Raw genomic sequence first — 72,089 nt, forward strand, 5'->3', positions numbered from 1 at the left:
CTCCTGCAGCAGAAATTAATATTAACTCCTGTTTTACCATGGCCTAAGGCAATGTGTCAGAGTGAGACACTAGAGCCCCTAAAAATGCATCAGGCCAAAAAAAAAAAAAACAGTATGGTAGCTACTACTTATGTGTATAAACGCAATATTACCATAAGGCATATAATGTTCTTACACTCATGGAGAAAGCATTCATATTAAAATCAGATGTTTATAACCCCTAAACTGACTTTTTGCATTTCAAAACAATAATGTGCCTTGCTCAAGAATACACTACAGAGAGCAATGGTTTTTTACAGTTTAGGGAAGTTGTCAGTAATATTCTTGTGGCGAAGTATCATTTTTACATATTCTGTTAAAACTGTAACAACATGTTGCTTTCAGTAAAACCCAGTTGTAACAGTAGTGTAGCCAGTTATCCCTTATTTCTTTATACATTATATTAGCAGGATCCAGTAGTTCTTATCATAAGAAAATACAAGAAATTAGCCATGCAGTTGGGCAATGAGTAAAATACACAGTAATGGTACATTGACAGATGCAGTTTATCAACGACATAGTGATGGAGCACTGTTAAATTTAGTACAACCACAACACAGTGATAGAGCACTGACGGTATACTTACAATACTTACACACTGAAGAAACACTGTCAGACTAAGTACACTTAAAACACATTGATGGAATAATGTTCGACTCAGTACACTTACAATTTACTGATGGAATACTGTCAGACTCAGTAGAAATACAACACACTGATGAAATACTGCCAGAATCAGTACACATACAACACATCAACGGAGCATTCACAGACACAAATGTCAGCCTAGGGGTTTTAGCAAATGAAACATACATTTCTTCTGCAGGATTTACATATTACTTCTGCTCTGCTGTTCAACCTGTTCTGCAGAGGGAGCCAAAGATCTGAAAAAATAAAGTTGAGCCAAAGCAAAATACTGCTTAGAGCCCAATCAAGCACATACTGTATATCTTTCCGTATACAGCATGCAAAAGTCCAAAACCCAATCAAGACATATTTATATCCATGTATTTATAATTATTTGCACAGCCTAAGCCTATTTAGTTATCTATTGACATATAACATAATTAAAACAGCATTATGAAATGAGCCTAGATGGCAAACAAAGTATTGCAGAAACAATTGCTGTTTTGAATGAAACCTGCACTAGGAGAATGCACTGCATGCTCTTTCAAACAGGGGTATGTGGCTGGGAGTTATTCCAACAGGGATCCAGTTCAGTTGAAGTTTGTAAACATATTCCAGTTACGATTTCTATTTTGATTGAAGGTCTAAACTTTCTCCAGTTATAGGCAGCTCCTGCACTTTCGTGATTCTTAGGACAAACCACAATACTTTTAAATAATGCATAGATCCATCATTCTGTCTTTTCAACATCAACCTGAAATCTTCTGCATGTTGAACCAACTGAGTTGCAGCTACAAATGGTCAGTGTATTTTTGCCTGCTAGTTCCAGGGCAGCTCTGGCATGGAAAAACAACTAATATCTTATCTCCAGGTTACCAGTTAGCTGGCAGAACCAATCCGTTGTTGTTCATTTCCCAACAGAAAAAGACACATACTTTATTATCTTCTTTTGAAACTACTGTCCACTGCAGGTGCCCATTGCCAGCCCCAGTGGCTGCCTTCATTTTAACCACAGATCAGGAAGCCCTCCTTTATTTGAATGTAGGTGAGAACAGTACACACAATTTTATCTTAAAGAAAAAAAAGTCATGAGTGCCTTATGGAGTGAAGAGAGAGAGGGAGGGTGATGAGAAAGGGAAACGGGGAAACGGGGGTGGAGAGTGAAAAGAAGCAGAAGGGGAGGAGGGAGAGATTTGCAGAGACAGCAGCAGCATTGCTCCAGCAGCCTGTACTCACTAGAGCCCCAGCCACCGAGCAAGGGAGCCACAGCCACTCAGACTAACCAAGGCAGCCAGTAACCAAACATTGAACCTTGTGACAGCAGGACACACAGACACACACGGGCAGACTCAGACAACTCAGCAAGGTAAGAAGCAGTACACACTGTCCTGCACATAAAATATATATATATATATATACATGCAGCCCATTTAAAAGAAGGAGTGTTTTAAGAACAGTTGGAAACAGTTAGGTGAGTGGGGGAAAGATATTTTTATATATGTGCAAGGAGATAGGTGGGAAAAAGGGAACACATCTCATCTTTTGCCTTCCAACTAGCAAAGCAGTATATAAAAAAAACAAAGCACATGCTTGGGGAAAAAACTGGGCTGTGGAACCCATGCACGGCTGTCAATCATCTGGTACATTTTGTGAGTAAATGCAGAGAAACAAGCAGACACAGTGCAGCCCAGGAATGCATATGCTTTCAACATTGCTGGCTAGGGATTTTATATTACACCCAGTTATGTGGTGGGTGGGGGGGGGTAAAGTTACATTATAATAACTTGGAATCTTTGCGTTTGAGGGTGGGATACATCATGACCTACATATTATAATTATTTTCAATGTGTATTTCTGTGTCTAGATTATTAGGATACACTAATATCGTTTGGGCGTATGTTGCATGCACTGTGTGGGATGGCTTAGCAGCAGTGCATGAGCCTTCATTGGGCAAAGCTGCAACCTGTACCTGTAGTTATACAGTATTGTACCTACATTCCGATCTGTCACTGGTGAAATGGAAATGTCTGTAGCTTTAGCAGCACTGTTGCTCCCAGCAGATGGCTGTGCTCGATGCACTTCCTATACAAAATAGGCAGCTGCCCGTGTTGTAGAGCTGCAGCGGCCATGAAACCCTATTGTCTAGCTGAACCTCTTTTTTCAATTGGGGGCACATGAAGAAGCAGTGCTCCTATTGTCACTTCTAAAAAAAGAATCTGCGTGCATGTGATCTGTGAGCTAGGAGCTGCCATGGCGCTATTTCGACAATGGAAAGGGGGGAGCCATAAAGGTTTAGGGATACATTAATAAGACCACCCGATACTTGGTTTCCAGTTAAATCATGAACACTGCAGCAGAATAAACAAGACTGTAACTGTAATTACCTATTCCTTTGTCTTTGGCTCACGCATGCCCACAAGAGTGGGGCGTGGATACTGTTCTTCCTATAGCCCCCAATCCTCTGCCTGGTGATCGCATCATCCCATAAATGAACATGACTGGCAAGGATGCATTCTGGATTGGATGCTGATGCTCAAACACCTTCCCAATGAATAGCAGAAAGAAAAAAGCACTATGCAAAGCAGCTATACATCTGTAGGGGGGCTAGGCATGTGCTGGCTACTCCTTTTCGTGCATAACATATTAATTATTCAGATTTTATTGGCCAGGGCATTTTATCAGTGTAATTTAAAAACCATGGCAACCCTCCATAGCAACACAGTTACAGAAGCCACATCTATAGAAATGCCTTTGTATGGCACTTGGCAATTCTTTTTAATCATATGCACGCCAGGAAAACTATCTGAATAATATTTATTTCAATTATAGATTCAAATATCTGAATACAATACAATTACAAACTATTAATAATCAAAAGGGGATACAGTAACGACAAGAGGCTGCGGTGGCTTTTGTAGGTACCCTGTCTTAATCATCACTGTATTCAGTGGCATAACTAGATATTATGGCTCCCAAATGTCTAAATGTTTTACCAGTATTTATCAACATTGTATATGATTTAGGGGCCTCATGGGGCCCCTATACCTCTTGGACCCTCCTGCAGCCACAGGGTCTGCTTCCTCTGTAGTTACGCCCCTGATGGTATTGATTCTCATATGAGTCTTTGATTAGAAAAACATTTAAAGGATCAGTAATATCAAATAATTTTTAAAAAAAATTCATTAGTAGACATAGAAAAAAAAACCACCAAGACCAAGCCTTTATTAAGAAATAACTTCCTGAAGCTCCGCTCCTATTAAGAAAAGGCGAAACGGCTACGATTCATTGTGCATCGCCTGTAACGTAACTAGAAGGGGACGGGCCCTGGTGTGTGACGCGCAGCCGGGCCCCCGTCCCCCTCCATACGGCCCACATTTCAGTGGCGCGTGGGGTGCCGGGGGGCCCTGAGGGGGTGCAGGCCCTGGCCCGCTCGCACCCCCTGCTCCCCCGGTAGTTTCGCCACTGTGCATCGCTCGATTTCTCCTCCCTGGCTATCTCCTATAAGGAAGGCAGGAAGGAGAAATGATGGATCGCCCGATTGCTTACTGAAGAGGAGCGCAAGCAGAGTTTCGGTAAGTTATTTCTTAAATAAAGACTTTGCGGTTTTAAAGTTTAATTTGCCTTGGTGTTTTTTTTTCGATGTATACTAACGAATTTTTTTTAATTTTTTTTTTTATGTTACTGGTCCTTTAAGGTTTCTAACCTATGGGGAGATTTGTAGGTGCTACTTGTAATTTACCAGAAATAGCTGTCATAGTTGCTAACCATTCGCAAGTGAGGTTAAAATTATTTTGAGCCCCAGTGGGGAATATTTTGTACACTTGGCACATTTGCACATGGCAGTAACCCATAGCAACCAATCAGAGATTATCTTGATTCGGCCAGCTGCAGGGAGAAAAGTAAAAGCTAAAATTTGTATGGTTGCCATTGGTTTTGGCACAAGTGAAAATTTGCCAGCTGTTAGTAAATGTTTTTTTAAGCGTTTTATTCTTATAAATATACAACCATTTAACCTTATTTACACAAAATGTACACAGTAACTGCAAAATGACAGTAGTAAGCAAACACTATGTGAACAATGTCAACACATTATTAATAATGAAAGTAATTGAATGGCAGGGAAATATGCTATTGAAAAATGATGTGAAAGTAAAACAATGATAGTTTTACAAATACTGTGAAATAAATACATACAGATCATTTACAGGGTGTGGTAATAGGACTGAAAACTTTTGTGTCATAATCATCATCACCTTTATCATTGTTTATTAATATAGCACCAGCAAGTTATGCAGTGCTTTATATTGATTTATAACAGTCATATTACAGTAATTTAACAAACAAAGGCCACAGAAGAATAAAATGAGATCAGAATAAAATGGCTTCAGATGGCCTTGCTCATAAGAGCTTGCACTCTAAAGAGCTAGGGAATCTGCTTTTCTATTTTAGGAATATCAGTCTTTCATTTTGCTTTCTATCTAGTTATAAGGATTTTGGGCCTGAAAAACAGACTCTGGCTTCACCCATTACATACTATTTGTGTAAAAAAAGCACCTCCAGATGAAATTGAGTAACAAAAAATGAAACATCAAACTCCCTTTCCCCATGGTTAAAAATATGGAATCATTTGACCATAGGGGAAAGGGTGTATGGTTGGCAGTGTTTCTGTCATTCAACACAGATGAAGGGGTAGAGTTAGACCTTTGTCTATAACAAGAACAGGAGATGGAGAGATATCTCTGAAAAATTTTAATTTTAGTTACAGGTCCCCTGACTTTTTATGTCTCAGTGGACCTCCTGTAAAGTGGTACAATAGTTTCTACTCAGTCTTTTCATTTTGTTCTGCAGTATTTTGTATCTAAACCGGAAACACTCACACTTACTATTACAGTTGTAACTACTGAAAACCCTTGCAACCATTGTAGCCTCTTTAGTAGGTGCTTTGCTATTATGAGTGGGAGAATGGAGTGTACACATGCAATGAAATACCCACAAAATTTTGAGTGCTGCATGGAGGAAAAGCAATAACAGCTTTTCAGTAAATTGGTAGAAAAATTGATTTTTGTTTCAAAGCAAACACTAACTGGGATAAGCAGCCTTTGTATTTTTAACAGCAAATCTATAAATTCCACCAATCCTATCAATCCCTCTTGAATAAAAGCAATGTGAGAGGTTGAACATCCATTGACATACTGTATTTATGCATTTTTTTACATTTATTTCCCTTTGATAGCGCATTCACTGATTTTTTCAGCATTTGGCAGAAAGCAGTCTGAAGATTCCAGGCCTTCATACACAATGAATAGTAAATAGAAGACAGATCCTGATTATAATTAAATAGATTTTTGATGGTAAAAATAAAAATTTTAATGACAGTTTTAGTTTTTATGAAAGACAGAATTTTGGTTAGTGATTTTCTGTTTATTCATAGCGAGAATGGGCTATAGTTTAGCTTTATCATCCAGTCTGTAACTGGCCAATCTTTCCATTGCTTCAGTAAAAGAACCAGAAAGTTGGATCACAAGTTATTAAAAGCCTAGCCTAGCAAAGAATAGCATGAGTCAGTGCAACCACTGCCATAATATTCTATTTGCTTCATCAGTTTTAACTAGGTCATTGATTGTTCAGTTTCAGTCTGATAGGTGGATCTGTCAGAAACACAATAAGGATAGGGTAATTGGCAATAGTGGCATAAGCTCCAGTGAACTGGTATGAAATGAAAGTCTTGCTAGAAGTAACCTGACAAATTGAACCATTTTCAAAAAGTCCCTGGAGCTAATCCAATTTAAAAATATGTATTAGGAAACAGGCTCAGTAGGTGGCACAGAGTGATGCCAATTTGTGGTCTATGTTCACAAAAGGGAAATTATATCAAATAAAACAAATATTTCACAAATATAATTTTAGAAAGGTAATGACAACATCAAAAATTGGCTAAGCACATTTTGGTTGGTTTACAGAATGGAACCAAGAAGGACTGAAGCTAACTCAAAACAGTCATCAAATTGCATCTTTTCATATTTACACATACGTAGTAGAAAACCATTGGCTTAAAAGTAAATTGTTAGCATTGTTTCATAAGATTGTAATGACTGAGAAGATCTTAAACCTTTAATTGATTGTGGTTAGTACTCTCTCTTTCGAGTTTTAAAAAGGATTATCTATTGAATGTATCGCCTCTAAGACATCCATTAGCAGCTTGCCTAAAATTAAAGTATTAGGGAAATGATAACAGTAATAGTTGTGACGTTTTATTGCTTCTTCTGCAGGTGACAACACTTTAGGACATATCTTTTAATCCAGAAAAATGGGGATTGCCATATGTAAAACAATTTATGGCAATCCGCATTAATCATGTCAAAATGGAGAATACATCATTTTCGCACTCTTAAAGGAGAAGGAAAGCTATGGAGGCATTTTATTGCCAATAGATTAGCTGCAATAGTGCAAGCTAGAATGCTATATTTATTCTGTAGAATGTTTTACCATACCTGAGTAAACAGCTCTAGACACTCTCTGTTTGTTTAGGATAGGAGCTGCAGTATTAATGTGGTGTGACATCACTTCCTGCCTGAGTCTCTCCCTGCTCACTCATAGCTCTGGGCTCAGATTACAGTAGAGAAGGGAGGTGAGGGGGAAGAGGAGCAAACTGAGCATGCTCTTGCCCAGGGCAATGAGGTTTAAGCTGAAGACAGGAAGTCTGATACAGAAGCCCATGAGTACACAATAGAAGGAAAGAAATGCTGTGTTTCTTTTGACAGAGGACTCAGAGCAGCATTACTTTGGGGTTTTACTGGTATATTTAGATGGACCTTTCTGATAAGGCTTACTTAGTTTTAACCTTTCCTTCTCCTTTAAGCCATATTGCACAGAAACGCTGATGCTACTTGAAATACCAGGGCATATTTTGAATTTCAGTCTGGATCTGTAAGAGTTCAACAATTAAAAGTATTACTGTGCAAGGGGAACAGTAAGAGAGTATAAAATATACTGTATATATATGAACTGTTGAGTATCAAATAAAATTTCACATGAGCATGTCAAAATCAATTTAAAATAGTCGATGGATTTCAGTTATATTAAAGGGGATGTTCACCTATAATTAACTTTTAACATGATGTAGAGAATTATATTCTGAGACAGCTTGCAACTGGTTTTATTTTTTTTATTTTTTCTGGGGTTTGAGTTATTTAGCTTTTTATTCAGCAGCTCTTCAGTTTTCAATTGCAGTTACCTGGTTGATATGGTCCAAATTACCATAACAAACATGCGTTAATTTGATTAAGGGACTGGACTATGAATAGTCTGAGGAGTAATAAAAAGTAGTAATAACAATACATTTGTAGCCTTTTGGAGAAACTTGTTTTTTTATGGGGCCAGTGACCCTCATGTTAAGGCAAACAATTGAAAAACTATAAAAAAATGGCTAATTAAAAACATGCTTAGAATTAGCCATTGTGTAACATACTAAACTAGTTAACTTGAAGTAACATTATTAGAAATAAGTATGCGGACTAAACAAAGCATATGCAGTAGTTTTGGGCCCAGTAAACAAATCACAAAACCTCATTTACAACTGCTAAGTGCAGGTGCCGGGTTAGAGTTGCCACCTTTCTGTCAGTTCGGGCAGGTGATGATGAAAAAGTTGGGTAACATAAGGGGTCTATGATGTGGTGATCGATGAATGGATGATTGCTGCGTCATTTAAGAAGAGTCCTAATCTTGAAAACAGGGCAAGTAGTTTTGACCCAGGCAGCTCTTGTGAAAACCAGGCTATCTGGGTCAATTCTATAGATGCAAATAAGACTGAGTACTGACAAAATTTAATAAAGATGCATATCTCCAAACTGTCCCATTTTAAATGGGACAGTCCCGATTTTGACATCTTAACCCGCAGTCCCGGCTTGTTACTGAAATGTGCAAACTTTCTCTTTGATCTCCTGCACTGAATAGCCACCAGGTGCACTTGGATACTTTTGTAACAATTTAAATAAGCAAATAAGTAATTGTAAGAATTTAAGATAAACAGGTCTCTTGGGGAAACTGACTTGCAGCTTGAAGGGCAATTCACCTTAATTAGCAAAACTGTAATAATGCATAAAAACCACAGAAATGTGTTCAAACTTTTATAATGTGGCAATTAGGTAATTAATGTAATTAGGGGGTGTGGCCACAAAAACAGGCATGGTCCAAAAAAATTGCCGCAATATGCGAGCCAAATCTTTTTGTCCCTCTTTCTATTTCAAAAATGTTGGGTGGTTTGAAGATGCTTGTGTCCAACATGCTCCTTTTATTTGTGCATAGTTGTGCTGAGCAGCACTGCCCCCCTGGCACAAGCAAATGCTGCCAAATGCAACCAATGCAGCAAATTGCACCTGATTCATGAAGCATAATGCATGATTTCGATGAATTATAGCAGAAGCAAATTAGACCACGGCTGCAATTCTGTTGCATTATTGGAAAAAACCTTGTAATTTGCATCTGAAAATTGCACTTGTACTGCATGTAAGAGTGCTAATAATCCCATCCTATTTTGATGGCCTCTTTTAAATATTTTTGTAAGAGCTGAAATGTTATGCTGATGTGAAATATGATGAGTGAGATGAGTATGATTTCATATTGCCCCTCTCTTATAAACTATATCTGGACCCCTGAATCTCCAAATCTCCTTGGCTGAACTATCATTTCCAGTAGCTTACAATCAGAAATGGTAGAGGGATGCAAGTAATATGGTTCTGGAAAAGCTGGGATGCTAACCCATTATAGCACTATATTACAGAATGTGAATTTTAAACCCCATTGCAATTTACCTCTAAACTTCTTTCATAAGCTTGCCAGTGGGGGTTGGATGCTGTGTGCTGTCAGCAGTGTGTGACAGAATCAGAAACGACCGAGTGAATGATGTGCAGCATCTCACCAGCATGAGCATTATTGAGACATTACACTGCTTCATGGACAAAATGGTCGACACCGCTAGCTCCTGCTGTACTGATTCAGCACTGAGTGCTCTGTCATATTACAATTAAATGCAGGGTTTATTACTACTATAGGAAGCATCTATGTATCACAGGCAGTCAGTTTGTATTTCACATCAACACTTGCCTTGCTTTATGACCTGAATACATATATAAAGGCTTTGAAAACCTGTTTGTAGAACACAGTTGCCATAGAAACAGGTTTGAAGAAGTACTTTGACTATGAAAGAGGAGCCCACAGGAGGAACGAGATGTTTAATGAACAAAATCATTTTTATGATACAGAGTCCGTTTATCTGAACAACAAACACAATGCTATTTGCCATATAACACAGTTATATGGAAGATACTGGATTAATCCATATTTTGCCATGTGATTTCATGTTTTCTCATGACGTCCTGCCTTGGTGAATCTTTATGCATTCCATGATATAATTATGAAGTGTATGTGAAGAAGATAATTTATTGGCGGCCCTTCTTTTTGAACTACAAATCCCAGTGTCCATTGACTGCTTTCAGTCAATGTAGTGCATCTACATAATCATGAAATACGTGCTGCTTTAATATTGTGGTGACATACGACTGTCCATTGCTTTCAACAGGAGCATTTGCATATGTGCGCGTGATTCTTTTACTGGTCACACCCTACTCCATCCCCATGTAGACGCTTGCCACTTCGAAGTTGCCAGTGACTCTTTCTTTTAACCTATTTGGACTGACACACTAGCATATATCTAATAATAGCTATAGAAGTTTATCAGTTTAACATGGCTGCTATAGAATATGCCCAGTGATTTTAAGCTCTACAATATTTCTTTAAAATGGAGTGAAGCTCTTCTAAACGCTCAGTTCTTTGTATATTGTGTGTGCAGCAAACCACAATGTTATGGCATGGAATTAGTCAAATAATTAAGGGAAATAGTTTGCATCAATGTTATCACATATAGAAACAGTAAATCAGTAATTTATTTAGTTTTATGCAAATGCAGTTCTTCTGTTTCTTTGCCACAGTGGATGCTTTTGTAATAATGTGGAACTGTGCTTTAACCTTTTATGCATTAGAAACAAAAGGTGTGATTATTTACACAAAGCCCAAAAGATATAAAGTCTCATTGACATAAGGAAGGTGCAGTGCAAAATTCAGCACTGTGTTCATCCAAAAGGTACACATGCCAGCAATGAATGAATTGTATGCTTACGCTGGCACCATGAGCATTGTTGACAGGGGAGTTTTAAAGTTCTAGTGGGCCAGTGGGCAAATAGCTACCCTCAAGCAGGTGAACTACCATAAGGTAAACCATCATGAAAGAATAGACACCACACCACAAGAAAATATATTGACATTAAATACCAGCTTTTTATTAGAAATCTCTATAGTTTTTGCCAGTTCCTGAAAGCGTTATTTTAGACTAACCACAGATCGGCTTGGAGACAAATCAAGGTGTTTTATTGGCTTCTCTATGGAAAAGTGCTTTGGGTTTCTCCAAATTATGTATCAGTGTAACAGTTTATTTATAGAGAGTTAGATAAAGAAAATAGAACAGTAAAACAGAAGCAATAACAAACACATGTTGCTTCCTGCTCAGGCGTGTTTAAAAGGAAGTTAAAGAGCAGTGGCCACCTCCTTTATGCAGTGGGCAATTTTCTGGTATACTTGTTTAGAAGTCAGACTGTAATAAGCTAAAACTGGTATCCCATAAATTCTGAAATGCCTTGGAAGATTCTAGAAATGTTTTTTGTAGAGATTTTTGGAGAGCTTCATCCATCTTTAGGACTCAAGGTTTTAGGTCTGAAGTAGATTTGGGGAAGTTGGTAACTGAGGGTGAAAAATAGGCTAATAAAGTTGAACAATTATTATTATATATAATAATGTACCCTCTATTGTAAAATATAAGCACATGATATGTCACAGAGGAGTTCCAGGTGGTGTTGGCTCTGTCAGGCCTTATAGGGGTGCTCTAATGTAGTAGCCACCCTTGCCCCCCAGTAGTTACACCACTGGATGTATGGTCTGTTTTTTTTGTGAGAAAATAAGTCAGGAGTATTGATGCAAAGCAGGAGAACAATTTTTATCTTTTTCCAAAAACATTTTTGTTTGATAAGCATATCCTGCCCCTTAGATTGTTCTGTAGCAATGTTCACATGCACTGGTTAGACAGGAAAATAAATGAACCTTGTGTTCAAACATTTACTGAAATCACATGGTTCTCTTTATTAAATGTTAATTTAAAGGCTTATATCTTTCGAGTTCATTGCACAGTCATTTGGTGCGCCTCACAACAGAGATGCCCTAATTTAACCCTGTGTTTACCTTGCAGGGCCTAGGGAATTTTTCAGAAGGTGTTTTTATCTTGATTTTGGCTTGATTTTTTATTACAGTCACAATAATGTGATGAAACAAATATTTCCCCATACCTATCAAAGGAGTATTTCCTTGTGACACTTAATCTTTCACAATGTTTACCTACATGCTTTCTCTTTTTCCAGATTGATAGGTTGTGTTACAGTGGTGTTATAAACAAATTTACCAAACAATGGGGCTATTTAGAAATACTTGGCAAATTTGCACCTGGGCAGTAACCCATAGCAACCAATCAGTGATTAGCTTTTTTCAGCCAGCTGTAGGTTGAACACTGAAAGCAATCATCTGATTGGTTGCCATGGGTTACTGCCCAGGTGCAAATTTGCCCAGTGTTTATAAACAACCCCCCCAATGTATTTTGCACACAGATTTTAAAATTGCTTTGCACTCAGAGCCCCAACTGCACACCCAATGGTGGATCTAGACAACAACAAGCCTGGGGCAAACTTTGCTACTGGGCCCTCCTAGAAATACTCTCTATCCCCTATGGTCGGTTCAAAACCACTACTGTCACCACCACACCATGGGCCTCTAGGTGGTGAGGGGACCGGTGCAGTTGTACCTCTCCCCGACCCAGTAGTTACACCAGTGCTGCACTGGATTCAGGTACAAGGTTCAGAGCACAGCTCTTAAGGACACAAGGTATTCGTGTTCTGTCTGTATGGCTGAATGATGTTAGGGGGCAGGTAGGAGGAGGGAGAGGGGGCACCCTCAGTGTTGCTGATCACAGACAGTGCTATTTCCATCAAGACAACACAACCATATCCTCCAAAGACCTACACCTGTGGGTGCTCACAGTATGCAAGGTGCGAAAAACAAGTAATTTGTACCTGTTATTTGGGCCTTTTAAATAGGATTCTGTCATGATTTTTATGATGTAGTTTTTATTTTTAAATGACACTGTTAACACTGCAAATAATTCACTCTACCATATAAAATTTCATTAATGAACCAGCAAGTGTATGTGAATGTGTTGCAGTGGGACCTGGATTTTACTACTGAGTGCTGCTCTTAAGGTGGCCATACACTGATAGACCGTTAAAAGCTGCCGACAGACAGTGTATGGGGCCCTCCAACGGGCTTCCCAGATTGATATTTGCCGATTGGGCAGGGACTGCCCATACTCCCGCATCATGATCTGATTAGGGCCCACGATCGGATCAGGCCAATATCACCCACCTCAAGATGGGAGAGATCCGCTCATTTGGCAACATCGCCAAACGAGCGGATCTCTCTGTGTATGGCCACCTTTAGATCTACCACGCAGCTGTTATCTTGTGTTATGGAGCTGCTATCTGGTTACCTTCCCATTGTTCTGTTGTTAGGCTGCTGGGGAGGGGGGGGAAGGGGTGATATCACTTCAACTTGCAGTACAGCAGTAAAGAGTGACTGAAGTTTATCAGAGCACAAGTCACATGACTGGGGGCAGCTCGGAAACTGACAATATGTCTAGCCCCATGTCAGATTTCAAAAGTAAATATAAAAAAATCTGTTTGCTTTTTGAGAAATGGATTTCAGTGCAGAATTCAGCTGGAGCAGCACTATTAACTGATGTGTTTGGAAAAAAAAACACCTTTTCCCATGACAGTATAATTTTAATGACCCCTCATATGTACTGTATATCTGTATTTGTGTTTTTAAAACATATGAATAATTCTGAAGCAAGATGTCATGTGTTCTACATATAATACATATAACAAAGGCTCACAGTGCCAGTCATATCAGTTTATACCATTTATTGCAAATGTCTGGCAAACTGGCAACAGAATCATTTTAAAGCGGAAGAAAAAATGTTGCAAACATTTTCTGTATTTTTGTTTTCATTGCTCCTTTCTGTTCCTGCTACAGCCATTTGCTAAATTCCACTGAAAATAATATTTGCTGACATTTAGAAATGTATATTTAAAGATATATGAAATCTGTGTGCTGACTGATGGGAAATGGATTCCATTGCACTTTGTAATTGCTTTTGTAATTTTATAATTTCACTTGTACATGTGAAATTCTGCTGACACTGTCCACTTTCCCCATGTTATATGGTAAGCACTAAGCAGTACAAGAGTGCAAAGACCCACAAATGTTAAATGCCAGAATGCAAAAAGACCAGAAAGCAGTGGGCAAAAAAAACCCCAATAAATTTTGCATATCGCACACTGCTTTTCTTTAATAACCCCTCATGTTTCTGCTGGCTGCTGCTTCCCATTCATCTAAATGGTAAATGCTTTGGTAGACATTTATACTTGCAAGTTGAAATCTCTGTGGATCTAATACATTCCTTAGAAATACTTGCCTATCTGAAAAAGCCTTTTCCAGTGCATTTGAGATGAAATGGATGTGGTAGACACTGGAGTTTTGATCATTCCTGTTCTGCAGCATACTACAATCAAATCACACTTTCTATAATTTTTATATTAATATTCTTCTCTTTTTAAGCATGTTTTATTACTTTCCTAACACTATACAGTTAATATGGCAATAAAGCATGTGTATGTGAATAAAATACTGGAGTACTACCTTGTTTTAGGGCAAGACCTACTTCACGTCCTGAAGAGAAAAAGTTAAAAGGTTTTCAAGAATAATATTGTTAACCTCTAAAAAATCGGGATTTTACACATAAACAACAGTTACTTTTTTTAAAATACCTTCAAAGGAAAATATAGCCTTTTGGGTCATGGCACAAGCCAAACAAGTGATCTATCCAGTCCAACAGAGAACACAGCATGTGTGCCATTACCATAAAAAGGTCTTCTGTTTCAATTCCCTTATATAGATAGAAGGGTAAAAGTGCATATCTTATTAATATATTAAAGGAGAACTAAAGTTAACTAAAGAAGTAAGCGAGAAATGTTGTACATTATGTTTTGGGCTTCTTTACCAGCTCAAGGCAACCACAGGCCTTTAGCAGGGAAGATCTGTGCCTCCAGAACTGCCCCAGTTGCTCCTCATCTTGTTTTCTGCTGATTCACTGTACATGCTCTGTGCTGCTGTCACTTACTGAGCTTAGGGACTAACTCAAAATATGCAGTACACATAAAATACAAATATTGAAATATCCGGCTGATTAGTAATTAATACAGATAATTACTACATGGCAGCAACGAAACCAGTGCAATTAGCATAATCATTTAATATTCAGCCTTGTAGCATCAGATTGTATTACCGACAAACCTCATTTTCTACAATATAATTTGTGACGACCCTAAGCTTAGCTTCTCAACAGCTGCTGAGAGTCCAATGAGCATGTGAGCATCACAGACACTTTCCAAGATGGTGACCTCTTGTGATAAGTTTGAAGTCCTGAATCATTGCTGCTATTGAGAAGCTGAAACTTTAGGCTGGTGCAATAAGTTCATTACATAAAATATGGCATTTATAGCTATATTAATTTTTAGGGTTAAGTTCTCCTTTAAATAGCTGCCAAGGCATGAATGGCCCTACAGTTCTGAAGGCTTTTTTTTAAAGCATTTTGAAGAACTGATACAGTAACCTTTTTTGTAAGGAAATTATGCCCACAACAGCTTTATGAATAATTAACAATACAAAATATATTTCCTACTAGTGATAACTGTTTTTGGTACAATTCATTTCCGATTCTTGCAAGAGATGTGAACAAAAAACATCTTTTTATGTTGTTCTGCTTGATTTTGGTGCATTACAAAAGAAACATAATAATGATTAGACTGCATATTTCTCTGTTTCGAGAATACGACTGCTGGTCATCCAAGGTTCCATAGAGTTAGCAAGTAAAGAGAGCTTCCTGTATTACGACCAATTTTTTTAGATTAACCCTTGGTGTCAGGCCTTATGTCTGCTAATGTTAAACAAATTGTTTTAATAACTAGAAACACTCTTTTTGGGAGGGAACATGGAATAAAAAGAACAACATTTCACAGTCTTCAGATTGTTTCACCTTTGCCATTTTAAGGCTATCCCCCAAATGTAATATTTGGAGTTATCACAGCACGCATTCGCACTTTTGCGAGTATATTTGCGCTAAGCGGAATGCAATATTTTTCGCACAGATATATTACATAAGCACAAAACTGTAGCAAACGCAAAAAATCGCAATGAAAGATGTTTTCACTGGAAAAAAACTAATAACCATATACCTTTACCACATATAAAAAAAAATGCTGACATATATCTTTACCACATATAACTTGACCACATTTTTAAATTACATGAAGAATAGCGAAAAAACTTACGCAATGCGAACGGTGGAATTGCTCCACGAATATCTTTCTGCAAAAGTTGTACATACACCTTCTTCTCACAACACTGATAGCAAAGTCACTTGAACACAATTACATTGCGATTAGATTGCGAATAACATTTGCACTGAATAGCGACTACAGACACGACTCGTTAAAAAACCAAGCGCAATATAAGCAATTTGCGATAAGAAGTTTTATTACATTGATAGTGCAATAGAACGCAATAACAAAAGTTCGCAAAGTGGAGGGAAACAGCGGAAACAGTCACAAATGTAGCAGAACAGTCGCAAAGCGAATTATTACATATCCACTCTCGCGCGCAAACTACTCGCAATTCGCTTTGCGAACAGTTTATGCAATTGCGCGTGATATTACATTCACCCGTATGTAGGCAAAGAAGCAGCCAGTTGGGTCAGATCTGCACCCATCTATGCACTACAAACTGCATAGTTTATGCATGGGTATGTGCATTAAGTACTTTTTTGTGGTGCATACGTAAAAGTTTGGGATGATGCGAAGCTTGCCTTGATAACATTTTCAACCGAATAGCATCTGCCTATAGCTCTAATAAGAAACATGATTTTAAAAATGTATATAGTGAAAGTAAATTGTAAATTAAAGTAATTAGCCTGACTAACACAATAGGTTTAGGCTTCAGTCTTTTAACAGAGTTAAAAGGCTGGATTTTCTTTCAGATGGGGCATTTGCATACATTGCCAGGTCTTATTTTCAAAACCAAGGAAGAACAATAACGAAAAAATCAAGAAGCCCAAAATGTGCACAATGAAAATGATTTTTGTAAAACAAAGCATATATTTAAAAAATGTAAAAGTACACCTACTTCTAGCCTGCTCAGAGCTGGAAGCACTGACAAAAGCTCGCACCTGCCCTTCAGTGACACCCATCCTTCAACTGGTCTATACTCATTGACTACTGGGATGACTGATGTGCTTTGCCCACTGTTCCCAGTGCATTTAGGTTACTTTAGTTACACAGTTGTACAGATGGCCCCAGGTTAAAGTAAGATTACATCATTCGGCATACCTCCTACCTTTTACCATATTAATTTAATAAACTATTTGATTTTATTCGACAAACATCATTATTGACATTGCATATACTGTATAGTGGTTCTCATAAGAATGGGCTTAAAATATTGCCCTCCTTTTGGTCATATTTTTCACTTTTGTAAATATGCATTTCTATAATGATGATTTTCACTAGGATTAAAGAGTATGTTACTAAAAATTCCAAAAGAATTTAATTGCCAATGGGAAGCAAATGCCTTAGTCTACATGTGTCAAACTCAAGGCCCGCGGCCAGGACCGGCCCACAAAGGCATTATCTTTAGCCCACATGATAATTCATAATTATTATTAGATCTTTTCAAAGAAGGTGGGAGGTAGAGTATATGTTCATGGATATGAAGGGCAAAGCTGTTTGTCTTCTGTGCAGAGACAGTGTGGCTGTAATGAAAGAATATATCATAAGAAGAGACTATAAATTAAACACTATGACAGTTACAATGATTTGGACATGAAACAAAGGCTCCAGAAGGTAGAAGAGTTGAAAATTTAGATTTATGTTGTTTTATAGGAAATAACTTCTGTGTTGTGTTAGTTCCAGGTTCAATGGGATAAATGGTAAAGAAGTACTCCTTTATTAATTTCTCACTAGTGATGGGCGAATTTATTCGCCAGGCGCGAATTTGCGGCAAAATCCGTCAAAAAAAACGGGCGCCGGCGTCAAAAACGAGACGCCGTTTTGCAAATTTTTCACCCATAAGGCGCAAATTCGCCCATCACTATTTCTCACATGTAATTGCATGAAGGGACATTTTTTTCCAAATATTTTGGAGCCAAAATCTTAGAGAGTATGGCTTTTTTTATCAACTGTATATTCAAATTGTGTGTTGTACAATCTTTCCAGTGAGGTTCAGTAGTAATAGATATGTCAGTTCCAGACTTCAATGGGTACAGTGCTTAACTATTCAGGCCCCCCCTCCCCTCGCGCATACCTTTCTTCTTTTGGTGATTGTGGTAGGAGAGGGAGGTCGGGGCCAGCAGTGGCAGACTCGGGCAGAAAGCAGGTCACCATCTGCTAAGCGACTGCATGTTCTCCTTGGTGCGTGTGTGTGGCTTTCCTCCCACATTGTAAGCTCTACTGGGGCAAGGAATGAAGTACAACTCCTATAAAACACTGTTGAAATATTGTTATATGGGTTATATTAATAAAGAATAATTGAATAGGTATTAGCAGTTTGTATCCTATGTTATTATACAACTGGAGATGTATTCCATTGGTGTCTCAACATATTTTATGAAGTGGGGTTATATAAAAGTGCAAAGCCTGGAGGATTCATGAGCTTGTTAAAGGAACAGTAACAATGTGTTTCTATAGCAACCATGCCAGTTGTTCCAGTGCAGGGCAACAGTACAGTATATTTTCATTAGTTTAAAACACTTTTATTTTTTGGTGTCACTGTTCCTTGAAGAGTTATTTTATCAGTACAACTCTCAAAAAAGTCTAGATTGATAAGACCACTTGATTTACATATTTTATATATAAAGTATAGGGTCTAGGGGACTTGAAGGTGTTGAATAAAGATTGTGAAACTTGAGGCAATTTGGAGAATGTTAAGATGGAAAGCTTTTATGTGGGAAAATGCCTACAGTGAACGTAAAACCTTATATATAACCACCAATAAATATTCAGAAAGAAAATATGAATATCTCTAAATCTAATGTAAACATGATAAAGCTTTCCTAACAGCATAATAATGGGGAAAACGGATAAGTAGGGGACAAGGAGGGATACATCTCTAAATTTTATGGACTAAGTACAACTCTAGATTTAAACAGGGCTTCTCAGAAAGGATGGGCTGCATTTGTTTTAATAGCAAGTTTATTGTTTTTTGTGCATAACTTTTCAGGTGATAAAAAAGCACTCAAGACAATAAAATATTACTGTTATTAAAGAGAAAAGGGGTCTGTGTTTTTGCATGGCACAACTTCCCAGCTTGCAAATGGACTACATTAGCTGTGTGAAACCTCTATTGACCACACAGTATATATTTTTTCTATGTATCTCACTATTGAGCATAATTAGGCAGTGACAGGAAGGCAAAGCAACAGGGTTAAAACATTTCCCAATCAAAATGATTAAATTAAGAAATGCATTCAGGTGTAAGGCATAGAAACACTCTCTGTATGTGCATGTTCTTGTGTGCATAGAGCACAAGATCAATAAAACTGAGTTCATAACATGAGATTTTCCTTGCCTAACCCAATGAAAAGGTCATCATATGTGGAGACTTTAGTGAAACACATGGAAAAATCAGAGATACCCTTGTGCTAAACATCAGTAAGGAAAGGGAGTGGTAAAGATTTACAGCTGAAATGATCAAACAGTTCATTAGATTTCAGAGAGAAGTGTGTCTCTTTACTTGTTGCGGCAGAGACACATGGTCAGATTCGGGGAAATTAGTCGCCCGGAGACATATCTCCTCTTCTTCGGGCGACTTATCTCCCCGAACTGCCTTCCCCTGCCTTCCCGCCGGCTAGAATGTAAGCAGGGGAAGGCAGTTTGGGGAGATTAGTCACCCCGAAGAAGAAGAGGTTTGTTGCTGGGCGACTAATCTCCACGAATCTGGCCATGCGTCTCTTCCATAAGGAGCTTTTTGGATATCTCCCACCAAACTCTGTGGGTAATGGTAATCAGCTACTGTCTCCCTAATTATCCCATCAATAAATTAATCAGTTACACTTTTTGCAAGCTCATGACAAAAGATATGCAAGATTTGCAAGATATTTATCAGGGGTCAGACATTTACTAACTGATATGACACAAAAAAATGTCAACATGAAAATTGCGTTAAGCTTGCCATACATGTAACCAGGTCTGGATTTGTGGTCCGGATTTCAAAGGCCTTGGCCTAGGGCAGAAATGTTCAGGGTTCCGCTGGCTGCATCTGAAATGAGGGAAAGTGCTGGTGAAAAGAGTAGGCAGCAAAGAGGAGGTGAGGGAGATGTGAGCAGGAGGGTGTGTGCCAAGTGGCCTGGGGCTACAACAGCGTTAAACCCAGCCCTGCATGTAACAAGTTCACCAAACAAATGTATCTTATACTTAAAAGACCTTGAGGTGAGTGATATCAGGTTGATCAGATTGTTGGATCTTGGGGCACGGACTGCTTTAATGAGCTGATGTGTTCCTTGCCCTGATGAGATTTTTAAACCTTGCTGAGCAATATCTGGCTGATTGTCGGGCAGATATCAATCAGGGCCCCATATAAGGGCCAGTAAGCTGCCACCAGCTTTTATTGGGTCATGTTTACCAACTTTACAGCTTGAATACAGTGAGGACTGTGCTGTTAGTGAACTCAGGTTTGGACTGGACTGGCAGGATAATGGGGAAAAAACCTGATGGTCTTCTTGGGCCCCACTTACCCAGGCCTGCTCCCTGTGGCACTTCTGATGCTGGAGTTAAAACATATGCAGTCAGGTGGTGAAAGAGGGGGGCCCTTGATGTCGCAAAGGGTGCCTTTATGATTGCAGTCCTGGTGGGCCCTGGACACTCCCTGTGAAAGCAGGGCTATTCACCTTGAAGCATTGAGCTGGATATGTCCATTCAAAAGATTTTTCTGGCCCCAGTGTGGCTAAAATTTTAAATAATAGAAATTCTATAAGTGAGCTATATGAGCTACAATGTTGGGCTTCCAACATTAGTGGAGTCAATTGAAAGTAAAATAAAGGGAACATGCAAGTGTAAAGAATATTATGTAAAAATAGTTTTTTTTTTATGTTTTCAGTATATATCTCATACACAGAGTTCCATTGATGATATCCATGTTCAACATGCCTGCTTTATATAATCAACCCCCCTTTAGATTAATAACCCAGCATTCCTGGATTGCCAGCACCTCTCTATTTGTTCTCTAGCTATGCAAGAAAAGATGTGGAAGTTCAGAGGATAATGACATGAGAATGAGATTGGATGGATTCCAGAGCACAAATTCCAATGGGAGAGAGCCCAAACATGTTATAATTTTAGTTAAACAAAGTATAGATAGAGCAACTGAATAAAACAGAACATATTGTCACAGTCAAGGTTAAAAATGTGAGGTCTTTATTTTACAACATAAATTATTGTTATAGATTCATTTCAGAATTCCTTCTGCATATTTCCTGTTGTGAATGAGTAGCTTTGATACATTTTGATACTTTATAATGATTAAGAGGTCACCAATTTCTCAGAGTAAAATGAAATAACTAAACTGTGACATGAAAGATAAGACATTTCTCAGATGTCTTTGAATATGTGCTCCCATCCTCATCTCACCCCAGGAATGGCCATCCAATGGATGGTTTCCAGGCATGGTTTTTTTCCAAATGTTTTAATTGAGTTAAAATAAGCTTAAATAAATGAATTCCGGAATAGCAGTGCCTTTTAATGAACATTATTTCGAATTTCAGTGACATCAGTGATGTTCAGCGGAATGACTTAAAATGTATAGTCCTCAGTTCAGGGCCCAAAAGACCCAAACAATATCTGGTTGGGGATTGACCAGATATCTATTGGGCGGGTTTGAAAATGCCATTGGGAGAGTTTGCTTTGACTTGCTGATGAGGTCTCACTAAAAAAGCAAATTGGTAATTTATTAATGCCCCAGATACAAATGCATACCTCCCAACATTTGAAAAATGTAAAGAGGGCAGGGCCAAACTAGGGGTAGGCAGAGTAGGCAATTACCTAGCTGGGGGTGCCAGGCACGTACCTGCTCTGCCGCCTACCTCATGTCCAGACTGTTTGCGCTATATCCTTGTCTTTTTGCATCCTGCGGTCATCAGCTCGTGCATGAGCGCCAGCGTCAGGTCGTGCATGCGCGCCACCATTAACTCGCACATGCGTGGGCTCAGCCAGCACCGAGAACGGTCAGGTTGCCTAGGGCGGCTGCCCGGCCTGGTCCTTTCTGAAAGAAGGACAGAAACATTAGCTGCGTGGAACATGGCAAAAAATTACCGCTAGTTACCAAATTACCACTAATTACCATGTCTTTTTACAAAATTTAGCAATGAACACATTTTTGAGAGTTTTAGGGCCATGTTTTATGTGTTATAACAATTCTGCTAATGAGCTTAAAGGAAAACTATACCCCCCAAACAATGTAGGTCTCTATGAAAAGATACTGAGTAAAACAGCTCATGTGTAAAACCCTGCATCATGTAAATGAACCATTATCATAATAATATACTTTTTTAGTAGTATGTGCCATTGGGTAATCATAAATAGAAAATTGCCATTTTAAAAAATAAGGGCCGCCCCCTGAGATCGTAAGATTCACTGTGCACACATACAAACCACATGTAAGGTCACATGAGCCAATTAACAGACAGAGTTCTGCCTTTTGCTTCCTCACTTCTTCCTGTTACAGTTAGAGTTGTAGTATTTCAGGTCAGGTGATCTCTGAGGCAGCACAGATAGAGTCACGAAATGGTGGCTCAAGGCAAGAGATGTAAAAGGGCAATATTTATGTAAATATATATTCCAGTTTGGTAAGATTCTTTAATATGTCATTCAATTTGATATAAACTATCTGTTGCTTAAGTATTCATTTTGGGGGTATAGTTTTCCTTTAAATCGCTCTTTAAGCTTTGAGTCAATTTCCCTAAAAGCCCTGTTTATCTTAAATTGTTACAATTGTTTCTTTGCTTATCTTAAATTGTTACAAATGTATCAAAATGCAAATGCCAAAAAGCCTCTTGTTTTTATTAAGTTTTGGAAATGTTGTATCTTTTTCTGGCATCAGTGCAGGAGATTAAAGAGAAAATAGGGACAAAATTGGGACTGTACCACAGAAAACGGGACAGTTGGGTGGAATGCAAATGTATAGGAACTAAGGGGCAAAAAATCACATGTTTATCCTCATTCAGGAGGCACTTGCATTTGGGGTACATATATGCTCTGTACCTCACAATGCCAAAGGGCAGTCGTCGGTACAAGGCTTCTTAGCGTCCTCTTTCTGTAGGTGTTTTCTAATTTACACGTCTAAATAATGCTTAAGTTAACAGTTGGGATGGGGGCAAGAGAGGGGACAACCATATACTCTACATCCCCTCACCATGCCAAATGCAGGTAGTGATGTATTTACTGTAAAAGCACAGGTCCATTTTGGTGCACAAGGGCCGACATACTGGGAGTGGTTGAATCAAAACAGGTGCCAACCTTAGCTGAAGCTTGGATGGATGTACTTCTACTGTACATCTTGATGGTATAAACATTTATTTAAAATACAGCTCATTTGTTTTTGTTTATTAGCAGTTCTGCTGTATTCAGCCATTTTTAGGTTTTGTACATACAAAACTCATACCTAATCTATTATTATACAGTATATACATTTTCAATATACAATATATTCATAATATTTAATAATATAGTAATATTTGAACAAATGCTATACCAGAAAAATGACAGGACAGGAACATCCAAACAGAAATGTCATACATTCTACTATTGGTGGTGAAGTTTTGCAAAGAAGCTCTGGAAGCAACACGTCCTCAAGGCTACTTGCACACTAGTGTTTTTTTTTTTTGCAAAACTCCCTCATAGAGTTTTGCAAAACTCCCTCATTGCTATTACTAGCCAATTTATGTTCTGAGCTGTCTTCATACTCTTGTGTTGCTTGCTTCAGAATAAGTAATGAAAAAAACAGCTATGAGTAGGGTTGAATGTCTATTTGTTCTATGAGGATTCAAAATGGCTTCTAGGTTCTTGTTCTAGTTTATGGGTTCCCAAAAGTGATGAGCAAACTTTTTTGCCAAGTTTCGCTGCTAAAATGTTGCCCATAGACTTCAATGCATTTCAGGGAATTTTCCAAGTTTAAATAATTTTTGGCAAAGTGAAACAGGTCAGATTCGCCCATCACTAGTTCCCAAACTTTCTATATATATATTTAACCATGTAATGAACCAAGGAAGACAAATCTGAGAGTCAGTTAGCAAGGAGGGCTTATTTGTTGCCTTGCATACTCCTATACCAAGATGGCAGTTCAAACTATGTTTTCACATATCAATAATAGTGTTAGGTTCTAAGTGTGCTGGTGCAGGCACATAGAGTGGATTTTTAGAGTCTTAAGGCCAGATGTAAGAATGTTCAAGCATTCTCAAATTGAGCCCTCTGTATGAGTTTGGAAATTAACAGTGGTTAAAAATTTTTATCACTCCGCACACAGATTATTATAAATTATAATAGGATATGTTTGACTTCATTAGAATAGAAAAAGTGCTAGGTGCTTTTTCTGATTTCATAAGATTCTTTGTTATAGTCCAAGTAATAAAATTGGCCAGGCAATTCTGTTACTCAATAAAGCTTTATTTATAGCTGTTAACAGTTATGTTGTGAGTGTAGAGTAACAGACAAGAGCTGTTACACTGTGAATGAAAATGCTACAATCCTTCTAATTCTAACCAGTTTATAATTTCAGTAATTTAACAATTTACATAAACACTATTACAAATGCTATATGCCAGCATGTAGTACTATCATCAAATCTAAAGGCAAACGTGACATGTTAAAATATTAGTGTTAAAAGGTTTGAGATAGAGTCTTGCACACAGACCCGGACTGGCAATCTGTGGGTTCTGACAAATGCCAGATTGGCTGCCATAAGGTCCCATAGAAAGTCAGTATTTAGTGGGCTGGTGGGGGCTGGGTGGGCCTCTGTGTACCTGAAATGCCAGGGCCTATTTTAATTCTCAGTCCGGACCTGCTTGCACATGTCTAGTTCAGTAGACCCGTGTTAGACCCGGACCTGCAATGCAATCTAAAACAGCTTGAATACTCATACTGCTCGATCCCAGATGATCATAAGGAACATTTTGGGGCAATTCTCTTTTTTCCCCTTGGTTTTAGTTAAAGGGATCCTGTCATCGGAAAACATGTTTTTTCAAAACACATCAGTTAATAGTGCTACTCCAGCAGACTTCTGCACTGAAATCCATTTCTCAAAAGAGCAAACAGATTTTTTTATATTCAATTTTGAAATCTGACATGGGGCTAGACATTTTGTCGATTTCCCAGCTGCCCCCAGTCATGTGACTTGTGCTTGCACTTTAGGAGAGAAATGCTTTCTGGCAGGCTGCTGTTTTTCCTTCTCAATGTAACTGAATGTGTCTCAGTGGGACATGGGTTTTTACTATTGAGTGCTGTTCTTAGATCTACCAGGCAGCTGTTATCTTGTGTTAGGGAGCTGCTATCTGGTTACCTTCCCATTATTCTTTTGTTTGGCTGCTGGGGGGAAAAAGGGAGGGGGTGATATCACTCTAACTTGCAGTACAGCAGTAAAGAGTGATTGAAGTTTATCAGAGCACAAGTCACATGACTTGGGGCAGCTGGGAAATTGACAATATGTCTAGCCCCATGTCAGATTTCAAAATTGAATATAAAAAAATCTGTTTGCTCTTTTGAGAAATGGATTTCCGTGCAGAATTCTGCTGGAGCAGCACCATTAACTGATTCATTTTGAATTTTTTTTTCCCATGACAGTATCCCTTTAACATACAGAATCATACAGAAATTGGAAAAAAGATGATCAATTTGAATTTTTTTCTGCATTCAAATTTACCCCCTCCGTAATTGTGAAAACTGATAACTGATCCACTCCAGTGTCAATATAGCTCAGTTACTGATATGTAAAGAAATGTTGACAAAAAGGACTGCTGCTCTATGATAAGCAGGTCTTAGGCCTAGGTCCACATGGGGGGGGGGCGAAATTAGCTATCTTAAATATGCTGGCTGATTTCAGCCCTACAGCAGGCAGTAGCTTCCTCTCTTTGAGACTTTGTCTCAAAAGTGCAGAGACTCACAGCCCTTTGACGAAAGCTGTTGATTCTGTTCGCCAAATAATTCAATACTATTGAATACGGAAAAGAGAGAAGGCTACTGCCCATGGCAGGGGCTAAAATCAGACAACACTACCACTGGCATAACTAGATATTACTGGGCCCCACAGCAAATTATTATTTAGGCCCACAAAATGTCCTTCCTCCGTAGTTACACCCTGAACACTAGCTAGTTGATTTCGGTCCCGTGTGTCCCTAACCTTAGAGCAGTGGTCCCCAACCAGTAGCTTGTGAGCAACATGTTGCTCTCCAACCCCTTGGATGTTGCTCCCAGTGAAATTATTTTTGAATTCCAGTCTTGGAGGCAAGTTTTGGTTGTATAAAACCAGGTGTACTGCCAAACAGAGCCTCAATGTAGGTTGACAATCCACATAGGGACTACCAAATGGCCAATCACAGCACTTATTTGGCACCCCAAGAACATTTTTCATGCTAGTGTTGCTCCCCAACCCCTTTTACATCTGAATGTTGCTCACGGGTTCAAAAGGTTGGGTATCCCTGCCTTAGAGTGTATTTTTGAATCAATCTTGTGCCATGGTTTTAAAATCTACCTCTTAAAATGTCCCCATATACAGTATACACATACCTAAAGCCATAAAACTTGTTGAAATATTCTTAGTTATTATTCAGTCACAATGGTTTAGATTTTGATTTTATTAAATAAATGCATGAGATTGAGGTTGTAATTCTATTGTTTAAAACCATGAGATCATCATGTTTTGTGCAGAAATGTATGTCACACTCAAATATATTAATTAAAAATAATTGATTATTAATATATTTGTTGCAATCCATCCAATCCAGAAATGTTTAATCAAGAAGTATTTTCTAAACATACAAAAGAGAGGGGTTTGATCACTGCACATTCCCTGGTCTCCTTTTTTACTAGTAATTTATGCTAGTGCATATTCATTCAAAAACAGAAGTGTTTTAGTTGCAAAATTATCATTATCATATTGAAAAGCCACCATACCACATCAAGGTAAACAAGTTTGACAAGTTTATTAAATGGGTTGTTCACCTTTCAAACACTTTTTTCAGTTCAGTTGTTTTCAGATTGTTCCCCAGAAATAAAGACTTTTTTAAATTACTTTCTATTATTTATTTTTTACTGTTTTTCCAAAATCTAAGCTTAAAGTTGAAAATTTCTGTCTGTGTTTGAGTCTGACAGATCATTAATTCAGGTGCAGACTCTAAACTTACAATTTTGCAACATTTAGTTGATACCTTTCTCAGCAGCATCTCTGGAATATTAGCAACTATTCTATCAATTGTAACAGCTGTCTTTAATGAAACTCAGGGACTCTGCTCAACAGGGACAAAGATAAGAAATGAATCAACTAAATGTATCAATTTAAAACAGTTTACAGGGTCACGACCCCCCCTCCCAGAGCTGCTTTAGAAGGTGAAAAATGACACTTTACACTTCAATATTAGAAAAACACATAGAAAATAGAAAGTAATTGTCGTTATTTCTGGTGATCTATCTGAAAACAATTAGTTGTAGAAGATGAATAACGCCCTTTAATAATATTTTAATAAAATGTAGAGAGTGGAAAAAATAGATTGTAATATGTGTTTTTTCCTTGCAGTATTATATGCTCCTTCCTTGAAAATTTGGCAATAGGTTTATTTGGATATCCTTCCAATATTTACATTTGTGAGACTGAAGTTTTTTAAATAAATTGTATATTCTGTTCTGTACTAAAGGTCATTCTGTTCTCAGAAACAAACATTGTTAAAGAACCATAAAACATGTTGGAAGATTATTACAAACCATGCATCTTAATCCAACTCTTGTCACTGTATTGTTATTAAGGAAACAATAAGCCTATGATATATATGTACATTCTCTAAATGGACAGGGTATTTCTGGCAAGATGTTCCCATGTAGAGGGCCTTTGCAAGTAAAAAAGAAATTGTAAAAAAATGTGTTCATATTATATCCTTGAGTCATGACACACATTAAATAATTGCCTTTTCTTTAGAACTGGTCTCAGAAAGAATTGTCAGGATTCTTAGAGCATTGATGGGCAGCAATGCCATATTATAGTATTGTAGCTATAGGGACCCCTAGCTGCAGGCAAAATTAAACTAAAAAGGACTTTGGAGTGCTAACAACATTGAACTATTGGTCTACCAAAACACAAAGTATCATTTTTTATGTACATTAACATATAACATAGGAAATCACAAGGATTTATTAAGCACATAATGTTCTTATTACATTTATTTCTTGACACAGCTCTTGTTAACAGGCTTTTAAAATGCCATCTTATCACATGTACATCTATTTAGCTGTTTTTTGCTTTGCAGGACCATCTTAGCCCTTCTGTAATGGTTGATTGCAAAGCATTATGTACATGGCTGTATATGTGAGCAAAATGTCACACATTAGTTTTTCTTTTAAAGGCAGCATTTTCCTTCCATTTGACACATTACTTCTGCTGACAGGTGCCAAACTACTGCACACTCTAAGATAAGGTTCAGACTGATGAGTTATTGCATACTTGGTTAGTAATCACTTACAAAACAATAGACTTCCATTGACTGAGGATAAAATGAACCTGCTTGTTAAACAATTTCTTCAGACGTCGTCCTTTTAGCTTTAGCATTTAACAGGTTATAGATCAGTCTCTTGAGAAATTCCTTGCAGTGCGTAATATTCTATTACCTTTTCTTTTTGCATGTGTCAGCCATCAATGGAACATCTGTTCATTAGAATGGCTAATTCTAGGGATGCATAATTATTACTGCCACTCTTTGGAAAAAGTACCATGAAGAAACTTGAGAAAAGAAAATAGTGTCTGCATAATATAGTGTTTTCAAACAAATATTATTTGTTCTTTTATTGCTTCAGTATACTATTAAACCATTAAGATCATGACATGGAGCAATACAAATGTCACTTCTTTCCTAAACATATAGATACTATTTACTCATAAGACAAAACGGGGCGCATTTATAAACACTGGGCAAATTTGCTCCTGGGCAGTAACCCGTAGCAACCAATCAGATGATTGCTTTCAGTGTTCACCCTGCAACTGACTGAAAAAAAGCTAATCACTGATTGGTTGCTATGGGTTACTGCCCAGGAGCAACTTTGCCCAGTGTAAATTTCATATGGTTGTACTGATGTGTCATCTATTATATGCTTTGTTAATTGGTAAATTTCCCATGTAAGACAGCCAGTAGCAAAGGGAATAGTTTATGGTCTCATGATATATGTCTATGGGCTGCAGAAAATTCCTACTGATTTTCTTAACAGATTTGTTTCAGATCTTGTTTTGTAACCTGGGCTGCAGGCATGTAAGTAGATGCTACTGGACTGACCCGACCTGTGACCTCGACTACACTCTTGCCTTCTGATTTTGTACTGATTGGTACCTGTTCCCCATCCTTCTAGTACACGTTCGGTTCCCTTGCCTGCCCAGAACTTTCCCTTGGTCCTCTCACTATAAGACCTGTCGGCATCCGAGTAGCAGACGGTTCCTCCCGGAGCAAAAGGCAATTGTTATATGCGGAAGTGTGAGTCTAGATCGGGACCTCTGTGTTAGTTCTGGGTTTTGGAATACCCTACGTTACACCTTGTTAATATCTCATGAATATACATGCTTCTCCTGTGCCATGACCATGCATGTGCATGCTCTTTTTTGTGTGCAGGGAGGGCTGGAATGTCTGCCCAGTGCACCTGGCTGTCTATCTTGTGCTGAAATCTACTATGTGTGTGTACTCACAGGCCATGTTCTGTCAGTACATGGTTAACAAAGAATGGATGGGAGCAGATCAGCCCCCGTATCCCCTATATACACTTTCCTTAATATTAAGCAGTTCATACTTACACTGCCAAAGGCATTACATTTTGAGACAGTTGTGTGGTGTATTTATGGATTTTGTTTGAATGTTGTAAGCACAGAGCATAGTCGCAGAGGCATTAATTTAGATACAATGGTTAGGAAACCTTGTGAAATATTGGTCAAATTTTTGGTCTAATTTTTTACAATCACTTCTATATGTATTTATATCTTTGTAGTTTTCTATTAATTATTTTACTGTTTGCAGAAAATTGTTGTTTTATTCCTTTACAGTAAAATAAAGCACTTGTTATTAAGGTCATTATCAGTTATCACATTAGGACTGTATATCTGATATTCAAAATGAGGTCCATTCCTGGCAGCATTTGTCTCATCATGTATGCCACTTAATATGTATCTGTACACGTCTCTTTTGGTATAATCTCAATACATTTTCAGCCAAATATTTCCACTCTGATCTCCTATGAATCCTGTTTGACCAGCCAGGTACAAAGTAGACACAGGTTATCTGGCTGTTTGTATTATACCATGCATTTTTAAATAGGGTAACTATTTGCAAAGTTAATGTTTATGTGTCACTGCCTGCCTACGAACTGATAACACATGCAAAAGGCTATCAAAACTAGGTGGGAATTTCATGCTGGTCTATGTTTATTGTGAGCTGGCTAGAACACTCCTAGAGATTAAACTTCTTGGTATTTAAAGTATAAAAGAAATGACTATGCTTCTGACATGGCATTAAGACATAACAAAGGCTAATATTAACACCATTAGTGCCACACCCCTGTACCCTAGAGTTGGCTGTGATTAAGTTCTTTCAGTCAGGCCTTTTTTCTTTTAAGTTGTTTCATTGTGATACCCAGTGCCTGGTGTGGGGTGATAGGTCTCCACCAAGGGTTATCATGCAAGTGTCTGAAGCTATTCACAGTAAATATTCCTGTACAGTATATAGGTGCTCCCATTTAGGTGACCATAACATTCCTTTCCCTTCAAGAATGCTGATATATGGTATTGTCATGTCTATGGTATAATAAGATTTTGCTAAATCCACAGAGTCACACAAATTAATATAGGCCAGGGTTCAACAACTCAACAATAATATTTCCAGCTTGGTGGAAAACAGGCTTAAAGAGATAATACAGATTGCAGTGATTTTCTAGTTGTACTGTATGACATTCATCATAGTTTTGTTCCTGCAACACTTTTTTTTTTTACTCTTGTATGACCTTGAGGTTGGCATTGGATATTCAGTTTCAGTGTATAGTGAGCACGGAACATTTTACAATTTTATAAGCTTCATAGAGAATGTTTCTGTTCATTTACAATAAAATGAAAAATAACATCTCAATGGCAAAATATTGTCCATAAATGATTGTTTGTAAGGTGGATTTATCACCCATTAAATCTAGGAACATAGGAAGACACTTTTGACAATATTAGATACACAGCTACTGATAGCATGTACTAGCTCTGTATTTTTGAACAAAGCAGTCATTATATTGATATGTATAAAAGAAGCACAAACTAGTAAAGAAATGTAAATTACGATGGAGAACATTAAATACAGCAAATTTGCTTGCTTAGGAAAAACAGCTGCTTGAAAAATACTATTCTACCACCATGTAAAATATCTTAATATTTCATTTACAGAATTCTGCCAGGCTATTTTATTGTGCATAATAATGTCAATTAGGCTTGGTTCACACCTCCCAGCTATGGTAGGGGATTCGATTCTGAATGCAGAGACCATGGGGCAGATTCACTAAAGGGCGAAGTGGCCGACCCTGGTGTCAATTCGCTAGAAATCCCATCCGCAGGGACATAGCCAATTCACTAACAGGCATAGAGGACAATTTGCTAGCGATTGAGACCGTTGCTAGCATTCGTTCTAATTCTATTGCCAGACAACCTTTCACTCTGGCGAACGGTTGTTACTCTGCAAATTCCATAAATTTTACTGAACATTACCTCTTTTGCCAGAGTTTACTTCGCCACCTCAGGCCAGGCAAACTGATAAAATGAAGCAACATCTTCCTAAATCTTATGTCAGTGACATCATATCCTGTATGCCGGAAATGCATTAAAGTTGTCAAAAACGCTGGCCTTCAAAAGCCCAAACTATTAAAGACTTATGTGTGAACAAATTTTTTTAACTAATTTGATGGGCATGCCACATTTATATAAGGGTGGGCTCATGTCTAGGGCATTCGATGATCTCTTCTGTCTTTATTATGGCTGGCTCACTGCACATTTGTTTTATAAAGTGGCCACTTCTAACATTTGCACCAATATTACTATTAAAGATGTCTATGCAACTTTAAGGTACCTGTCCTATTCAAATTAACCTAAGCACAAGAGTGCTAGCGAAGTTTCGCTAGGCTGAAATGAAGGCAAGCAAACATTTGCTATGAAATGCTTGCACTGTTGAAGTAACGTTTGCGATAATTCACCAGCATTTGGCTGCTGAGATGCAACTTCGCATTTTAGTGAATTAGCATAGTGTAATGAATTTGCCCCTGCAGAAGTGGTGCAAAGTGTGGCGAAGTGGTCGCTGGTGACAATTCACCAGTTGAATTTGCCCCCATGTGTTCAGGTGCTTGAACTGGGCATGGAGCCATGTTGGAAGTCCTCATGAAATTAGGAAGTTTCAATGCAGTAGTGATGTACTATAATGGAGTATATTGACAGTTTGGTTGATATCCAATGGTGCTCACATACTGTACATCTCAGTGTTTCCACATTGACAGCAGGAAAAACATTGTGACTGTGTGCTACAAATATAGATTCTACTGAGAGAAGTAATGTTCTCAATATATAGTCAGCTATCGTAACTTTTGAATGAATATTTCAAGTAGTATGGTAGAATTGTATACTAGTATAGGATTATTTTAATTAATGAGATCCTCAATCAAACATTATGTTTAAACAAATATTTTCCCATTGCAATTGCTCTCAACTCCAAAGCCATCAAAAAATTCGCTCATGTACACTGTAAAGTCGCTTAGAATTATATATCTTTCATTATGCAAAAGTGTTTTTTGGGTGGAGATCCCCTTTAATGCTTGTTGTTCCTGCAGTTTCAAATAGTCCTTTCTAGTCAATATATATCCAAGGCAGCATAATTAAATAACATTTAACTGCCGCACACTGCTCATCACGGAACCGGAACGAAGACGCTGCCACACGTCTTTCTAAGGACTCACAGTCATTCACGGACTTCCGCATGGTCGGTAATATACTTTATTTTGGTTGAGCGGGGCTGCCCTGGGAAACATCCATACTTGTAGGACACCCCACGAAGGCGTCCTTTTGGTCATCCCATTTATTTCGTACCCACCCACAGGGTTTTGGCCGCACGGCAGGCGCTTATAATCCCTCCTCACCCTTGAACATGGAACGGGGTTATTATCAAGAGGAAACCTACCCTAAAGGGGTGCTTTATTGATACTCATTGACTCTGGCACTTTGACACCTGGGATATTTCATTATTTATAATTCGGTTATTATTAACCGTATACCAGCAACGGATAATTTGGAACTTTCGCTATAGGTGGCTCCAGATACGCCACTCTTTCACCACAATATTCAATTATTACCCATGCTGGGTTACATCTATAATACATACAAGGGATCCCTTTGTACATGCAGCGCTGCTTAGTTTGGTTTTAACTGTTTTTATTTGGAGATCATGGCATAGTGTTGACTAATAAATATTGCCTTTTATACATTTGAAGTATTCATATATAATTGTGTGTTGGGGGTCACATGGGTGGGGATTTATAGTCCCAATCTTTGTGTGTACATATAAATAACATTTATACTTGCATAGTTAAAGAACATTTATATTTGCATTTAATTAACTATCATGTGTTCTTAGAAATATATAATATTTATTCAGTAGCTGTTATGCCTTTTTTTGTAAATGAAAGCTTGTAGGATTCTACATTTAATGATAAGCCAGAAAAATCATAATAACCTGTGTAGTGAATTGGTGGGAGTAATAGGTTAACCACATATTTCTAAACAAAGCCAAAGTTACAAGCAGTACAGCCTAGCTTTTTTATATTCTGGTGGTTCTGACTGACTGAAACATGCTACTGAAACACTTCTAGTAAAGTCAGTTGATTAAAAGCCTTGGTGTAGAACTGACCTGCAGCATTGTTTCAAGAGTCAAAATTGTAGAAAAGTGTACACTGCTTTTCTATTGCACTTACATTTACAATTACAGGTATGTGACCTTTTATCCAGAATGCTCTGGAGCTGGGGCTTTCCAGATAACAGATTTTTCTGCAATATGGATCTTCATACCTTAAGGGTAGACTCACGCAAAGATTCTGGGAGATTTAGTCGCCGGGCTACAAATCACCTCTACTTCGGGGACTAATCTCCATGAAAAGACTGCCTTCCCGCCGAATCTTCGAGTGTGTCTTTGATCTTAAGGTCCCCATAGATTTTTCTTGCCGAATGACCGATTTTACCAAAGTCCGACCAATCCTTCGAAATGATTGTGCGGTTAGCGGGATTCAAACGATCGTTTCGAATCCCGATTCTGTAAGGAAATTGATCAGCCAGGTTAAAAAATATTTATCGGTCCCAGTGCAATCTATGTATGTTTGCAGTGCCAAGCAGGCAGACCTTTGTTTTCCTGGCAAATTGGTCTTTATAGATGATTGTACGATTGTTTCTAGATAATCGTGGTCTCACGATGATGATCGGATCTTTTAAAAATCTTTACATCTATGGCCAGCTTAAGTAAACTCTAAAATCATGTAAACTTTAAATAAACCCAATAGGCTGGCACTTTAGGATTAATTATATCTTAGTTTGGATCAAGTACAAGGTACTGTTTTGTTATTACAGAGAAAAAGCAAATATTTTTTTCAAATTTGGATTATTTGGATAAACTGGGGTCTATGGGAGTAAGCAATTCCATAATTTTTCTGGATTTCTGGATAACAGGTTTCTGAATAAAGGAATCCCATACCTGTACCTTAAAAACGATTGAAAAATATTAATATTGAAAAGAAGCTTAGAATACCATTTTCTTTTATTAAGCCAAATTGGTGCTTTTTGTGGAGTTCCTCTTTAATGTAATCAAAGTGAAAAGTCTGGCATACACATTCACACAAATGCACACACATTGTTAAATTCAGTTGAATATACTGTATACATATTAATTGTAGGTTTTACAAACTTAACAACTTCCAAACAAACAACAAACAAATAATTTCTTTGCTTAGTAAAATAAAGATGGCCATATTCCTTTTACAAGTAATGGTATGTATGCACACACAATAAACAGGCAAAAAACTAAAAACACAATTTTAATTAATGTGTGTCCTTTCACAACTGGGCAGGTTTATGAACCCTGGAGGTATGGGTTTATCAAAATAATTAGCAGAAGCTGGAAGTGATTTCCTGAACTTGGAACTGTCTTTCTCTGAAATCTTTTGCCGTGTCTTAGTGCCTGCTAATTGGGTAGACCTCAGCCTGTGTGTGACCGTACACAGGCTGATCAGATTCAAATCAATGGAGCAGGCAGCAGATCTGCTTCTCTCAGCCTGCAAAATTACTTAGGCTGACAATAGCCGCTGATCAGCCGCTGACAACAGCCGGTGTGTCTTAGGCTTAAAAACCTCTTGTTTGTTTACCCATCTAAACCTATGTTTTTTTATTTTTGAAAAAAAAAAAATCTGCTATTGAAAAAAATGCAAATATGTTTTTAAACCCATTTGGTGTTAAGAGCAGTCAATTGCAATTTGCAGAAAGAGAGTAATTCCAGGAACTCACAAGCAGTTTCTGTCATCAGTTTCTACAAACACAAATGTCAAGGGTTCATTCATCTGCCCCTAAATTTGCTGATCTAGATTTATAGTCAATAAATTAAAATATACCCCACTTTTGTACATTAGCTCATTCCGCTGAGTTGTGTTTATGTAAAAAGAGGTGAATAAAAACTGTCTGAACTTCCAGAAATAACTTATTTTTTTATAGACATACCAGATTAGGCTGATTGAAATAAAACAATGATAATCTATCTCTGGGAACCATTTCCCTCCTTAAAGGGATACTGTCATTGGAAAATATGTTTTTTTTCAAAATGCATCCATTAATGGTACTGATCCAGTAGACTTCTGTGCTGAAATCCATTTTTAAAAGATCAAACAGATTTCTTTATATTTAACTTCAGTCACTCTTTACTGCTGCACTGCAAGTTGAAATGATATCACCCCCCCCCCCAGCAACCCAACATCAGAACAATGGGAAGGTAAGCAGATAACAGCTCCTTGGTAGATATAAGAACATCACTCAATAGTAAAATCCATGTCCCACTGCTACTCCTTCAGTTACATTGAGTAGGAGAAACAATAGTCTGACCTAATCTATAACTCATGACAGAATCCCTTTGGGGACAAATCTCCTCTTCTTTGGGGCAACTAATCTCTTCAAACTGCCTCCCGCTGGCTAGAATGTAAATCATCGGCTGGATGGCACTCAAAATGTTTCATTTTCTGAAGTTGCCTGAAGTTGCCTCACGAGGAAACTTCGGGCGACTTTGGAAAATGGAGCGCTCCGAGTGCCATCCCACCAGCGATTCTCAACCTACCCGGCAGGAAGGCAGTGTGACAAATCTCACTGAATCTGCCCGTGTGTCTCTGCCCTTGAGGTGCAGCCCCAGCCCCTCACCTTGTTGCGTTGTGAAGTGATGGATTCTGGGGCTTGAAGTCCCATAAGAAAAAACATCAGAACAATTCCGATGTCAAAATCCTCTTGTTATGCATTGTTTAAATGCAGCAAGACATTTTTGTCTGCCATGAAAAAAAAGATGAAACTAATTTGGCAAATTAATATTTGCTGGGTGCCAAATCGATTGGAAGCCAAAGAGTCCCAGACTCAGTTCAAGTCATTTAATGAGTTCCAAATGCTTTTCTGGAAAGTGTAATAGATGGGATGTTCCTAATCTATATAGTCCTTGCCAGTAATGCTTAAGTAGATGGCTTTTTGGAAGCCAAATATCTTAGTAAGTGACTCTAGAAATGAACATAGAAGAAAAGCCTCATGTGAATGATAAATAAATAAATCTACTGATGTTCTGAGGCAAAGCTTTTTCTTCTTCTTGTTAATATTCTCTTATTGTGCAAAGCTCTTTTAAGGAGATGCCTTGTGACTGGATAAGCACAGTCATGTGTATGAGGGCATATAATTACTATGTCGTTCTTGATGTGTTATACACATTTTAACACATTTTATTCGGTTTGTTAACACCTTTACCCAAAGATCTGATGCAGGTTTCCCACATAATCTCAAATTCATATCCATTCCAATAAATGGATCTGAGACTTTTTCTCAGCAACCATCCATTTAGCACTCATAAGAACTTATACTGTTGTCAATATGACATTTGTCCATGCTGTCAACTTTTAGGGCAAGTAATATGGCAAATCTCATTCATGAATTTAAATTTGAAAATTCAGAGAAGGCATATTTTTGAAATGAGTATAACAAGCTAAAAGATGGTTCTGTTAAAGGGTTGCTGTACCCTCACATTTAGTCTGCCATCCATTTGATAAACATTATCATGGTGGAATGCATATTACAACATGTACAAGATAATTAGCAGTGCTCCCATCAATCAATCAATCAATCAATCAATCAATCAATCATTTAAACATGCTTTCTACTTAATCATTCAGAAAGAAATTATCACTGCCTTGCATTAAATATGCCTCAATCATGTGTCTGTCCTTACAGTAGAAAGTGTCTGTGGCTACTTTATCTTGTCCAGGCTTTGATAAATAAACCATTCTTAACTATTTTCCTTTACTGTTTGGGGACCACATAATTTTTGTATAAGTATTCTGCTTGTCCAGTGACACTGAGAAAGCACACAATTTTGCACACTCTTTTTGTTTAAAGGGTCTGACAATTGTGAGTTTAAAGAGAGAGAGAGAAAAAATGGAATTCATAAATGTAAAGAAACTTTTCTTGACCTGTAGATTACAGTTAAATATTGTATACAGGTATGGGACCTGTTATTCAGAATGCTTGGGACCTGGGGTTTTCCGGATAACGGATCTTTCCGTAATTTGGGTCTCCATGTCTTAAGTCTGCTAGAAATTCATTTAAACATTAAATAAACCCAACAGGCTGGTTTTGTTTCCAATAACGATTAATTGTATCTTAGTTTGGATCAAGTACAAGGTACTGTTTTATTATTACAGAGAAAAAGGAATCATTTTTAAAAATTTGGATTATTTGGATAAAATTGAGTCTATGGGAGCTATTCCGTAATTTGGAGCTTTCTGGATATCGGGTTTCCAGATAAGGGATCCTATACCTGTACTATGCAACAGAATTGTATAGCTTTGTAGCCCTGTCATACTGGTTTCTCTCTGATGTGAAATCTTACCCATAGACTTACCTTGTATGTCAACTATAGGAGCAATGGAAAAGTTTAGTTTGGTCTCAGTGGTAATGTATTTGCATTTATACAAGTGTGCTTTGTAACAGTGTAAAATAAAACACCTACTGCTAAAGAGCTGCTCAGCTTTTTATGCAAAGGCTCTTGGTGTTACGTATATTTATAAAAGTGTCCACACCAGTGTTCTTTTTGTGAGGTTCATTGACATGCATGGAAAACAATGTACCTAGATCATTATTAGCTTTTTAGGGCAGAGACACATGCTCAGATTCGTGAGATTTAGTCGCCCAGCGACAAATCTCTTCTTCGGGGTGACTAATCTCCCGAACTGCCTCCCGCCGGCCAAAATGTAAATTGATGGCGAGTTGGCAATCAGTGTTCTTCGTTTTCCGAAGTCACCTCACGAGGAAACTTCGGATTTAGATTCTAGCCGTCAGGGGGCAGTTCGGGGAGATTAGTCGCAGGCGATTTATCGCAGCGCAGCTTATCCCCCCCGAATCTGAGCATGTGTCTCTGCCCTTAAACATGCAGGCTTTTACACTGCATGCTTTAAAGAATCTACTTTAATCTTCATCCTAAGGAATGGAAAGGGACAGAACTAGATTCTTGGTAGGAGGGCCCAGAGAAGATTTATCCTTGGAAAAGGACTAATCAAAATAAGTTAATAAAATAGATGTATCTAGGGATGAATAGTTTAGTGACATAGCTGCAATGGTTGTTGACAAGTATTTTTAGCTGCAGCTTCCCTGTAACTCTGTCCAGATTTAACAATATTCTACCACTCATCTTCATGTACTAAGAGACTTGAAATGCGCACACAATACTTTTGCTTTAATTGACCTGAATATTTCAGATAAATATTTCTAAGCAGATGCTGTTACTGAACATAATACTTTTAGATTGCCGCTTTCTCTGCTGGTGTTTTAAAACCAAGGGAGGGAAAAGTAAATGAACATTCTCATGGCATGGCTATCATGGTCGTTACTAAGTGGTATTTCCATGTTGAGCGCTATATCCTGCAGGTAACAATGAGTGCCATTACCTTTTCAGCCACCGTGTAAAAGACTTTTAAGTTGTAACTTCTCCTTTAACGGTTTCTGAAGGTGTCACACAAGGTAGCAAAATGTTTGTTTTTGCTAATCAGCATCTTATGATACAAGATAATATTAAAACAATTCTGCACCCCATATAAAATGCTTCATTACATTTAATGCCTTCTTATCAATTTGAAGGTTTCATTATCTTGGTTTTCATTATTCACTTATAAGCATTTAAAAAGCACTATAAATATTGATATAATATAATAAATACAATAATATCAAAACTTGCTCTGTTAGGGTGGTGGCATACGAATCATTTCAGATTTCCGAAGTCGCTTTAAGTTGCCTCACAAGGAAACTAAAGGCTAGTTTTACATGACTTTTGATTCAATGATGTTTCAAATGATAAATTAAAGAGGCAAAACAGTGAATATGACAGTGACTCATGAGCAAAACAGTCTCCCCAATATACAGACACATCTTTTCAAGTGAAAATTTTCCCAGTACCGTATACAGTGCAGTGCCCCTTTACTGTAGAAGAAACTGGTTCTTGTTAAAGCTTTGTGTACTGCTGCCTTTCTCAACAAAACCTTTTTTTTGCTCTACTCCCACCAATTCACTAGGAGAACTGTTGTTTTTATGATAAGTACTGGACTATATAAGTACAAGAGAGTACAAAGGAACTTGCCATATAGTAAAGTGCAAATATATATACCTTTTTATATTAAAAGCTTTAATTGGGTTCCTTTGGGAATGCGGGTGGTTAAAATTAAAAGACTGAAGCTGGAGCAAGACTAAAAAATCAATATAAGAATAAATAAGAATAAAGCATAACATTAAAGGGGATCTCCTCCCATAAGCAAAGAAAATGTAATTTTAAATCAGTCAGTGGACTGGATACTGTGCACGTCAGACCCCGTAATGTCACCTTAACAGCAGGTCGGGATTTACATAGCAGGAGCCCCTAGTACCACTGGCGTTCATCGCCCCCAGTCTGTTCATCGCCCCGTCCCGTCCCGTCCCCTCCCCTACCTTTGTTTAGCATTGGATCCAGAGTACTGGGGATTGGTGCACAAAAATTAAAAAAAACTATTGTATCTCCTGTGAATCCCCAGTGCTTCTGAACCAATGTGGGTGTGGTTGGGCGGCATGCAGCCCCCCTAAAATTCTGCTGCCCTAGGCCCGGACCTTGGTGGCCTTCCACAAATCTGGGCTTGCTTAAGAGGCAACTCCTACTGCCATTAGGTTACCTTATGATACTAAAAGTCCAAAGTTCTGTGTAAGATACAATGTGGAAACTCTGCTGCTGTGAGTAACAGTAATTGGCATAAACAAAAGTCAGATGGCAACCCCCGAAATGTTGTGTGAAGATCTCAATAAAACACAAAAGTTTTAGCACATATGCTGTGGTGAGTGCCATCTGACTTTTTTTGTTTTATGCCAACTCCTAATGCCAATTTAAAATGATGCCCTAATTATGCATCATGTTAAGCCTGAATTACTTACCATTGGTGGATTACACATAGGGAGGTGTAGGCTCTACACACAAGCATTCATTTCTTTCTTTAGAACAATTAATCTTATTTATGTTGTATCAGGTACAAAATTCTGCCTTAAAGATGCTATTAAAATAAAATCCAAAAATCAATGGAATTAATGAACCAGGGACACCTTGGTAAAGAACCCTACACAATGCCCTAATTGATCCATGACTACCCACCTTCATGTCATCCACAGTTTAGGCAATGAATTTCCACATGCTCTAGTAAATAGTAAACAATAAAGTCTTTTTTCTTTATCAGCAGCTCTATTATGTGTGTAAAAGAAGCACAACAAGTTTTCTTATTATTCCCCCATGAGTAACAAATGTGAAAACAGACTTCCCATGAGAAGAAGCCTATCTTTAATAGCAATATACACGCCAAAATAAAGCACACAGTATAGCAAAGGTACACATTTGGTTACTGTATTTTAAAGCCTTTGCTTTTGTTTACTCCTTAAAGTTTGTTTTAAGAGGGTGAAGATTTCTATCAATGTTATTTCTATCTCTAGTTCTATCTGCTCATCTATCTGCCCTTTAATCTATATAATCTACCTATCTACTGTTTCTATCTATCTATCTGTCTGTCTGTCTATCTATTGCATCTATCATCTATCTATCTGCTTATTCATAGTTATGCCTTCTTTTACACATTAATGCAATTTTAGTTACTGTATATGCCAAGGGTTGTGAACCACTCAGCCGTGCCTTTCAGTCCTCCTCTAAAGCTCCCATGAACTGCGAGACCCAGGATGTTGCATCTTGTTCTCCAACCTTTTTTGTGTGTCTAAAGTACTAATTAAATTTGCTTATCCACTAGGAGCTTGGCCAAGAATGTCTGATTGCCAAACCCAAAAGTCCACATGAAATACTCCATTGTTAAAGTAGCAGTTAGCAATAGTTCAAGCTTTACACTTGCTTCTTAATTTGTTCGGCTTCAGAGATTTCATTGATGAAAACCTGTCTTATTTTAGTTCAGATTCTGCTACAGATTATTCAAGTCTCACTGTGAAAAAATACAATGCAAAACGGTTTTATTCCTGGTTATTGATTTAGTCTTCTATTGATTTGCTTAATCACTATGGTACAGCGAACATAAATCACACTTTCTAAACATATGATGAGATTAATAATAATATGGCTTAATTATGAATATGATTTATTGTTAAAGTGAATCAACTCACGCAGTTATTATAATAAAAATGGTTAAAACAGTGTTAGTGGTTCTAATTTTGGGTGATAGATTTAAAGATCTTGATTACTTTGCGGCATGCTATTACGCATCAGTATACTGTAACAGAACATTCACTGAAGTTGTAACTCAAATGCAATATACAGTATATGAGAGAAAGCATTTATGTGTTTGTAGTTGTGTGTGTGCATAACCTTTTGTTGTAAAGCTTCTGTGCATTTGTGTTTACCATGAAAAATGTGCTGATACTGTTGTAACTTACATGGGGAAAGGCAAAGCACATATAATAGGATCATATCAGGAATTAATTGTAGTTGTTGTTAAGTTGTTAAGTAGTTGTTGTTTCAGTTCCAAAAACTGATTTTTCTATTCAACTAGTGCTTGAAAATATTTTTTTCAAGGTTTTCTATGATACAAAATCTTTCTTGATTATGCCAACAAATAACTTTTTAAAAAAACATGCATCAGTGCTATTGATGGCCCACAAGCTGATCAGTCCACTAGGTCTATGGTTTTCATTACATATAAAGGTACTTGATGGTACATTGGTATTATGATGTTTTACATGGTGACAATTACAGTTACCATAGTTGCAGCTTAATCATATGTAGATAGTTCAGATATACACATATTGCTCTATACTTGATGGTTTGGATATAGTCATCAGATAACTTGTATTTCCCAGATTAGGGAAACATGTTTCTGGGAGTAGGGAAAATTAGGTTGGCTTGAACTTAGTTGTATCTACCTGGATGTCTGGCCCACCGCAGCTTCTTTTGGTCACTGTATTCGGCGGCCACTTCTCTATCTGGGTAAAAAGTAAAATCTGAGTTGTACCCAGCCCTTTGGCATTTGGGCATTAGATGGTAGATCCATTGAAAATCCCACAGGGTGCTGGATGGCATGATTAAGCCTAAATTGCAGGGTAATCTGTGTCAAACTAGAGATGTCTGAGCTGCATGAATATTTTTTACATTTTCCTGTTTCTAGCTAACTAATATTCAATGGTTTCAAAACATTGTTGCATCCCATAAAGAAAATTATTTGAAATTCTTTACAAAGTAACAGATCATTTGAACAGTGTTACATGTATGTTGTATGAAACATGGAGGTGTGTGGAGAATTTAAGTGTTGATGGAGACATTAAAAGATGAAGGAAATGCATTCCATTAAATAAGAACAGTTACACAGGCATCCTGGCAATGGTTCAGAAGAGACAGATGGTGCCTGCATGCTCTGAAAGTCTTTAATTGTGTTGAGTTAGTAAAATACAGTGTTATGGTTGTGGGCAGATGGGCCTCAGAGCTTTCAGTTGTTATTCCTCTGCTTGTTCAAGCCCTTTGTAAAACTCTTCATTCAGCATGGGAATGCTACCGTTGGAGATGAGTCCTGCTTTGTGGCTTTGTTTTCAATGACTTCAGGTAGCTCTCCACACTGCAAAGAAAACATAAGTAACAAATCTGACAGCGAACACACACCATGGTCTCTGAATTAAAGGGGACCTGCCACCCTAAGAAATAATTTCAAATCCAATTCTATCATTTTAATTGAGCAACATTAACTTTACTCACACTAAATACACAAAAAAATATCTTGTGGTTTATCTCATGAAAACTCAATAGAAGTCAATGGAGTAGTATGGAATTAAATTAAGAATCTGGTTTATTGTACTGTGGCCTTAATAGATGTGGATGGTGGTTATTATTTAATTACTTTTTTGGAAGATGACCTGTAAAATATCAGTGGATACTAGCAATAGTGTATGGTATGTGGAGGTGAACATATGTGCATAACAAGTTGAAATGTATATGTCTGACATATAATTGTTAAAGGGAAAAACGTTATCCAACCAAAATATATAAACGTAACATGTTAGCAGAATTAGAGAGCATAATAAGTATATATGGTGGAAAGTATAGGCCAACAAAATGTAAAGTAAATAAAAGAAAATCCTGGAGAGCAATAAGTGCACTAAGTGCTACTATGCACACCATTATATTTAATATAACATCATCAGCTATGTCAGCAACATCAGCCATCAATATTTTATGACCGCCTATTTTTGAAAATAATTTTTTTGCTCTTGAAACTTAAATCTCTTTGGCTTTGAGTATTCCCATTAATGACAGCAGGTTGTATAGTGCTTTAGGCCTCCTAAATTGCCCAAGGGGTTAAATGTGTTGTTAGTGATGCTTTGAGTGAAGACATGAATTTCTTATTGCAGAGTTCAAAATAACCAGCTGGTGTTATATAAATAAATGATTATGACGAATTTTCGAATATACAGCTGTAGTGAAGGGTTTTTGGGAGTTTACACATAGAGCATTCCCACAGTCAGATCTCATTTATTGTTGGCTGATATCTCAGACAGTATTCTCCATGGATTAGAGAAGTATACCATTTGAATAATTGTATGTTCCATCTATATTTTGCTACTCTTGTATAGTTATATGCTGTGATGAAATGAAAAAATTAATTCAGTTAGGATTCTTTCCTGATTCAAGTTTGCTTTAAGACAAAGGCTTATGGCTGAGAAAGAAAGTACAATGGGATTTAATGTGCCTGAAACCAATAACATAATAGTGACTGCAAAAAGCAAACAATCGTAAAGCCCGTGACCATGTGTCGTACTGAGATTTGAACCATTTGAATTTGCCATCTTTGGTTGCAAAGTATTTTACAAGAGTTCAGATGGTTAGTCTGAACAAAGGTATACATAGGTATAATTATATAAGATCCAAAGAATGGCATATGCTATGAATAGAATTACAGGTATGGGACCTGTTATCCAGAATGCTGAGGACCTGGTGTTCTCCTTATAAGGGATCTTTCCTTAATTTGGATCCTCATAAATTAAGCCCACTAGAAAATCATATAAATATTAAAGAAAACCAATCGGCTGGTTTTGCTCCCAAAAATGATTAATTATATCATTATTTGGAGGAAGTACAAGGTACTGTTTTATTATTACAGAGAAAAAGGAAATCATTTTTCAAAATTTGTATTATTTGGGTAAAATGGAGTCTATGGGAGATGGCCATTCTGAAATTCAGAGCTTTCTGGATAATGGGTTTCCAGATAACGGATCCCATACCTGTACAAATCTGACTCTAGATTTGTTTATAAAATGAAAGTGAAGTGTTACAAATATTAAAAACGATTTCTGTGATGCCTTAGATGTCCAAAACACTTATGAGCATGAGCCATATGTGTGATATAACAATAGAAACCAAAATCAAGATTGTCCATTGGCTGATTTTGGATGTGGCAATATACAGTATATCTGATTTCTGAACGTTAATTTAATACAGCTGTAAAAATGCACAAGTGACAGGAAAGTAATGGAATTGTGTATGACAGAAATGTCACATGATTATGAAATAAACGACTGGTTCAAGGGCGTGCCAATGCATGACCTACCTAGAGGCTGGATTCCTTTGACTTTGTAGCATTTGAATCTATTGCACAGGGCAATTCTAATGTTTTACAAATCAATTTATGCATATAAATGTGTGCCGACTTTTTTGTTTTGCCATTTAGGTCTGGTTACATTAGCTGTTTCCTTTGCAACCCACTGTAGCAGATATGATCATCAGTGACAGATATTGTAGTGTGTACATCCAGTCCTTCTATGACTTTGTTTCTTTCTTCTAATATTTACCAAAGCAGATAATTTAGGCAAAACTGAAACATCTATTAAGCAAAGTAACATTTTAAAAAGTGTTTATGGACCATGTTATTGAGACTCTATATACAGAAACATCAAAGGGGTGGTTAACTTTTAGTTATGATATGATATCCTATGCCTACCAACTATGCAATAGGTCTTCATTTTTTATAGTTCTTGGATTATTTGCCTTCTTCTTGACTCTTTCAAACTTTCAGGGGCAAATTTACTTAAGGTCGAATATCAAGGGTTATTCGACTGCCGAAGGTAAATCCTTCGACTTCGAATATCGAAGTCGAAGGATTTACCGCAATTCTATTTTAATCCATCGATCGAACTATTTTTCTTTAAGATAAAAAAGATAGCAAAGCCTATGGGGACCTTCCCCATAGGCTAACATTGACTTCGGTAGCTTTTAGGTGGCGAACTAGGGGGTCAAAGTTTTTTTTTTAAAGAGACAGTACTTCGACTATCGAATGGTCGAATAGTCGAATGATTTTTAGTTTGAATCGTTCGATTCGAAGTCGTGGTCGAAGGTCGAAGTAGCCCATTTGAAGGTCGAAGTAGCCAAAAAAAACATTCGAAATTCGTAGTTTTTTTCCCTCTATTTCTTCACTCGAGCTAAGTAAATGGGCCCCTTCAGTTAATTTCTAACTTTTATTCATGAATTGCTGACGCTTTATTTTTAATTGTTTGATACCATGAGCTCACTTTAAAATTATATCTACAGCACTAGCACCTTGTTTAATTCATATAAGAACCATGAACTTTTAGATTATTCATCAATTGTGTGTAGATAAATGTTATTGAAAGTCACAGCACCTAATTTATAGCACTTAAGCACTTTAATCATTTTAATTATTTGTATATAACACAATCAATTGAAATACCATTAATTGTATGTTGGTGCTAAATTGATTGAGAACTAAGCATATGATTATAATAGCACTAAGCACTTATATAATTAGATCTCAATTAATTTTAGTAAGGTAGTGTGTTCCTTTTCTTGTTTTAATATCCCTATTCTGGTTTATATACCTCTACACAGCCTGAAATTGGGTAATACAAGTGAGTGAACATTAATTACAAGTGAACTATATTTTTGTTTGTGATCAGCCAATTGCTGTCATAGCTCTGCCTCGCGACTGCTATTGCCCCACCCATGACATCACCAGTCTGCTCTGTGATGTCATCAACATTCCCCCCCTGATGTCATCATCGAGCCCTCTGCCTGTATTGCGGGCCAGAGAAAGGGTGCTGTAAGGTTACAGCACTATTTTTACTGTTATTTATATTACTTTCATTTTCATTCCCTCTGCTGTTCATATTCGGTCTCCATTTCAAAACAGTGGACCCTAGCGACCAAACAGCTGTTCAAAAATTCAAACTGAAAAGCAGCTAAACAGAAAGCTAAATAACTGAAAAACCACAAGAAATAAAAATGAAGACCAATTGCAAATTGTGTTATAATATATATAATGTAATGTGGTGATGGCACACTGGTCTGTGAATATACACCACCGCTCTTCTGTATCTCTGCACTGACAGGCACATCATTGGCCTTTGTGCAGACACATGGAGCAGATAGCAGTGCAAAAACATAAAAGTATGCATTTTCATGCCAATATTTGCCCCTTGTTTGCCAGTTTCATACTGGAGTACCTAGGGCCCACCAGAAAATCTCACCCTAGGGGCCCACCGAACACATAAGCACCCCCCCACTGTAACCACATCCACCACCCTTCACACCTTTCGCTGCCCCCAGCTTGCACAAGCAGGACTGTCTCAACAAAATATAGGGACTTGCGCTTACAGTGGTGCCAACATTTTTAATGTTAACCCCAGCCTTGCCATTAAGATCACTGCAGAAAATGAACAATAAATAAATTAACCCCCCAAAAAACAGTAAGATCACTGGAGAAAATGGACAACAAATTAACCCCTGACATTCCAGATCACTACAGAAGATGCACAATAAACAACTCTAAACATTCCAGCAAGATCACTGAAATGGACAAAATACAAATTAACCCCAGACATTCCAATACGATCACTGCAGCAAATTAATGGATTGAAAGCATTACTAACTCTTGTACAAGCAGAATGCCAGCACCATCCCTTCTTTCTTAATGAGCCTCACATGTTCCTTGCTCTGTTCTGTCTTGTGAAAAAAAAAAAATATGGTGGCTGTGCGTTCCACAGTGGACTGGTGGCCTGGCAACCTGGCTAGGACAGTGGCGGAGGGCCCAGTTACTGTAGCTAGCAGAAAATGCGGCTGGTGGCCCAGCAAGTTGAGGGGGAAAGTGGTGGGGCGGCCAGCGGGGTTAAGGGGAGATCGGCGGGGACCATGAAGGTTGATAGGACAGGAGATGGGATTTGGAAGGGTGACAGATGGAAGGGCAGGAGAATAAAGGCTGGTTGTGCAAGGAGGGAGACTGCCATGTGAAGTGAGTGGGACCCACCAAGATATTTCCCGGTGTCCTGGTGGGCCAGTCCGACCCTATTGTTTGCAAGTCAGGGGCATTTCTGAGGCAGGAGCTGCCTGAGTTTCCTCCTGCAATGCCGTCCCCATCGCCCACTTACCTTACCTGCACAGTAGTTCGGGGGGAGCTCTCTCACACTAGTAAAGCTGAATTTCCGGTTTAAAAAGGTCAAATTTCCGTTTAAAAAACTGAATATATAATAATGTTGCTTTTTACATGCAAGTACTGACATGTATTTGTATTTATATAGTGTTATGTACGCAGTGTATGATAGTTGTCACTGTACAACTTACACAATTTTATAAATATTTTTTTGTAGGCCCTGATATCCTACGTTGTGTGCAAATGAACAGTGCATCTCTTAGAGATAAAAATGGTGGTATAGGTACTTTGATGTTAACAGGTGGAGTGCATGGGCTATTTGCTAAATGAAGATATGTCCATATTGCCTTCAGACCAGGAATAATAATGTGGGTGCCCCAAGGCTAGCCATGCAGGAATGCCCCCCCCATCAGCTCATTCACAGCACTGGGCACTTGACATATGAGAGGTTTAAACAATGGGCAAAATGTCAGAGCACCCAGTCCCCAGTGCTCTGGAACAAATCTTGCAGCCCTAAGCCTGGGCGTTTGTGACTCCCCACAAATCAAGGCTTGGTGGTCTGCCTTAATGTAATGTAAATAGACAATTATAAAAAATCCTTCTTCAAAATAGTGCATATTTGGGAATTCATCATTATGTTGCATACTGAGCATGTGTATACATTTGTGTTAGCTTGTCAGTGAAGATATTATGTCATGCATTTGTCTCAAATTTGTTGAAAATGCTTTTCTGGTGTGAGCTGGATAGTTTTTACCTAATCTAGTCCAACCGCCTACACAGAGGTCAGCAGGGGTTAGAGAAATGCTTTAACTCTCAAATGAAATTCTCTTAATCCATGTTCCACAAACCTCATCACATGATTCACATTCTGTGTGTTTCTGCTGGCTTTCTAGGTGTATATGCTCTGCTTATAGGATCTACTAAGTCCCCTGTCTCATTAATGGCAGGTAATACTTACAATGAAGGTTCTTTAAAACCTATGTGCTATATATATATGACAGGTTATAAATCATGCTTTAGCATTTGACTAATTTAGGTGGTTTTCTAAATAACACAGTTAATTTTAGTATAATTCCTATAAATAGTAAGACATTTCCAAGGAATTATACTATTATGTAAATTGCTTATACTAGCTAGTTCTGGTAACCAAGAGCAATTACTGAAATATTTGCTTTCCAAAAATATATTTATAAATGCCATTTGCTGTTTGGTTGCTATGGATTACCAGACCAGGAACAACATTCAGCTAATATAAGCTGGTTCCATTTTGAATGCATGCCATGCAGCCACGTTTCCTGTATATAAGAAGTGAATAGAGTTAGTTCAATCTGGTTCCATGGTATAACTGTATGCAAATAGCTGGTTTTGGGCCTGAGCACTGTCAGTTTTAAAAGATTAGTGACATGCCTGGTTCATGGGCTTACTCATAAATGCATGCAATCTATCTATAGTATTTGTAGAATATTTAACAGTGAGGTAAGACTATATGATGGTGCTTTGAGAATAAATGATATTCATTCTAGTGAGAATTATGACAAAATAAGTATTTTAAGCACAAAACGCTACAATAGTTTATATAAACAAGCCGTTGTGTAGCCATGGGGGCAGCCATTCAGTCACAAAATACAGAGTAGATAACAGATATGTTCCCTAATCGGCGAAAATCTGCCAGCGACGGCTCCTCAGCTATCACAACACTTTAGCAGGCGTAAATTTGCTAGGACAACGCTAATTCACTAAAATGCGAAGTTGCGTCCAGGTTGCCGAACGCTGGCGAATTTTCACTAGTGTTACTTTGGCAATTAAAGCGAAGATGCGCTAGCGTTACCTAATTAGCATATGGCGGCAAATGATAAAGTTACGTGGACGTATATGTTGCAGAAAATACTTTACGTTACACAAGTCCAGGAAACCTTATAATGCCCTACACATGAGCCCACTGTATAGTTTATGTTCCATGTGTTAGAAAATGTAGGGGGGAACCCAGTTACCCAAAAAAAAATTTACGGCCGTTGCAGGATATCAGCTTTTTTTGGGACAAAAATTTTCCACAAAAAATTGAGGAAGTCCTATGCACTCCATTATTGCATTACGTCTGGTATGAGCTTGCAAAGGCAAGTCTGGCGAAAGAGGTAACGTTCAGTAAAATCCGCATCTTAGTGAATTTGCAGAGTAACGTCCATTCGCCAGAGCGAAAATTTGCCTGGCGATAAAGTGCAAATGATCGTTAGCGTCTGTCTCTTTTGCTAGTGAAGTTACGCCTGCGCCCATTAGTAAATCAGCGAAGTGCCTGAATGACGCCACGCTGTCGAATTTTCACCAGCGTTAGTCACTTCACTCTTTATCAAATCTGCCCCTCTGTATTTAATTACATAACCCCATTACATTGTAAATTCCAATGGAGCAGGGTCTGAGAAAATAATGCATTATCTTTGTAAAGTGCTGAAAATGGAACTATATAAAAATATATATATAAAATGGAACTATATAATTAAGAAGAAATATAGAAAATAGTGAGGTGTTATGCCAGAGATCCACTTAACTTTGTGGCATTCTGGTACCATCAGAATAGTTTTTCCTTTGGGTAATGTATTCAATGAAGAAATAATGAAAATCAGTAATCAGTAATCTATTTATAGTATTTGTAGAATATTTAACAGTGAGGTAAGACTATATGATGGTGCTTTGAGAATAAATGGATATAACTGTCCAATACAAGGATAACTGAAAACTGTCTACTACTGACAATAATTGTGCAGTAGTGCTAATGGCCCTGCAAATACAAGATGTAAAGGCTATAATAGACCAGTGGTCACCAACCAGTGTCTCATGAGCAACATGTTGCTCACTAACCACTTGGATGTTGCGCCTAGTTGGCCAAAACAGGTACTAATTTTTGAATTTCTGGCTTGAAGGAAAGTTTTGGTTGCATGGCCAGTTTACACATGGGCTAACAAATAGTCAATCACAACACTCATACCCCAAAAAAAAATTTCATGCATGTGTTGCTCCCTAAATCTGTTAGCAGTTGAATGTGGCTCATGGGTAAAAAAGGTTGGGGATCCTTGTAATATACTATAGCAATTACACGTCTTATTTGGTTTCTTACATCACAATATTCAGAAGTGAAAATACAGGAAGTATAGCCATATCTTTATTATTATTATGCTATAAAACATCTTATAATCGTGTATTTTTTAACTGTATCATTTTATTTGTCACAGTATAATTTTAGGTTACAAGATAATCTCTTCTTTTAATTTGTATCCCTTCACTAGTATAAGAACAGATTACTTAATCATGTGTCATAGGGGGATTAGATTATTCTCTTCATTGGTTGTTCTATAATCCTGGCATGTTTGTTTATGTAGTCCTGCTCCATTTACAAATGCTGATTGTGTCCTCCTTGTGCCAACTAGTAGCAGGAATTTACTGAACTCTGACATGGTCTATCACATGAATCACATTACATTGTAGCTCTGATTGAAGTTATTCAAACTTGACGCTGCACATTTAACATTTTCTGGTTGGTACAATACAGTATATTCAATTTACAGCTTGTTATTCATTAACCTGCAGATGTTTTCACCTTGCTAGTATTCATACCTGGGAATAATAAATGTTTTATCAAGAGACTGGATATTTTATTTAATACTAGCTTAGAGAGAATTACATGCCTCCTAAATTGGTACCAAAAGATATACCCTCTCATTCTGCCAGTATTATAGGCTTCTGTTGGCAGCCAGGGAACTGTACTTATATAAAGTTTATCTACTGTATAAATTCCCTTTACTTTGCATGGTTTTAAAGTCAGGAAACATTCCAGATTTCTTCAAGGCCACTCCTGCGGCTAAATCTAATAATGCTCACTTTCTGTAGCGTTCAAATACTGTAACTAATAGCATATCTGTCACTGAATAGTCACTCATGTGTGTAGTAAATATGTATTGGCAAACCATACAGATTACAAATGTAGACCAGTAGCCTATAGCTTGTGATTGGCGAATAAATTCTCCCAGATACGAATTTGTGGCGAATTTCCGAGTTTTGCCACAAGCGAATTAATTCTCGAAAATGCCATGACAATTTACTGGCCAAAAATTGGCTGCTTCAAAAAAAATTGGCGCACGTATAAAAATGTTTGCATGTAAAAAATTATTCAGACGCCCATTGACTTTAAAGAAGAAACTGTATAATAAAAGTCCTTTTCAAATTAAACTTGAAATCCAAATTCTTTTATTTAGTAAAGTATTCATAGCTGTTGTAAACTATTTTAAAAATCTCAACTGTCAGTCAAATATTATAGTTACTTTCACTTTCCATTCAGCACTTCCTAGATCAGGGATGCCCAGGACGTTGATAGATGTCTACCAGAATCAAGTTCCTCATAGACCGCAACCTGGGGCCCGTCATTGGAAATGAGCCATAGAGGGCTGGCTGGGCAGAAGGGAGGGATGAGCAACAAGCACAGACACAGAAGGGAGGGCTGAGCAACAAACACGGACACATAAGGGAGGGCTGAAGAACAAACACGACACAGAAGGGAGGGCTGAGCAACAAACACGGACACAGAAGGGAGAGCTGAGCTGAGCAGCAAACACGGACACAGAAAAGAGGGCTGAGACAAGCATGGACACAGAAAGGAGGGCTGAGCAATGAGCATGGAAGGGAGGGCTGAGCAACAAACACAGACACAGAAGGGAGGGCTGACAGCAGCAAGCATGGAGGGGAAGAGAGTGTGTTTAAACTTTCATAACCAGCCAAATTTTGTAAAATGAACATGGTAATTAGGAGGTGTGGCCAAAAATGGGCGTGGTAAAAAATTGCAGCGCGTTACCAAGGTAGATCTCCAGATGGGGGCCAGGTGTCAAGAGTAGATCCCATTGTAACACGGTCTGGGCACCCCTGTCCTAGATGTCACTGTACTCCCCACATGCCCCCAGTTCTCTTAACCATTTAATTGTGTAACCAGGGCATGGGGATGGACATCAGGTCCCCCATTCTGTTGCTCAAACAAGATTCTGAGACAACGCAAGGCTTGCCTTAATAACAGAGTTCACAAAATGGCTCCTGCCTGCTTGCTATAATTATGAGTTCCCAGACTGAGGGAAATGGAAACAAGATTCAAATAATTTATACAGTGTAATTACAGTTCAGTTTGCTTGACTAACATGATAAAATAGGATTTTTTGGATGACGAGTCCCCTTTAATGCATTTGGACCACATAGTCATGCATATAAAAATTAATGCGTTTTGCAAATTTTTCGCTGTTTCGCGAATTTCACTGTAAATCCACAAATTTTGTGGCACAGATTCGCCCATCACTACCTGTAGCTTGTTACAGCTTACTTCATAGCTGTCAACCTCCCTATTGTTTTAGGAGTTACCTGATTTTGGCCCTCACTCCCAAGTCTTTTGCTGAATTTGACAGCTCTGTTACTTTATCGTAATATGTATATCTTATAACTTTTAGTTGATATTATTATTACAGGTATGGGACCTGTTATTTAGAATGCGCAGGCCTTGGATTTTCCAGGTAAAGGATATTCCATAATTTAAATCCCCATGCCTTAAATTTGCTAAATATTATTTAGGGCATTGACAAAGTAAGAGATTACCCCTCCCCCCATGATTAATCCCCTATAGTGTAAACAATTTATCACCTCCATATGCTTAAGGTGAATTGCTTCTGGGAAAACATACGCGGTGCAGCTACTTTTCGAAGTAGTCTGAATTTTCCCAGCATTGATTCACATGCTTCTTTGTGAAGCATTTGGAGGAGATTAGTCGGCAGTCCAATAGCATTAGCACTGCAAAATATGTTGGCCTTTATAAATACATGTTAATAATGTTAATAATAACATTATTGTTTTTCCAACATTAAGGATTAATTATATCTCAACTGGGAACAAGTACAAGGTACTTTTTTGTGTGCATGCATCAGCTAGCTGATTTCGGTCCCATGAGGCCCAAGCCTTAAGTGCATTATTTGTTGTAACTGCTCTTTTCAAATTTATATTGCAATTGTGGGGGAAATCATGTGCATAGCTTTACCACAGGAATACAAGAAGTTATGCAATATCACGAGGCACTATGCATACAGCATGCATTTTGTCACATAACTGCAGATGACTGTTAGCAAACCATTAGATTGCTCTCTGTAGCTGCTCACACACGACTACATAGAATTTGGGTGGTTGGTACATTCACATTTGTTGTGTCAAGTCTGCGTTACAATGTACCATTGAGAAATGAGACTTGAAAGTGGAATAGGGCTTCCTGGACTACATTTAGTGGAGGGAGAGGAGCTTTGACCTGGTAAGGAAGGGCAGAGGGAGGAGAGGGCTAAAGTTGTTAGGAGAGAAAGGGGGAGGGCTTACCTCGCAGGGAGAAGCAGCATGAGCCAGAATCCCTGTCGGTCTGTTATCAGCGTCCCGCACTCCTGCCCTTGTTGGTATGGTTGGTCATTGGGATTTTTGCTGCCATGGCAGTTGGGTTGGTGGGGGAATGCTTGCCAGAGTGGAGCAATGGAACAGTATTCCCATATCTTTAGAGTGTGGTAGTGAATCTCTGGGTAAGGGAGGGGGAGGTAAGGTTTTGGGTGAGGCCATTCGCTCCTACTTGTCCACCTAGGTGCAGCACATTTGGACAGTTGGCATGGCAGGTGTCTGTTCACTGGGTATGCAAAGTCCACTGCGGCACACTGACAAAATAATTGTGTTTGTATTCGTGATATTTATTGGCTCCAATTCAAGTAGACAAAGGGCAACGTTTCGGGCCTCGCAGGGCCCTTTATCAAGCCTATAATTACACTTGACACTGTGTTAAATAGCAATAAGTGAGGGTGGAGAAAGGTCAGGGGAGGTGCTGCCTGGGCGGGAACTTTTATCTTAATCCATTAACATCTTGTGCAAAAATTGTCCATTTGTATCTTTTTACTTTTGTTATCCATATAAAAGTGTCCAAAATAAAAGTCTCCATTCCTGATTCAGTGTTTCTGGTAATCCATCTTCCGTTTTGTTGTAAGTGATCCATTTGGACAGTTGGCATGGCAGGTGTCTGTTCACTGGGTATGGGCAAATATTCCCATTGGGTTAATAGTATACTTTACATGTTGTTTACATTGATGTTGTTAATTAAGCTACGACCTTTAAACTCCATCCTTGTCTCCAAGTGTTATCAGTAGCATAACTAGGTGGGGGCGGGCCCTGGGTGTGGGCCGTGCAGCTGGGCCACCCCCTCTGTGCCGATTTTTTTAGTGGCTACAGTCGACTACAGCCGGCTTCAGTGGGCGCGATCTGCCTGGGGGGCCCTGCGGGGCCACTGAGTGTCATCCTAATAATAAGTATGGTATATTTGGAATCAAGTGAAGAAGTTTAGGACCTGTGGCATTGACTGTGCACAGGTCATAAGATATCCCTTATTTATTAAGTAATCAGACTAAGTAAGCAAATGCCGTAATGACAAACAATGCAGGCACAAGATTTAGTCTTCAGAATGTTTGGGGCCTGGATTTAATTGGGTATAGGATATGTCTATAATGTGGAAAACCATGCCTTATGGTTTCTAGCAAAAAAACATCCCCCCTCCCTACACAAAATCACAGGAGACCCACGTGAGCAGAACCCTGCTGCAGGGTCTAACTTCCTCAGTAGCTAAGCCACTGCTGTTACCATCAAGTACAATGTAGAGGGAACGCTTCCCAGTATATTTTTAGAACTGTTTGGGCTAGAGCTGTTCTGGTTTCCAGGTGATGGGTTCCATGTTTCCTAGATATTCGCCCAGCAACAAAACTAGATTAGTATGTTTTTGGATAATATGAGAAAACCCAGCTACAGATTCATCAACGTATCGCTATGTAGATATCCGAAAAATGTTCAGGGCTGTGGGGTCATGATAACATTTTTGGAACCTGTTTGCTTAGCAACTTGAAAGTTTCATTCATCTGGGTCTGTTTTATTATATGCATCTATTGTACCAAACTGTGCAATCAGTTTTAAAATGTATATATTTGAAATAAACATAAATATTTTCATATGTAGGACAAAAGGCAAATAATAGAAATTGCTTATTTTATGCATTAGGTTGACTTGATTTAAGATTGGGATATTGTTGTATGTGTTTTTTTTAAACCTTACGGTTTTTGAGGTTGTTACATATGGAGATGCATATTTTGTGCAAATTTTTTTAGTGAATAAAGTCAGAGATGATGCTTTAAAGCAACGTTGTGCTTTGCCTGATATAGCTGTGCAACTTACCAAGGCAGCTATGGGGGGCAGTGGGGCATCAAGTTAGGGACCATGCTCTAATGAGGACACATAAGGACTTGATGTCCTTAATTGAGGACAGTAAAAGAGGCTGGAGGCTGAGAATGGGCAACCAGTGTTACTGGGGGAGGGTGTAACACTGGGTCCTCATTATAACAGGGTCCCTAACTTGATGCCCCACTGCCCCCTATAGCTGCCTTGGTATATTGCACCGAGTTCAAACCTTGAAATAGGTCCCAATAGGGACCGAAACGCCGGTTTTATATGCATCACAATATACTGCTTATTTAATGCAAAAAGACCCCTGGTGCTGGTGTTTTCTCTATCTACAAATACACTGTTTCTCCATGCACAGGGGCAGCTTAATGGAGGGTGGTGCTGTCCATATATATATATATTTCTTAATTAATCACATGCAAAAAAGATTTTGAACCAGCACCCATGAAAAACACACACACACACACACACACAGTATATATGCCCCTGATATATGCCTGGTAGTGTTTGCATCAAGATTTTTCATTTAAGAGCTTCTTGCAGCATGTAACACAAGACTAACCTTTGGTTTTGCAAAATCAGATTTATGTTTGAGACTACCTGTCACTTGGCATTAAATGGTTCAGCATTCCGTCTTGCTGGATGTGACAGCCGTGCCTGAATTTTTTACTAGATTGCTTTAGAAGGCTTGTTTTGGCAGAATGAGGGCAGTATTAAATATGAGTTAAAATGCGTTTTATGTGATATAAATAACCCTAAAGCTTTGCTAATATAGAGATATGTCAGTCATTTGATCCACAGAAGCCCAATATATCTATAGATAGACATAGATAGATAGATAGATAGATAGATAGATAGATAGATAGATAGATAGATAGATAGATAGATATGATGATAGATAGATAGATAGATAGATAGAGGTAAATAGGAAAAAGATGGGTATAATAAGCACAATGCTTATGAAAACAAAATTTCATTTCTGGGAGGTGCTTTGTTCAAAAATAATTTCATATCCAATCATACAGTCATATCTGCAGCTCAAGTCAGACGCTTGCAGTGTTCAAACCAATATGTGTGAAAAAGTGGTACTGGTAGTAATGATATTATAACCTGGCTTTTAGCTTTCAGCTGTAAATACATATGAAATATGTACACTTCTCATTTTAATCAACTGAAATAATTTTACAAACACAGGTTTATTAGTCATGCCTAACTGGGTCATCATATGATGAATTCAGCTTTTAATAGAAGCCACCTTAAGGCAAACCTAGCCTTCCTGACTATTAACAGGATTTCACAGCCTCTTGGGTTTTTTTTAAAAGTGCTGGTCTATCCAAACAGTCTTCTAAGCAACTTAATTTTGAGAAGTTTTAGATTTTACTTTTACAGAAGCCCAAATAGCGAGCCTGGGACAAGTTGAGTGGAAAGGGCAGATGACTGAGGGGAGAGTAGAGGAAAGAGAAAAAGTGGTAGTGGTAACATGCATTGTGGGAGTTGTAGTGGGGAAAGAAATCTAGGAAAAGGGGCAGGGCTAATCAGGACAAGTGCAGGAATCCATATTACCTGGAGACTGCACAGTGGAACAACGCCCTGTGGAAATGGGGGGGGGTGGTGGATGGTTAAGTCGCAGCTTTAGCACAGTGGGGCTGCTCTACTGTGTAGCCAAAAAGGGGTACTGGAAGGTAAAGGTAAGTGAGGAAGTAGGTGGCGGAGTCTTAGCCTTAGGCTGGTTAATGGGTTTTGATTAAGAAGGGTTTGGTAAGTTATTTTAGACATTGTAAAATGTTATGTGCAGCCTTCAACAGCTATTGGTGTTATACGAGTGTTATGCAGTATTATTTTATGCTGGTATATTTTTTGGAGTTAAATGAGAAAAAGTGAATGCAAATGTTATTTTAATAAAACAAGCTGCAGCCTTTTCACCAAAAGTCCTGTGAATAGAGTGTATTTATAGGGTGTTGGGGGATTGGATCGGAATCAAAGCATTCTCTAGTCAAGTGCACTTTGTTCCCTTTTTTCATGGTCATTACTGTCAGCCACTGCCATGCTGTGTGACAATATGCTGTGTGACAATATGCTGTGTGTATAGAGCATGCAGCATATATGTATTATTAATCTCGGGTGTTCTTAAAGATTGTGTTATATATGAACACAAGTCAGAACATACAGATAACTTAATTTATTCTATTAATTCTAGGGCCTTAAACATGGGAGGAAAGCTGAGCAAGAAGAAGAAGGGATATAATGTAAATGATGACAAAACTAAAGACAAAAAGGCAGATGGAGCTAACACAGAAGAAGAAGGGGCACCCAAAGCCAATGAAGAGACTCAGCCTGCTGTAGATAGTACAGAAGTAAAAGAAAATGATGCAAAGAATGACAAGGAAGCCCCGGCAACAGAAAACAAAACAGAAAATAAAGAAGGAGAAAAAGAGGCACCAAACAAAGATGCTGCTCAAAAACCAGAGTCAGAGAAAACAGAAGCTTCTTCTGATGCTAAAGCAGAGCCACAGAAAACAGAACAACCAGTATCAAAACCAGAGGATCAACCAGCAGCAGACCCTGCCCCTGTTACTAAAAATGAAGGGCCAAAGGCCTCTGAGCCCAGTACTGAGGCCAAAGTTTCCCAACCTTCAGAAGCACCAGCACCAAGTAAAGTAGAGGAAAAGAGTAAAGAAGAAGGGGAAGCCAAAAAGACTGAGGCTCCCGCTTCATCAGAAATCAAAACTGAGTCAGCCCCAGCTTCAGACTCAAAACCTAGCAGTGAGACCGCTCCTTCTTCTGTGAAGTCTCAAGAAACTGAAGCACCTAGTTCTACTACTAAGGCCTCTGAGCCTGCAGGACCAGCTGATGAAGTTAAAGCTTCGGAGATCCCAGCAGCTAATTCTGATCAAACCGTAGGAGTTCAAGAGTAAAATGGACAGCCTGTTGGAAAATAACCATTAAAACAACCTTCGATGATGTTTTCTTCTTTGTTTTTGATTTTTTTTCAGCTTTACTAACAAACTTGATTTCGATCTGAAATAAGTACATGCAATGCCCAGAAAGGATGTTAAAATCCAAATAGTATTTTTGTGGGAAAATGTACAGAATGCACATTCCACCAACTATGTTAATTAATACAGAAAGCAGTGGAAGTTTACAGAGATAGATGTTTGCAAGGAAAAAAATTTAATTAGCAGATTAAATGTATAAGTAGCCAAAAAACACGTTTTTTGCTTCTGCTGTAAAAATGCAGGAGAAATGTTCTTGAATTTGCTCCACAGGGCTTGTGCCAAGGCAATCAAACCTTTTAAAGAAAATATTTTTTTTTATTTACAGTTGATATTTTGTTTGTCATTTTTTTTAAATGCAATGAATAACAGCCAAACTTTTTTTCAGAACCCACTTAGCTGTCTCTTAATCCTCTTCAGATATTTTGGGAGTAACAAACATTCTCATCCTACTTAGTCTACCTAGATTTCTCATGATGAATTAATGCATGTCTGTGGTTGGGTGCACCTGTAGTTCTGTTTATTGGTCAGTGGAAAAAAAAAAAAAGTCTGCATTGATTTGCAGTTCCAGTTTTTCTTCCATTATATGTCATACGGACACCAACACAACACTCATTGGGAAATAAGTAAAATAAAAAAAAAAGAATAAAAAATTAAAGTTAATAAGAAAAAAAATGCAACGGAAGATGTAAAATGGATGCATTGAAAATATATGTAATTGTATAAATGGTGCAACAGTAATAAAAGTACAATAATTAACAAAATGTTTAATAGTTGAATTATTTATTTCTGTACAAAATATACTGTATGTAGTCTACCCACCTTCCTTATTAAAATACAGTATAAACATTCATATAACGTAACTAAATATGATTTCATTATTGTGTAAAAGTCCCTTTGAATAAAGCAAATTTACACATTTTCTTTGCACCCTTCGCTTTATGGACTGCAGAATTTTGACTGATTTCTACTTGTCCTTTAATTAATTGAGCGTTCTTTGTCCAGTTTACAGATAATCAGGGGTTTTGTAAGATCCCTTTCATTAACAAACAAAAAAAAATGTAATAACCACTGCAGATCAGCAGAGTGTTTAGCTGCTAAGGTGGTGTCTTTCCAAATGGGGTCAGGGCATAAAATAAAGTTATAATTTACAAGTACATTAGTGGACATTATGGACAGATAGCGGGGGACCTTTTTCCCATAAAAAGGATCAACAAGTCCTTTAGACTTGAGGAGCAGAACTTTCATTTGAAGCAGTGCAGGTGGTTCTTCCCAGTGAGGGCAGTGTGGTTGTAGAATGCCCTGCCAGGTGATGTTGTTATGGAAGATTCTATTAACTCCTTTAGGAGAGGCTTGGATTATTTCTTGAACAAGCATAATACCAAGGCTATTGTAATCTTAAAGGAAAACTATACCCCCCAAACAATGTAGGTCTCTATTAAAAGATACTGAGTAAAACAGCTCATGTGTAAAAACCCTGCTTCATGTAAATGAACCATTATCATAATAATATACTTTTTTAGTAGTATGTGCCATTGGGTAATCATAAATAGAAAATTGCCATTTTAAAAAATAAGGGCCGCCCCCTGAGATCGTAAGATTCACTGTGTACACATACAAACCACATGTAAGGTCACATGAGCCAATTAACAGACAGAGTTCTGCCTTTTGCTTCCTCACTTCTTCCTGTTACAGTTAGTGTTGTAGTATTTCTGGTCAGGTGATCTCTGAGGCAGCACAGATAGAGTCACGAAATGGTGGTTCAAGGCAAGAGATGTAAAAGGGCAATATTTATGTAAATATATATTCCAGTTTGGTAAAATTCTTTAATATGTCATTCAATTTGATATAAACTATCTGTTGCTTAAGTATTCATTTTGGGGGTATAGTTTTCCTTTAAAGTCTACAGTTGGTTAGAAGATAGTTAAATATTGGTATACATATAGTTATATATTTGACAGTGTAGATAGGTATGTATGTGTATATGGGTGCACTTGGGTTCTTTTGGAAGGTAGGAACTCAATGGACTTTGTTCTTTTTTCAAGCCAACTATCAGAATTGATATTGGTTCAGACTTAAGGTGGCCATAGACGATACAATTACAATCTTCCCTGGAAAAGATCGTCCAAGAAAGATCTTTTGTTACAGCACACACAGGTAGAGCTGCATCATCAGATATACAGGTGCGTGTATGGCCACCTTTATACAGATATCCACAGATTTGCATACAAAATACAGTGCAAGCACCCCAAGGTGTGTCTAGTAACTTCCGTACTTCACAGCCCATCCGCATTATCTAATCATAGTCCTGAGGGTTGATTGCTAGTGCCCACTTTGGTAGAGGCTCACTTGATTACTAACTTGGCTAAACAGTTAGATTTGTATGTATGGCCAGCAGGGGTACTCCAACAATGAGGAGAGTTGAAAAACTCTCCTCATTGCATCAGGCACATCTCCAAATAGGGGCAGCAGAAAGCCGCTCCTGGTACCTTTAAGAGCCACATTTCCAGTTTTTAAACTGGAAATTTTGTTTTCTAGTGCAAGAGAGCGCTCTCTCTGCTAGTATTGCGACTTCCCCCCAGATAGGTAAGCTGGCCTGATGGCCAGGACTAGGGTTTTCACCTTGTTCAATATTTTACCATTTATTAATATATTAATATGCTACAAATTGCACTTGTTTACAGGCAGCCATACAAAGCAGTATTGATTTTTTTACATGAATTTACTTTGGTAAATTTTGGTTTGCCAGACATATAAATATAAATATTTACAAACTTTAAAATAGAATTGTTGAAATCACCCCAGGGGGCAATAGTTGAAGTTCCCCAAGTGGCACCTCCCTGATTTAACATACAAATGTTGGTGCCCCCTCTAGGGTTGCCATATGGCAGGTGTTTCACCAGCCTAGTCTGTACTTTTCATCAATCACCAGGGAGCAATCATCTTCTGCTTCTGCTTCTTCCTTCTTCATGTAGGAGGCCATGCGCAGAATTTTTCAAAATGTAATTTCTTTTCATACAAAATGGCAACACAAATGAGTGGAACACTATTGCCCCAAGGACATAGAGTTTGCTGACATCTCTGTTTAGAATAGAAGTGCTTTCAATGGCAATTACACTTACAAATAACTTTAAAACCACTAAAAATGTTTTAATCAATGTAAATTGCTTGGAATTACATTTTCTTCCATTAGCCAACACCTTATTTTTGGTTTTACATAAACATTAAAAATATTATAAAATACAACTGTGAGAACTAAATTACCAGTTCAGTTTGGTAAGGTAAAGGTAATGTAGACAAATAATTCTTATTATTCTGTAATACTCTGTATTGAGTTATTGTTAACACACCCTTCAAACTTTTTGTGCTGAAGTGCCAGTCTGTCTTGGGGATATTATGTAGCCAATATACACATGCTTGGGAATGTGGGTTTGTGGAAAATATGTGCATAGCCCACATATCATACTAATATAGCATGGAACCATAATGATCAGATGCTGCCTATGTTGACCTTTGTTGATATCTCTTATGACCATTCTGCCTATCTCTTGGAATGAAATTTAATAAGCATGATTAATCACTCTTATACTGTAAGAGGCTCTGGATATCTTTGATGGGTTTATCAATGTCCCTTAGTTATGTTGGGCACATGGCCATAAATTGCCCTAATCTATATTGATATATTCAAGAGACTCTCATGTAAGAAGAAGTGAGCACAAAAACCCATAATTGACCCATATTGGGGCTCATTTATTAACTATAAGCAATGAGCAAGCAATCAATTTTTAGCTTTCATTGTTCTACCTGCAACTGTTTGAGAATGGCTAATACTTGACTGGTTGCTGTGGGTTATTGTCCAAGTGCAAATTTGCTCAGTCTTGAGAAACTGTCTTTCTGTTTAACTGTCAGTCAAATTGTTGCTTGCTTACTCTAAGATGCATGTCACTATCAACCCCATAGTGGTTTAAATACAAAGATGGATAGTTGCAGAGCCACAAATAAAACCATACATAAATAAAGCCAAAGATAAATGGAAAACATCTGAAAAATGTATGTTTCCTCCTTGTTGCTTCTCTCCTTTTCCTCTATGTAATTTTGTATAAAATATGTATAGAAAAACTATTGTTTAAAGCAACACTGAACATGTTCTACAATATCACCAATATATATATATATATATATATATATATATATATATATAATATATATATATATATATATATATATATAGTTGGTAAGGACCAGCACTCTTGGTTTTTAAAACCAAAAACACTTTTTTTTACTAACATACCACTTGTGCCCAACGCAAAATTTTGGTTACTATGATTTTTGGTTGTGTATGCTTGGGAGAATAATTCTGACATATATCTTATTATCTTATCTTTGAACCATGGATATCAGACAGGTAATTGATTGAACATGTTGGAAGTTTTACACCATATGAGGAAGCGAATAGTAACATAGTAAGTTAGGTTTAAAAAAGACAAACGTCCATCAAGTTCATAATTTTAACTCTATTTTAACCTGCCTAACTGCTAGTTGATCCAGAGGAAGGCAAAAAAAAAAAACCCTGTAGAAGCCTCTCCAGAAATTTCTTCCTGACTTCAAAATAGGAACCGCAACCAACAACCCCAGCAAACAGAACAATAGAAAGATGACTACTGTGTGGTTTTAATCTTTTTAAACCACTTTATTGCCACTATACAAAATCTACAGCTAGAAAGTCAAATAACTAGTATAAGGAAGGAAATAGTCAATGTCAGAAATTGAGAAATTAGAGAGAAAGCTTATAAACAAATAGGAGGAAAGCAAGGAATAGGACACAGAAGAAGGCAAATTGCTGTGAGTAAGAGAGAGCCACAGTGAAACAAAAGTAAAAAGGGAAAGTGGAAGGAGATGGAATATCAGAAATTGTAAGAAATGAGACTAAAGTTTGGTGAGGGAGAGTAGAGGAAACAGAATGGAATGACAACAGAAGACAGAGGAAGGGTTGAGAGACTAGAAACAATAATGTTTTTGATATGTAGGCTAGTTGTATGATTCCCTGTGGTGGGCCCTGTTTGACTGTGCTACAAATGAAATCTATTTTGCTGTTAGATGCCTGCAGGGAATGTTAGAAGACTGAACTTGTGAACTTCCAGAGCTGCTAGCAGCTGTAGGGGGGAATTCAATTGAAATGTTTTACTCTAGGCACAGTAAATGAGAATAGCCCAGCCTTTATTAAAGATATATACAGTGAATTTACTCTAAGTAAACACAAAATAACATACTGCATGTATATGACGGAGAGATATAATTTATTTACCAGCAAAATAATATTTGCAGATTGAAGTAGCATGACAGTATCACACTTGAGGTATGTCTTTATGCTGTGTTTTTCAATTCTTGACTCCTGTTATGTACAATTCATATCTTGTACTAGCTTTTCCCACATACTTCCTGTGCCTTCACAAAAACTGTTTTGGGGTTGGGGTTCAAGTAACCTGTTGGGCAATGCATTATATATTATTGGGACTGTACAATTTTGCTACATGAGGGAGTAAAATTGACTTATTGACCAATAATAATTGGTGTCATTGGTCTGATGTTTCCCCATTTATTAAACTTTATGTTTACATAGTAAGTTAGGTTGAAAAAAGAAACACCCATCAAGTTCAGTTCTTTAAAAATGCTTTAACAATATTACAACACCAACAGGCAAACTTTTCATGCAGTTCAATCAGTATATGATTGGATAAATTAAATTAAATTAATTTAAAATGTTGTCTATTTCTATTGTGACTGTAAACAGAGATTTTATTGAAAATATGGGTTTTAAATATCTGTGAATGTATGGGGGTCCACCAATCCCGACTGACATCCAACTTCTATGTACTATGACTATGGAAAGGGGCTGTCGCCTCAGACGGCAGCGCCCCACTAGGTACCAGGGGCAGCAAAAATGCTGCTTTTGGTACTTTAAAAGTGAATTTCCGGGGGGGGGGGCTGCCTCAAGTGGCGGAGGGGCCAGGATCTCCCCTGACTATGTATATCAGTTGATTTGGGGATCGGGCAGGTTCCAATATATTATCTGATGAGAAAGTGAAGATGAATTTCAAAGGGAACAAACAAATTCAAAATAATGTTAAGGTAGGAGGCAAGCAGAATTTTAAACCAGATAATAAGTTTAATACTATGGGTATATTTAAAGTTTGAATTTGCTCTTGTTTAACTCTACCAAAGTTCACCTCAGTTTGTCTGGTCTATTTTTATACCTCTCATATTGTGTGCCAGGGCACCCACTGGCTCCCCTGGTCCTATGGGTCCCACTTGTGGCTGTGTGCCTCTTTTACTACATACAATTATAGTGGCAAATTCAATAGAACAATTGCTCCATAAAGAAATTACACACAGGTGTGAAATTAGCATGAAGAAAGTGATGCAGATATGCAAAAGTAACTGCTCTATCTTTATAATGGTAGTTCACCAGTTTGAACCTGAAGAAATTTCACCAATGTGAAGTTAATTCTCCAGAACATTTGTACTCTCCTTTTAGTAAATTGGTGATGTATGGAGTAGATTTTAACTTTTACTCTTTATTAAATATGTCCCTAAGCTTGAAACAATTGTTATTCCATAATAGGGTGAGCAAATGGGAAAATTGCTATCATTACCATTTTCCTGTTACAGAGTGGGGGCTGTCATGACTCTTGGGGATTCAAACCCTAGTCTGCATGGTTTTCGGGATGTGTCATATCCTGCTGAGCCACTTAAGGCAGTTAGAGCTTGTAGCTATTCATATAGACTCCTGCTACCTTTAGTTAATCTGTCTCCACCCTCACTCTCATTAGGGCCAGGTGTCTACAATCTGGTCATTATGGGCCTATATAAGATAGTCCCTTTCTGTTTCCCTTTGCTGGATCATTGATATCAGTTTGGTGACCTTGTCCCCCCCCCCCATGCTTGTTTTTGTTTCTGTTCCAGCCTAGATTCCCTCTTTGCTCTAATTCTTGTACTTTGACTTCTGCCTGCTCCACGGACTTATGCTTGATTGCTGCCTGTCTCGACCACCTTCACGGATCCGCTCTTGGTTGCCTCTAACCTGATGCTCGCCTAGTTAGAGTCTTTGTGTTACTTGCCTTTTGTTTTCAAATCACTAGTCAGTATTGGCTGCATTGTGGAAAAAACATGTCAGACTGCACTAATGTTTGCACCTTGGCTAATTTTTATTTGTGCCAAGGCCATTATAACCTCTCACTTTATTCCTGAAGCCTTTCATTTTCATCACTGACCCACGATTCTGTCAATGAATCATACATAAAAATGATCCACAGAGGCATCACATGTCTTTGTTTGACTTTTGATTTCATATAATGATAGAGTTAAAATTGTAATCTCAGCACTGTGCTTGTTCTTAATTATATATTTTACTGATATAGGAGCAAAAAGTGTCAAATTCTTCAAATTAGACAGCTAGGGCATCACAGTATTATCCTTCAACAACGCAAGAGATTCAGCTATATACAGTACATTGCAACTTTCTGACCTTTATTATCTTTTACCTGATCTGAATAACTGTCAGATGTTCTATTGGAGCATTATATTGCTGAATTTCCAAGAGCCCAATCATGCTTTTAAAATAATCAGTTATTTTATGACACCATTATTATTGATTTGTGTGGTTATAATGTTCTACTCCTTTAATTAAAATATGATATATAAATATTATTTCCTTTTCAACAAAATTTTTATAAAATTTACATCAGCCACTGAAATTATCAGCTATGTTAAATGCTACAGTAAAACATTTGAATTGGGCAATACTATGAGAAGGCAGGAGAAGCCAAGTACACAATTCAAATGTTTCAAAGATGCATCTTTGTACGAAATCGGTTCACAGCGATTACAATGCAGAATGACCCATTTATCATTGACCTACTGTACAATGATGGGATGGAGGCAAGCTGCTCCAATGTGTTCTTACTTATACAGAAGGGAAGGATAAGAACGCTATGCATTAATAATATTGTATCTATGTCTATGCAGTAAAATTAAGTAACTTTAGTGATGGTTGAATTTATTCAGCAGGCACGAATTTGCGGCAAATTTGCACGATTCGCCGCCGTCTAATAAATTTGCGAAACGGCCGGGAAAATTCGCTGATGCCGTTTCGCAAATTTTTCGGCGAAGTGAAACGGCGCAAATTCACCCATCACTAAGTAACTGTTTTTTTTCTGTTAGTCTTCAATACATGCTTCACTTATTTGTTTGTTTTTATGCATGGTTATTACATTTGGGCATCTTCTTATATTATCATTATTGCACTGTGTGTAAAATCAGGGCAGTATTTATATATACTGTAGGTACCAGAGTGCTCATACCTACGGTGGCAGCTTTAAAGGAGATCTAAACCTTAAAAATGAATATGGCTAAAAATGCTGTGTTTTATTAAATGACCTTATTGCAGCAGCCTAAAATTTCAGCTTTTCAGTAGCAGCAATGATCCAGAACTTCAAACTTGTCACAGGGGGTCAGCATCTTGGAAAGTGTCTGCGACACTCATATGCTCAGTGAGCTCTGAGCATCTGTTGAGAAGTTAAGCTTAGGGGTCATAGCAAATTATCAAGCAGAAAATAAAGTTTTCTTGTAATATAAGATGATGCTACAGGGCAGATTATTAAATTTTGATGCTAGTTGCACTGGTTTATGTGCCGCCATGTAATAAATATCTGTATTAAAATTACTAAACAGTCATATTACTAACTTTATATTCTTTGTGTACTGTATATTTAGAGTCAGTCCCTAAGCTCAGTAAGTGACAGCAGCACAGCATGTGCAGTGAATCAGCAGAAAAGAAGATGGGGAGCTACTGGAGCATCTTTATACTGTATATCCAACAATTGACAGCACTTCAGGAAGTATTCCAACAAGGCAAATGGTCTTTATTTTTGATTTGACCATTTGCCTTGTTGGAATACCCCCTGGAGTGGTGTCAATTGTTTTTGTACGGACTGGCACCCGGGTTTTCATTATTACTTATGGTTGTGCGTTCCATATACTGTATATATCTGTGTGTGTTTATGTGTGTGTGTATGTAAGCCCCCCACCAGATTGTGAATATAGTCGGATAATGTTGCTTGTGTGTAAAATATCCCTCAGTAAAGGACAAGCAAGACACAAGTCAAATGCTTATAAATAAAGGATTATTTATAGGCCACAGCAAATTAGATGTCAACAGGTGCTTTTGCAGTGTTGGACTGGCCCACAGGGATACCAGGAAAACTCCCGGTGGGCCCAGGTGTCAGTGGGCCCTCATGCTGCTAAACTTTTGGCCTATTTCATGGCCATTCCCTATTTCTATGAGAACAAAGAGGCTAAATAGATGGAATTACAGATTATTATATGTGAAGAAAAGAGACTAGAAGAATAGAGTTTGAGTGAGGAGAGGAAGAAAATAGTACTAAGGGTGGGCCCCTGGTCTAAAAACTTTTGGTGGGCCCCTGGTCTAAAAACTTTTGGTGGGCCCCTGGTGTCCCAGTCCGACACTGGGCTTTTGTGTCATATAATGATAAATGCATGTTGTTTTATTTGTGGGTATCTGGAGTATATTCACACATCAAATACAGGATAGCTGCAGACAACATTAGTGTGTTTCCTATGGCTGATTTGCACTGAAGGAATGTTCTTGCATATTGCAGCACAGTCTGACTAGAAAACACTTGGCTGTACATGCTTTTTGCTTAATGCTCCCCATATATGCATATTTAATTTTTACAGTTTCTTTAAAAAACTGCAAAAGATTACATATACTGGATGGGTTTCAATTGGAAAATGATACTTTATGCAAAGCTAGATTATATTTTGAAGTGAAGCAGGTCTCTGTAAAAAAAATTCTGTCTCACAGAAGAAGAAGGAGCCTAGCACGGGGCATGCATTGACATCATTGGGGACATAAACAGTCTAGTATGGGGTATGAAGAGCCAAACTGGGCCTTAAATGGAACTCTATAGCAGGGACTACATCATAGGTCTATTAGGCATTACAGAGTTTAACGCTACAGGGGCTATTTACTTACATCAGTAAAGTAAAATGTCCCGTTAAATTTATTTATATCACTATTTTCCCTGTACAAAGCGTAATTCCTAAAGAAAAGTTAAGGATATTGCAACTCTTTAAGCACCAGAAGAACAAATTCCATGAAAAACATACTGGCCACTAATATGATTAATTACTTACATTAGATATATCCATAGTATGGCCCACAGCTCGAGGTTTGCAGATCTGTAACACAAATAATATAAATATGTAATAGGTTATATCATTCATAGTACATAGTATCTTAGGTTGAAAAAAGACACATGGCCATCAAGTTCAATCTTTTATGTCTACATATAAAAACCTGTCTAACTGCTAGTTTTTTTCCAGTGGAAGGCAAAAAAAAAAACTCCTGAAGCCACTCCAATTTGCCTCAGAGGGGCAAAAGATTATTTTCTGATTCCAAGATTGCAATCGGTCTGGTCCAGACCACATATAAATGTGCGATCTTGGCGGTTAGGCCCTCCCATGTTAAAAAAAAAATTGGTGGTCAGGACCCCTCATCAAAGTGAAAAAAAAATACATTGGTGGACAGGGTCCCCTGGTAAAAAAAAAAACATTGGTAGTCGGGGTTCTCCACCTTTAAAGTTTAAGAAAAAATTTGGTAGACAGCCCCCAAGTTAAAAAAAACCCCATTGGTGGACAGCCCCCCCAAGTTAAAAAAAGACCATTGGTGTTCAGTGGAAACTTACCTTTAGATTTGACAGGCGGTCTTTATCCTTATAGGCGGCAGCAGCTTCTTCGTCCTCGGCAGCTTCTGCTTCGGCCCCCATACAGCTTTTGCTTTGGCCCCCCATTTGGCTTCGACTCCCATTTAGCTTCAGCTTCCATCTGTTTGGCGGCTCCACTTTCTCGGCCCATAAATGGAGAGGCATTTTCCCAAATGGTCTGATGGCCATTCTGGTCTGCCATTAACAACCACCCTCAGTACATGATGTAATAATATCTAGGGTGTTTTCTGTCCCAGGGGTCCTTTATAAGCAAGGAGCCAATGGCAAATGCCTCCTCTGCATTACTTTAAACTAGCCATCATAAGTATTACCACTGAAATCACAAAGGTTGTCTAGTATAGTATTTAATAATAGGCTTGGTGTAAAGGTTATAATGTCACTTTCCTCATTTTTGTTTAGGTTACAGCTCATCATGGGATTTATTTGTTATTGGAGCATTTAAGAAGGAAATGTTGCTGCTTTCATATGTTTCTTACCCAGTGAGCATAACACCTATAAATTCAGTCCTCAATGTGTTAAATATTTTATATATGACTTTGCTGAGGTTTTCAATAATTAGCTTGACTCAGCAGCATTTTCTGATGCTTTGCTGTACTTTGCAAATGCCAACAGAATGAGAAAATATACAAAATAATATAATTATTAAAGATATATTTACCATCAGTTTGTTATATGCACACAGTGGCATTTTGTTGTATATAAACATTTGCTTTTTTGTATGCATCATTATGTACGTATTTAAACAGCCCTTTTCTACTTATACTACAATTAAATAGTTTTATAGTTTAATAGAACTAGGATGTTACCAAAATTATATTATAATGTTACATCTGCTTAGAGTCATAGCTAATGTATTTGGCTAATGCCAGAGTTCTTTTTATACTGAATCTATGACTTCTCTAAATATTTTGTAGTCATTTTGCCTAGAAACTATGCCAGTTTCTTCACATAAACCCACACCAATGCAGCTTTGTTTGCTTTGTTACATCCTTCCAAAATATCAACTTAAAGAAAAAAGCAAGCCTGGATAGTTGCCTCGGACCACTGCTACAGAGAATTCTTCTGCCGTTCTTATACCACAATGGTCTGGAGCTTCTGGTTATCCTCAATTAAACTCTTCTCAAATATGAAACTTAACAATTCTTTGCATGCTTTACCTTGACAACTCCATGTTGCAGGTGTCACAGATGCTTGTTTCAGGTTCATAAATTGTCCTCCATCAGGGACCAAAGATAAAATGGACATTCCATGCTCTTCAGCACCAGAAGACAGCTACTGGAATGTTGATCACTACTATGAACAAGACAAAGACAGAGTCAGCCACTGGGGTATCAATGCCTGGAATATTCCTGGCATGGAACCAGATATTGTGGCACAAAAGGACTTAGGGGCCAATTCACCAAGCTCGAGTGAAGGATTCGAAGTAAAAAAACTTTGAATTTCGAAGTGTTTTTTGGGCTACTTCGACCATCAAATGGGCTACTTCGACCTTCGACTACAACTTTGACTTCGAATTGAAGGATTCTAAATAAAAATCATTGACTATTCGACTATTCGATAGTCGAAGTACTGTCTCTTTAAGAAAAAACTTCGACCCCCTAGTTCGCCATCTAAAACCTACAAAAAACTCAATGTTAGCTATAGGGACCTTC

The 72,089-nt window shown here is 37.8% G+C and overlaps 1 protein-coding gene across 1 annotated transcript; it reads left to right on the plus strand.

Moving 5' to 3' along the window:
- The first annotated feature begins 1,915 nt into the window (after positions 1–1,915).
- On the plus strand, positions 1,916–60,391 carry basp1.S (brain abundant membrane attached signal protein 1 S homeolog). Its single transcript, NM_001094255.1, is given in 2 exon segments — positions 1,916–2,032; positions 58,837–60,391. A coding segment is annotated over 1 exon segment (708 nt). The 5' UTR covers positions 1,916–2,032; positions 58,837–58,846; the 3' UTR covers positions 59,555–60,391.
- Positions 60,392–72,089: the final 11,698 nt, after the last annotated feature.

The sequence above is a fragment of the Xenopus laevis genome, chromosome 6S, assembly GCF_017654675.1.
Source record: "Xenopus laevis strain J_2021 chromosome 6S, Xenopus_laevis_v10.1, whole genome shotgun sequence".
Taxonomy (NCBI): domain Eukaryota; kingdom Metazoa; phylum Chordata; class Amphibia; order Anura; family Pipidae; genus Xenopus; species Xenopus laevis.